The sequence below is a fragment of the Corvus hawaiiensis genome, assembly GCF_020740725.1.
Source record: "Corvus hawaiiensis isolate bCorHaw1 chromosome 32 unlocalized genomic scaffold, bCorHaw1.pri.cur SUPER_32d, whole genome shotgun sequence".
NCBI classification, from domain to species: domain Eukaryota; kingdom Metazoa; phylum Chordata; class Aves; order Passeriformes; family Corvidae; genus Corvus; species Corvus hawaiiensis.
The window spans coordinates 1-69957 of NW_025963252.1; the positions used below are offsets into that span (position 1 = coordinate 1).

Consider the following 69957-nt stretch of genomic DNA (forward strand, 5'->3'; position numbering starts at 1 on the left):
GGAATGGCACCGGGAATGGCACCGGGAGTTCGGGAATGGCATCGGGAACAACGGAATGGCACCGGGAATTCGGGAATGACCATTGGGAATGGCCTCGGGAAAAATGGGAATGGCACCGGGAATGGCCATCAGGAATAATGGGAATGGCACCAGGAATAACGGGAATGGCACTGGGAATAACGGAATGGCATCGGGAACAATGGGAATGGCACCGGGAATGGCATTGGGAATAACGGGAATGGCACCGGGAATGGCACCGGGAGTTCGGGAACGGCATCGGGAACAACGGGAATGGCACCGGAATTCGGGAATGACCATTGGGAATGGCCTCGGGAATAATGGGAATGGCACCGGGAATGGCCATCAGGAATAATGGGAATGGCACCAGGAATCCAGGAATGGCACTGGGAATAACGGGAATGGCATCGGGAACAATGGGAATGGCACCGGGAATGGCATTGGGAATAACGGGAATGGCACCGGGAATGGCACCGGGAGTTCGGGAATGGCATCGGGAACAACGGGAATGGCACCGGGAATTCGGGAATGACCATTGGAATGGCCTCGGGAAAAATGGGAATGGCACCGGGAATGGCCATCAGGAATAATGGGAATGGCACCAGGAATCCAGGAATGGCACTGGAATAACGGGAATGGCATCGGGAACAATGGGAATGGCACCGGGAATGGCATTGGGAATAACGGGAATGGCACCGGGAATGCACCGGGAGTTCGGGAATGGCATCGGGAACAACGGGAATGGCACCGGGAATTCGGGAATGACCCTTGGGAATGGCCTCGGGAATAATGGGAATGGCACCGGGAATGGCCATCAGGAATAATGGGAATGGCACCAGGAATAACGGGAATGGCACTGGGAATAACGGGAATGGCATCGGGAACAATGGGAATGGCACCGGGAATGGCATTGGGAATAACGGGAATGGCACCGGGAATGCACCGGGAGTTCGGGAATGGCATCGGGAACAACGGGAATGGCACCGGGAATTCGGGAATGACCATTGGGAATGGCCTCGGGAATAATGGGAATGGCACCGGGAATGGCCATCAGGAATAATGGGAATGGCACCAGGAATCCAGGAATGGCACTGGGAATAACGGGAATGGCATCGGGAACAATGGGAATGGCACCGGGAATGGCATTGGGAATAACGGGAATGGCACCGGGAATGGCACCGGGAGTTCGGGAATGGCATCGGGAACAACGGGAATGGCACCGGGAATTCGGGAATGACCATTGGGAATGGCCTTGGGAATAATGGGAATGGCACCGGGAATGGCCATCAGGAATAATGGGAATGGCACCAGGAATCCAGGAATGGCACTGGGAATAACGGAATGGCATCGGGAACAATGGGAATGGCACCTGGAATGGCATTGGGAATAACGGGAATGGCACCGGGAATGGCACCGGGAGTTCGGGAATGGCATCGGGAACAACGGGAATGGCACCGGGAATTCGGGAATGACCATTGGGAATGGCCTCGGGAAAAATGGGAATGGCACCGGGAATGGCCATCAGGAATAATGGGAATGGCACCAGGAATCCAGGAATGGCACTGGGAATAACGGGAATGGCATCGGGAACAATGGGAATGGCACCGGGAATGGCATTGGGAATAACGGGAATGGCACCGGGAATGGCACCGGGAGTTCGGGAATGGCATCGGGAACAACGGGAATGGCACCGGGAATTCGGGAATGACCCTTGGGAATGGCCTCGGGAAAAATGGGAATGGCACCGGGAATGGCCATCAGGAATAATGGGAATGGCACCAGGAATAACGGGAATGGCACTGGAATAACGGGAATGGCATCGGGAACAATGGGAATGGCACCGGGAATGGCACTGGGAATAACGGAATGGCACCGGGAATGGCACCGGGAGTTCGGGAATGGCATCGGGAACAACGGGAATGGCACCGGGAATTCGGGAATGACCATTGGGAATGGCCTCGGGAATAATGGAATGGCACCGGGAATGGCCATCAGGAATAATGGGAATGGCACCAGGAATAACGGGAATGGCACTGGGAATAACGGGAATGGCATCGGGAACAATGGGAATGGCACCGGGAATGGCACTGGGAATAACGGGAACGGCATCGGGAACAACGGGAATGGCACCGGGAATTTGGGAATGGCACTGGGAATTACGGGAATGGCATCGAAGCAACGGGAATGGCATCGGGAATTCGGGAATGGCATTGGGAATTCAGGAATGGAACTGGGAATGGCATCAGGAATAACGGGAATGGCACCGGGAATCCGGGAATGGCACCGGGAATAACAGGAATGGCATCAGGAATGGCATCGGGAATAATGGGAACGGCATCAGGAACAATGGAATGGCACCGGGAATAACGGGAATGGCACTGGGAATGGCATCGGGAAGAACAGGAATGGCACCGGGAATGGCACCGGGAGTTCGGAAAGGTACCGGAATTACGGGAATGGCATCAGAAACAATGGGAATGGCACTGGGAATTCAGGAATGACCATTGGGAATCCAGAATGGCACCGGGAATAACGGGAATGGCACCAGGAACGGCATCAGGAATAACGGGAATGGCATCGGAAGCAACGGGAATGGCATCGGGAATTCGGGAATGGCATTGGGAATTCAGGAATGGAACTGGGAATGGCATCAGGAATAACGGGAATGGCACCGGGAATCCGGGAATGGCACCGGGAATAACAGGAATGGCATCAGGAATGGCATCGGGAATAATGGGAACGGCATCAGGAACAATGGGAATGGCACCGGGAATAACGGGAATGGCACTGGGAATGGCATCGGGAAGAACAGGAATGGCACTGGGAATTACGGGAATGGCATCGGAAGCAATGGAATGGCACCGGGAATTCGGGAATGGCATTGGAATTCGGGAATGGCACCGGGAATGGCATCAGGAATAACGGGAATGGCACCGGGAATCCGGGAATGGCACCGGGAATTCAGGAATGACCATGGGAATCCGGGAATGGCACCGGGAATGACCATTGGGAATGGCATCGGGAATAATGGGAATGGCACCAGGAACAAGGAATGGCATCGGGAAATAAGGAGAATGGCACCAGGAATTCAGGAATGGCACCGGAATTCAGGAATGACCATCAGGAATGGCACTGGGAACTTGGGAATGGCATCAGGAATAACGGGAATGGCATCGAAAACAACGGGAATGGCATTGGGAATTCAGGAATGGCACCGGGAATTCGGGAATGACCATCAGGAATGGCATCGGGAGTTCAGGAATGGCACCGGGAATTCGGGAACGACCATTGGGAATGGCATCGGGAACTTGGGAATGGCACCGGGAACAAGGAATGGCATCGGGAATAATGGGAATGGCATTGGGAATGGTATCGGGAATTTGGGAATGACATCAGGAATCCAGGAATGACATCAGGAATAATGGGAATGGCATTGGGAATGGCACTGGGAATTTGGGAATGGCCATTGGGAATTTGGGAATGGCCGTTGGGAATTTGGGAACTCCTGGGAATGCCCTCAGGAAAACGGGAATGATCTCGGGAATAACAGGAATGGTCTCAGGAATCTGGGAATGACATTGGGGATTTGGGAATGGCAGTGGGAATTCAGGAACGGCCTCGGGAATCTGGGAATTCCCACTCTGGGATCTGGGAATTCCCAGGAATGCCCTCGGGAAAACAGTAATGACCCTCAGGAATAACGGGAATGGTCCCTCGGGAAACTGGGAACGGCTGCAGGAAAATGGGAATTCCCTCAGGAACACCGGGAATGGTCTCGAAAAAAATGGGAATTCCCCCAGGAAAACGAGAATTCCCCCCAAAAACGTCAGATTTCCACCTCAACAAATTCCTTGGAATGGTCAATTCCCAGTTTTCGGTGACACCAGGACCCCAAAACCAAGGGAAAACACCCCAAAATTGGGGTCAGGAAGGGATTTTTTGGGATGCCCCCAAACCCCCTCAAAACCCCTTCAAATCCAAAAGAATTGATGGGAATAATTTGCATAAATGAATGGATTTGAGGATGTGATGAATACGTAATTAAAATATGAGGAACAATCACTAATTCCATGAATTCCAGGAATTTTTGGTCATTGATCTGGGGACAAATCCCCAAAAAAACGCCGGATTTTCTACCCCGGAGAACAAATTCCCATTTTTTTAGTGACACCGGGACCCAAAAATGAGAGAAAACCCCAAAAAATGAGGGAAAACCCCCCAAAAATGAGGGGAAAAAAACCCCAAAATGAAAGAAACTGCCCCAAAATTCCCTTTGGGAAGGGCTTTTTTGGGATGTTCCCACCTTTTGTAGGGTGGCAGCGGCGCCGCCCAGGAGCAGCAGGGGGGACTCGGCCATCTGGGCGTTCTTGACGGCCGTCACCGTGTTGGTGACACCGGGGCCCGCGGTGACAGCGGCGACGCCGATGCGACCTGGGGGCACAGCGGGGACGGGGTGGGACAGGGGACAATGGATGGGGCCAAGGTGGCACCAAAGTGGCCCCAAGGTGGCTCCAAAATGGCACCAAGATGACACCAAAGTGGCTCCAAGGTGGGGCCAAAGTGGCACCAGGGTGGCTCTAAGGTGGCACCAAAGCCACACCGAAGTGGCTTCAAGATGGCACCAAAATAGCTCCAAAGTAGCGCCAAGATGGCCCCAAGGTGGCTCCAAGATGACACCAAAGCGGCACCAAGGTGGCACCAAGGTGGCTCCAAGATGACACCAAAGCGGCACCAAGATGGCCCCAAAATGGCACCAGGGTGGCTCCAAGGTGACACCAAAGTCACACCAAAGTGGCTCCAAAATGGCACCAAGATGACATCAAAGTGGAACCAAGGTGGCACCAAGGTGGCTCTAAGGTGGCACCAAAGTCACACCAAAGTGGCTTCAAGATGGCCCCAAAGTGGCACCAGGGTGGCTCCAAGGTGACACCAAAGCGGCACCAAAGTGGCTTCAAGATGGCACCAAAATGGCTCCAGAGTAGCGCCAAGATGGCCCCAAGGTGGCTCCAAGATGGCCCCAAGGTGGCTCCAAGATGACACCAAAGCCACAACAAAGTGGCTCCAAGATGGCCCCAAAATGGCCCCAAAGTGGCACCAAGGTGGCTCCAAGGTGACACCAAAGCAGCACCAAAGTGGCTCCAAGATGGCACCAAAATGGCTCCAAGATGACACCAAAGTGGCACCAAGGTGGCACCAAAGCCACAACAAAGTGGCTTCAAGATGGCACCAAAATGGCGCCAAAGTGGCCCCAAAATGGCACCAAGGTGACACCAAAGCGGCACCAAAGTGGCTTCAAGATGGCACCAAAATGGCCCCAAAGTGGCACCAGGGTGGCTCCAAGGTGACACCAAAGTCACACCAAAGTGGCTTCAAGATGCTGCCAAAATGGCTCCAAAGTAGCGCCAAGATGGCCCCAAGGCGGCTTCAAGATGGCTCCAAGGTGGCTCCAAGATGACACCAAAGTGGCCCCAAGGTGGCACCAAGCTGGCTCCAAGATGATGCCGAAGTCACACCAAAGTGGCTCCAAGGTGGCTTCAAGATGGCCCCAAAGTGGCACCAAGATGACACCAAAGTGGCACCAAGATGGCTTCAAAATGGCCCCAAGATGACACCAAATTGGCACCAAGGTGGCTCCAAGATGGCACCAAAGTGGCTCCAAGGTGGCTCCAAGATGACACCAAAGTGGCTCCAAGGTGGCATCAAAATGGCTCCAAGATGACACCAAAGTGGCTCCAAGGTGGCACCAAAGTGGCTCCAAGGTGGCTCCAAGATGGCACCAAAGTGGCTCCAAGGTGGCTCCAAAGTGGCTCCAAGATGGCACCAAAGTGGCTCCAAGGTGGCTCCAAGATGGCACCAAAGTGGCTCCAAGGTGGCTCCAAGATGGCTCCAAGGTGGCACCAAAGTGGCTTCAAGATGGGGCCAAGATGACTCCAAGGTGGCACCAAGGATGGATGAGATCCAAGAGGGGACAAACGAGGACAAAATCCCACTCTGGACACCCCAAAACCCTCTGGAGATGTTGGCCATGGGGTCACCTCCCTGTGCCACCGCCACCCCTTGGGGACAAATGGGGACAAATCCCACCCTGGACACCTCAAAGTCCTTGAACCTTCTCAGGTCACGCAGGAGCCACCATGGTGGGACAAGGAGGGACACCCCAAAACCCTTGGAGATATTGGCCATGGGGTCACCTCCCCGTGCCACCACCACCCCTTTGGGACAAACGGGGACAAATGGGGACAAATCCCACCCTGGACACCCCAAACTCCTTGAACCTTCTCAGGTCACGCAGGAGCCACCATGGTGGGACAAGGAGGGACACCCCAAAACCCTTGGAGATATTGGCCATGGGGTCACCTCCCCGTGCCACCACCACCCCTTTGGGACAAACGGGGACAAATGGGGACAAATCCCACCCTGGACACCCCAAACTCCTTGAAACCCTCTCAGGTCACCCAGGAGCCACCAGGGTGGGACAACCCAAAACCCTCTGGAGATGTCGGCCATGGGGTCACCTCCCTGTGCCACCACCACCCCTTTGGGACAAACGGGGACAAATGGGGACAAATCCCACCCTGGACACCTCAAACTCCTTGAAACCCTCTCAGGTCACCCAAGACCCACTGAGATGGGACAACCCAAAACCCTCTGGAGATATCGGCCATGGGGTCACCTCCTTGTCCTGTCCCCACCCTTTTGGGAGGGGAAAAATGGGGACAAACTCCACCCTGGAAGGACCTCGAACACTCCAAAGTCTCAGGTCACCCGAGACCCACCAAGATGGGACAACCCAAAACCCTCTGGAGATGTTGGCCATGGGGTCACCTCCCTGTGCCACCACCACCCCTTTGGGACAAATGGGGACAAATCCCACCCTGGACACCCCAAACTCCTTGAAACCCTCTCAGGTCACGCAGGAGCCACCATGGTGGGACAAGGAGGGACACCTCAAAACCCTTGGAGATATCGGCCATGGGGTCACCTCCCCATGCCACCACCACCCCTTTGGGACAAACGGGGACAAACGAGGACACCCCCTCCCCCGAAATGTCCCCGGTGCTGACCCGAGAGCCGCGAGACGGCGTCGGCGGCGAAGACGGCGGTGGCCTCGTGCCGCGTGTCCACCACGCGGATGCCGAGCTTCTCGCAGGCCACCAGCACGGGCGAGATGTGGCCCCCGGGCAACGTGAACAGGAACCGCACCCCGTGGGCACGGAGCACCTCGGCCACCAGCTCCCCGCCATGCCGGGGACTCGCCGTGTCCACCTGGGGGGACAGCGAGGTCACCGTGGGGTCACCACAGGGGTCACCATGGGGGCAGCGGGGTCCCCAGTGCCCCCAGTATCCCCAGTGTCGGCGGTGACACCGGTGACACCTGTCCCCAGGGTCCTCCATCCCACCCGTGCCACCTGTGCCCATCTCCCCCTGGTCCCACCCATCCCACCTGTGGTCACCATGGGGTCACCACGGGGTCAGTGGTGGCACCGGTGGCACCTGTCCCCAATGTCCTTCCCAGTCCCCAATGTCACCCATCCCCAGTGTCCCCCCAGTGTCCCTCCAGTGTCCCCCTGATCCCAATGTCCCCCATCCCCAGTGTCCCCCCAGTGTCCCCCTGACCCCGATGTCCCCCAGCCCCAGTGTCCCCATCATGCCCGCAATCCCCAATGTCCCCAATGTCCCCAGACCTTGTGGCACAGGCGGTAGAGGAGCCCGAGGCGCTGGGCCACCACCAGCAGGGCCAGGGCCACCAGCCCGGCACAGGCACAGCCAAGTCCAGCCACCAGATCCATGGGAGGGGACTGCAAAACAATGGGGCCACCATGGGAAGCCCTGGGGACACCGGGAATCCACCGGGGACATCGTGGGAACCCCTGGGGACACCGGGAACCCAACTGGGACATCGTGGGAACTGAATGGAGACACCAGGAACTCACCGGGGACATCGTGGGAACTGCTCAGGGACACTGGGAACCAACTGGGGACATCGTGGGAACCCCTGGGGACATTGTGGAAACCCCTGGGGACACCGGGAACCCACCAGGGACATCATGGGAACCCCTGGGGACACCGTGGGAACCCACTGGGGACATTGTGGGAACCCATGGGGACACCGTGGGAACCCACTGGGGACACTGTGGGAACACCTACGGACACCAGGAACCCACCAGGGACATCATGGGAACCCCTGGGGACACCGGGAACCCACTGGGGACACCGTGGGAAGCCCTGGGGACACCGTGGGAACTGACTGGGGACACCGTGGGAACACCTACGGACACCAGGAACCCACCAGGGACATCGTGGGAACCCCTGGGGACACTGGGAACCCAATGGGGACATCGTGGGAACCCACTGGGGGCATCATGGGAACCCACTGGGGACATTGTGGGAACCCATGGGGACACAGGGAACCCAACTGGGACACTGTGGGAACCCCTGGGGACACCGGGAACCCACTGGGGACACCGTGGGAACACCTACGGACACCAGGAACCCACCAGGGACATCGTGGGAACCCCTGGGGACACCGGGAACCCAATGGGGACACCGTGGGAACTGACTGGGGGCATCATGGGAACCCACTGGGGACACCGTGGGAACACCTGGAGGACACCGGGAACCCACTGGGGACACCGGGAATCGACCAGGGACACCGTGGGAACCCCTGGGGACACCGGGAACACACTGGGGACACCGTGGGAACCCACTGGGGACACCGTGGGAACCCCTGGGGACACCAGGAACCCAATGGGGACACCGGGAATCCACCGGGGACATTGTGGGAACCCCTGGGCACACAGGGAACCAAGTGGGGACACTGTGGGAACCCCTGGGGACATCGTGGGAACCCCTGGGGACACCGTGGGAACACCTACGGACACCAGGAACCCACCAGGGACATCGTGGGAACCCCTGGGGACACCGGGAACCCAATGGGGACACCGTGGGAACTGACTGGGGGCATCATGGGAACCCACTGGGGACATCGTGGGAACCCCTGGGGACACAGGGAACCCACCGGGGACACCGTGGGAACCCCTGGGGACACCGGGAACCAAGTGGGGACATCGTGGGAACCCACCTGGGGACACTGTGGGAACCCACCAGGGACACTGTGGGAACCCCTGGGGACACCGTGGGAACCCCTGGGGACACCAGGAACCCAATGGGAACACCAGGAATCCACCGGGGACATCGTGGGAACCCCTGGGGACACCATGGGAACACCTACGGACACCAGGAATCCACCGGGGACATCGTGGGAACCCCTGGGGACACCAGGAACCCACCGGGGACACTGGGAATCCACTGGGGACACTGTGGGAACCCCTGGGGACACTGGGAATCCACCGGGGACATCGCGGGAACCCACTGGGGACACTGTGGGAACCCCTGGGGACACTGGGAATCCACCAGGGACATCGCGGGAACCCACTGGGGACACTGTGGGAACCCCTGGGGACACTGGGAATCCACCGGGGACATCGCGGGAACCCACTGGGGACACTGTGGGAACCCCTGGGGACACCGGGAACCCAACTGGGGACACTGGGAACCCACTGGGGACATCGCGGGAACCCACTGGGGATACCGGGAACTGCCCAGGGCCACTGTGGGAACTGACTGGGAACACTGGGAACCCATTGGGGACATCGTGGGAACCCCTGGGGACACCGGGAGTGACAGGGAATGACATGGACATTGGGGACACTGGGGACACTGGGGGACACTGGGGACAGGGAGGACACTGGGGACAGGAAGGACACTGGAGACACTGGGGACAGGGAGGACATTGGGGACACTGGGGACGGGGGGACACTGGGGACACTGGGATACACTGGGGGACACTGGGGACAGGGAGGACACTGGGGACACTGGGGACACTGTTGGACACTGGGGACATGGGACATTGGGGACAGTGGGGACACTGGGGGACACTGGGGGACACTGGGGACATGGGACACTGGGGACACTGGGGACACTGGGGGACACTGGGGACATGGGACACTGGGGACAGTGGGGACACTGGGGACACTGGGGGACACTGGGGACATGGAATGCCACGGAACAGCCCCAGGGCGCGGTGACGCACGGAATTTGCATTAATTAAACGCGGATTAATTAAACCCAAATTGATCGAACACCGATCAATTAAAGCCAGGAGAACTGAAGCTGGATTGATTAAACCCCAATTAATTAAAGCCTGATTAATTAAACCCCGATGAACTGAGCTGCGATTGGCCGAACCCAGATTAACGGAGCCCAGTGGATTGTGCCCAGATTAATTAAACCTGCATTAATTAAACCCAGATTAATTGAACTGGGATTAATGGACCCTAGTGAACTGAACCTGATTTACCCAGATTAATTAAATTTGAATTAATTAAACCCAGATTAATTGAGCTGGAATTAAGGGACCCCAGTGAACTGAACCTGATTTACCCAGATTAATTAAATTTGGATTAATTAAACCCAGATTAATTGAACTGGGATTAATTGAGCTGGGATTACTGGACCCCAGTGAACAGAATCTGATTTACCCAGATTAATTAAACTTGTATTAATTAAAACCGGATTAATAGAGATGGGATTAACTGAACCCAAATTAATTAAACCCAGTTCAATTAATCAGATTGGATTAATTAAACCCTGGATTAACTGAACCCAGTTTAACCAGTCCCAGTTAAACCAGTCCTAGTTCCTCCAGGTTCCCACACCCCTGCATGCCTCGTTTGCATAACGACGAAGCAAATTTGCATAATTACACAGTTCATTTGCATAACCACCCAGCCCATTAGTGTAATCACCCCTAACGAAGTTTCGCCCCTCCCCCAAACATTCCTGGAATTCCTTCCCTCCCTGATCCCAAATTCCTCCTTTTTGCCCCAAAACCCAGCAGGGGGGAAAAACTGGGCCAAAAGGGCCCAAACTGGGCAAAAATCCCCAATTTTGGGGCAGTTCTTGGGGTCTTTGTCCCCAAGGTCCCCAAGGCCACCTCTGTCCCCTGATGGTCCCCCCTGTCCTCAAGGCCACCCAACTGTCCCTCCACCCCTGTGGTCACCTCCGTCCCCTACTGTCCCCCCTGTCCTAATGGTCACTCCACACCTTGACGATCCCCCCTGTCCCTAAGGCCACCCAGACGCTCAAGTGTCCCTCATGTCCCCAAGGCCACCTCTGTCCCCCCTGTCCCCAAGGTCACCAAGGTCACCTCAACCCCCAACTGTCCCTCATGTCCCCAAGGCCACCTCTGTCCCCACTGTCCCCAAGGCCACCAAGGTCACCTCAACTCCCAACTGTCCCTCATGTCCCCAAGGCTACCTCTGTCCTCTGATTGTCCCCCATGTCCCAAGGCCACCCCAACCTCCGACTGTCCCCCTGTGCCCAAGGCCACCCCTGTCCCCAAGGCCACCCACACCACCTCATTGTCCCTTCCGCCCCCAGGGCCACTCCAGTCCCCACCTCCTCCCTCCGTCCCCAAGGCCACCCCTGCCCTGATGGTCACTCCAGACCCCGATTGTCCCCTCTGTCCTAATGGTCACCCCCAGCTGACCCCCTGAGTGTCCCCCCCCACGTGTCCCCGCCCCGCTTCCCGGGACGCCCCCAATGACCGGGGACAGCCCCCGGTTGTCCCCTCCGTGTCCCCCCTGTGTCCTCTGACCCCTCCCGTGTCCCCTCTCCCGTTCCCACCACCCTCCCCCAATGCCCAGCGACTCCCCCGCGTGTCCCCTGCGTGTCCCCCGCGTGTCCCCCGCGTGTCCCCCGTGTCCCCCCCGCTTCCCACGACCCTCCCCAGTGCCCTGGGACCCCCCCCGGTGTCCACCCCGGTGTCCCCCGGTGTCCCCCGATGTCCACCCCGATGTCCCCTCACCTGCGCTTCCAGCAAGAGCCGCGCCCGCCCTGGCCACGCCCACCCCTGGCGGCCACGCCCACCCCTGGCGGCCACGCCCACTCAGGCCCCGCCCACCCCACGCTCCCCTAAAGTCGCGTGTTGCCCCCTTGTACCTTGCACTGTTCTCGCTTCCGGGTCGGCGCGATGGCGTCATCGACGCGCGCCGCGCGCAGCGAGCGCTGATTGGTGGGTTGCGGGAGGGGGGCGGGGCCAGGAATGAGGGGGAGGGGGAATGGCGAAGGGGCGTGGTCAGGGGCGTGGCTTTGCAGGGGAGACCCCCTCGGAGCGGGGTCCCCAATTTTGGGGGGGGGGGGGGGGGGCCATGGAGGTCTCGTTGGGGGAGGGGTTTAAAATGGAGGGGGCCCTCTGGGGGTCCCATTTTGGGGGGGGGGGGGGGTCCCGTGGGGGGAGGGGGGCATTTTTTGGGGGGGGGGGGTCTCAGGGGGTCACCCATGAGGGTCTCATTTTGGGGGAGGTTTCACATGGGGGTCCCATTTTGGGGGGCTTCAAATGTGGGGGGGGGTCTCCTGGGGGTGTCACCCATGGGGGTCCCGTTTTGGGGGGGCGGGGTCTCATTTTGGGGGGGCTTCACTTGGGGGCTCCCATGGGGGTCCCGTTTTCGGGGGTCCCATTTGGGGGGTCCCTTGTGGGTCACATTTGGGGTGGTCCCATGGGGGTCACATTTCGGGGGTCCCATGAGGGTCCCATTTTCGGGGGTCCTATGGGGGTCCCATTCGGGGTGGTCCCATAGGGGTCACATTTGGGAGTTCCCATGGGGGCCACATTTTCGGGGATCCCATTTTGGGGTCACATTTGGGGGGTCGCATGAGGGTCCCATTTGGGGGCTCCCATGGGGGTCAAATTTGGGGGCTCCCAGGGGGGTCTCATTTTTGGGGGTCCCATGGGGGTCAAATTTGGGGGCTCCCATGGGGGTCCCATTTTCGGGGCTCCCATGGGGGTCACATTTGGGGGCTCCCATAGGGGTCACATTTTGGGGAGCTTTTTGGGGGTCCCATTTTGGGGGGCTTTTTGGGAGTCCCATTTTCGGGGCTCCCATGGGGGTCCCATTTGGGGGGTCCCATGAGGATCCCATTTTGGGGGGCTTTTTGGGCGGGCCTATTGGGGGGCTTCACTTGGGGCGGCTCATTTGGGGAGGGGTCCCATGGGGGTCCCGTTTTTTTTGGGGAGGGCTTCACATATGGGGGACTCACTTGGGGGTCCCATTTTGGGGGGGGGGGGTGTCTCCCATGGGGGTCTCATTTTGGGGGGGGCGGCTTCACATGGGAGGGGCTCATTTGGGGAGGGGTCTCATGGGGGGGGTCCCGTTTTCGGGGGGCTTCAAATGGGGGTCTCATTTTGGGGGGGTGTCCCATGGAGGCCCCATTTTCGGGGGGGCTTCATACGGGGGGTGTTTTGAGGGGGGTCTCTTTGGGGGGGGTGTCACCTATGGGGGTCCCATTTTGGGGGGGGGGGGCGGGAGGTGTCTCAGCCCAAGGGGATCCCCAGGTGTCCCCCCCCATTGTCGCGTGTCCCCCAAACCCTTCCCGGTCCCGATCCCTGAGGCGGGGGGGGGGGGGAGAGGGGACAGGGACAGAAATTCCGTCCCCGCTCCGCGCAGGAAACTCCGGAGGCGAAATCCCCGCCAGGGGACACTTGGGGACACTTGGGGGACACTTTCCCATCCGCCGTGACGCCACCGCAGGGAGGGGCCCTGGATGGTCCCCAAAACCTCCCCCTCCCCGGTGTCCCCCCCAGGGCTCCCCCCGCCCACGGTGTCGCCGGTTCCTCGCTGGCCTGTCCCCACCCCCGGTGTCGCTCTGTCCCCACCCCCGGTGTCGCTCTGTCCCCGGCCCCTCCCCCCGCATCGAATTGTCCCCTCCCGGTGTCACCGTGGTCCCCTCCAGGTCCCCTTTGGGGTCACCCCGCTCCCCTCCCCGCCTCTGCGCCGCTGTCCCCAATCCCTCCCCGTATCCCCAGCTCCTCCCCGGTGCGTCCCTTGTCCCTCCCCAGTGTCCCTGTCCCCTCCCCGATGTCCCCAACCCATCCCCGGTCCTTTCCTGATGTCACCGTCCCTTCCCCGATGTCCCTTCCCCGATGTCCCCTCCCCGTTGTCCCTGGTCCCCTCCCCGATGTTCCAGTCCCCGCCCCGATGTCACCGCCCCGATGTCACCGCCCCCTCCCCGATGTCCCCTCCCCGATGTCCCCTGTCCCCTCCCCGATGTCACTGTCCCTCCCCGATGTCACTGTCCACTCCCCGATCCCTGTCCCGATGTTCCAGTCCCCTCCCCCGTCCTTCCCCGGTCCCCTTCCATGATGTCACCGCCTCCTCCCCGATGTCCCTTCCCCGATGTCCCCTTCCCTGATGTCACCGCCTCCTCCTCGATGTCCCGGTCCCCCCCCCGATGTCCCCGGTCCCCTCCCCGATGTCACCGTCCCCTCCCCGATGTCCCTTCCCTGATGTCCCGTTCCCTGATGTCACCGCCTCCTCCCCGATGTCCCCTCCCTGGTCCCTTTCCCGATGTTCCCGGTCCCCTCCCCGATGTTCCGGTCCCCTCCCTGATGTCCCCGGTCCCCCCCCCCGATGTCACCGTCCCCTCCCCGATGTCCTTGCCCCGATGTCCCCTCCCCGATGTCCCCGGTCCCCTCCCCGATGTTCCAGTCCCCTCCCCGATGTCCCCGGTCCCCTCCCTGATGTCCCCTCCCCGATGTTCCAGTCCCCTCCCCGATGTCCCCGGTCCTCTCCCCGATGTCACCGCCCCCCTCCCCGCTGTCCCTTCCCCGATGTCCCCGCCTCCTCCCCGCTGTCCCCTCCCTGATGTCCCCGGTCCTCTCCCCGATGTCACCGCCCCCCTCCCCGCTGTCCCTTCCCGATGTCCCCGCCTCCTCCCCGCTGTCCCCTCCCTGATGTCACCCCTGATGTCACCCCTCCCCGCTCTCCCGCTCCGTGGCCCGTTAAAAGCGGCCGCGCCGAGCTCCGTCCCGATGTCGCCGCGATGTCGCTGCTCGCTGACCCCGAGAATCCCCGGCGCCCCCCTGCCCGTGCCGGTGCCTCTGCCCGAACCGGGACCAAACCCAGAACCGGCCCCAGGACCAGCACTGGGACCAGCACCGGGACCCGAACCGGACCCGGTCCCGGTGCCGCCGCCTGGCCCCGGCTCTCGCCGCCCTCGCCGCCCTCGCTCTCGGAGCCGCCGCCGCCGCCGCCGCCGTGCTGGGGACGCTCCGGGGGCAGCCCCCGGTGAAGGTGGGCACGGGGAGGGGGGTTCGGGCTCTGTCCGGCCGGGGGTCCATCCGTCCGTCTGTCCTGGGGCCGGGGGGCCGGGTGTCCTGGGGTCTGGTTGTCCAGGTGTGCGGTTTTCCGATTGTCCGGGTGTTTGTCCTGGCGTCCGGTTATGCTGGTGTCCAGTTATCCTGTTGTCCTGGCGTCCGGTTGTCCTGGTGTCCATCTGTCCGGCAGTCCAAATGTTCATCTGTCCAGCTGCCCGAGTGTCCATCTGTCCAGATGTCCTGGTGTTTACCTGTCCGGTTGTCCAGGTATCTCTGTCCTGGTGTCCATCCATCCCTCTGTCCTGGTGTCCAGTTGTCCAGGTGACTGTCCAGGTGTCCATCAGGTGTCTGTCTGCTCGCTGTCCATCTGTCCATCCACACACTCGCTGTCCACTCTGTCCACCTGTCCAGGTGTCCATCTGTCCATCCATCCCTGTGTCCATCCATCCAGGTGTCCAGTTATCAGCCTGGTTGTCCAGTTGTCCAGGTGCCCATCGGGCAGCCCAGGTGTCCTGGCTGTCCAGTTGTCCATCTGTCTGTCCACCTGGGGTTGTGTCCAGGTGTCCATCCAGGTGTTCGTCCATCTGGGTGTTGTGCTTACCCAGGGCTCTGTCCGTCTGTCCAGGTGTCCAGATGTCCATCCAGGTGTCCCTCTGTCCATTCAGGTGTCCATCTGTCCACCCGTGTGTCCATCCAGGTGTCTCTGTGTCCATTCGTGTGTCCATCTGTCCATCCAAGTGTCCATCCAGGTGTCTCTGTGTCCACTTGTGTGTCCGTTTGTCCATCCATCTGTCCGCTCGTTTGTCCATCTGTCCATCCAGGTGTCCATGTGTCCATCCCGGTGTCCCCCCACTCCTGTCCCCGCCCCGATGACACGAATGCCACCACCCCGCCCCTCCCCCATCCCCAAATCCCCTTTTTCCCCCCAATTTCCCTTTTCCTCCCCCCCCCCCCAAAAAAAAAAAAAAATTCCCCCGGGCGGGAGCTCTGGGAAGTCCCAAATCCCGGCGGGAGGCGCCGCTTCCCCTTCCGGGGGGTTGGGGACATCGGGGACACCTTGGGGACATTGGGGACCCTCCCGCTGACGTTGTCCCCTGCTGTCCCCTCCCCCTCCAGGCTGCCCACCGCCGCCCACGTGCTGCTCAGCGCCGGTAAGTCCCGGATGTCCCCTGATGTCCCCTCCTGTCCCTTAATGTCCGTTCCTGTCCCCTCCTGTCCATCCCTGTCCCCTGTGTCCCCTCCTGTCCCCTGATGTCCATCCCTGTCCCCTGATGTCCCCTGATGTCCCTTGGTGTCCATTCCTGTCCCCTGTGTCCCCTCCTGTCCCCTGATGTCCCTTGGTGTCCATTCCTGTCCCCTCCTGTCCCCTCCTGTCCCCCACCCCCATGTCACCTCCCCCCCTCCCCCGAGTCATCTCGAAATTGTCACTCGGGTTCCTCGTCCCGCCGCCCTCGCAGAGGAAGTGTCACCTCCCTCTCCGATGTCGCCTCCCCGATGTCACCTCCCTTCCCTGCGGCATCCGGGGGTGGCACAGACGGCCCCCGGCGTCACGGAGTGTCCCCGAGGGTGTCAGTGTCCCCACAGTGTCATGGAGTGTCCCCAGGGTGTCATGGAGCGTCCCCCAGGGTGTCAGTGTCCCCACAGTGTCACGGAGTGTCCCCAGGGTGTCAGTGTCCCCAGGGTGTCATGGAGTGTCCCCTGGGTGTCATGGAGCATCCTGTGTCCCTGTGGTCCCCAGGGTGTCACGGAGTGTCCCCAGGGTGTCAGTGTCCCCACAGTGTCATGGAGTGTCCATGTCCCTGTGGTCCCCTGGGTGTCACGGAGTGTCCCCAGGGTGTCATGCAGTGTCCCCGAGGTGTCAGTGTCCCCTGGGTGTCATGGAGTGTCCCCACAGTGTCATGGAGTGTCCATGTCCCTGTGGTCCCCACAGTGTCACGGAGTGTCCCCGAGGTGTCAATGTCCCCAGGATGTCACGGAGTGTCCCCTGGGTGTCATGGAGCATCCTGTGTCCCTGTGGTCCCCAGGGTGTCACGGAGTGTCCCCAGGGTGTCAGTGTCCCCAGGATGTCACAGAGTGTCCCCTGGGTGTCATGGAGCATCCTGTGTCCCCGTGGTCCCCTGGGTGCCATGGAGTGTCCCCAGGGTGTCATGGAGTGTCCCCAAGGTGTCAATGTCCCCAGGATGTCACGGAGTGTCCCCAGGGTGTCATGGAGCATCCTGTGTCCCTGTGATCCCCTGGGCGTCACGGAGTGTCCCCAAGGTGTCACCGACTGTCCCCAGGGTGTCACAGACCCTGTGTCCTTTTGGGTCACCTCATGTCCCCTCTCCTCTGTCCCCTCACTCACCCGCTGTCCCCTCTGTCCCCAGACTCCCCCATCTCCTCTGTCACCCGCTGTCCCCTGTGTCCCCTGACTCACCTGGTGTCCCCTCTGTCCCCAGGCTCCCTCGGTGTCCCCATGTCCCCCACTGACCCAGTGTCCCTCTGTCCCCAGGCTCCCTCAGTGTCCCCCGTGTCCCCAAACTCACCTGGTGTCCCCTCTGTCCCCAGGCTCGCTGTCGCTGCCATCATCCCCGGGCTGGCGCTACGAGGACGGAGTCCAGGGCGTCTTCCTGAGCGGTGACGTCCGGCCGGACACCGCGGGGACGCTGCAGGTGACGTCCGGTGGCCTCTACCTCCTCTATGGCCAGCTGGGCCTCACCTGCACGATGGCCAAGTGTCCCCAAGGCCGCGTCACCCTGCGGCTGCTCCACGCCGCGTCCCGGAGGCCGCTGCTGGCCGTGCCGCTGACCCTGCCGGCCGCAGCTGGAGGCCACCAGGAGCGGTCAGCTCTGGTCCAGGCCGTGGGACAGCTGCGGCCGGGGGACATCCTGAGCCTGGAGCTGGATGGGGACACGGGGGACACGGGCGGGTGGCAGCTGGCGCAGGACGAGCGCGAGGGCAACTTCGTGGGGCTGCTGCGCATCGCGGGCGGGTGACACCGGGTGGCACCGGGTGGCACTGGGTGGCTGGCCTCGTGTCCTGCTGGTCACCTGCCAGGGTGGGGCTTGGGGACGTCCGAGACCCTTGAGTGTGGAGGTTTGGGGACATCAAGGGACATCGGTGACCTCCCAACCCAGAGATCTGGGGACATCAGGGGACATTGGTGACGTCCATGGCTGGAAATTGGGCTCCTGAGGCCCCCGCGCAGAGATTTGGGGACATCAAAGGACACTGGTGGCGTCCACAGCTGGAGATTTGGGTGACAAGACCCCCACGCCCACAGTTTGGGGACACCAAGGGACATCAAGTGACATCGGTGACCTCCAAACCCGGAGATCTGGGGACATCAAGGGACATCTGGGACCCCACTGTGCAGAGGCTTGGGGACATCAGAGGACATTGGTGACATCCAAAGCCAGAGATTTGGGTGACAAGAGAGATTTGGGTGACAAGACCCCTGCGCCCAGAGGTTTGGGGACATCAAAGGACATCAAGTGACATCCATGGCTGGAGATTTGGGGACATCAAAGGACATCACTGACCCCCCTGCTCAGACACTTGGGGACACCGAAGGACCTTGGGGACCCCCCTGTGGGGACATGGGGGGGGTCCAGAGCCCCCCGTTTGGTGCTTGGGGACATTTGGGGACATTCGGGGACGCGGTGCTGGACACTTGGGGACATTTGGGAATCCAGTGCTGGACACTTGGGGACACTTGGGGACATCTGGGGACACTTGGGGACCCAGTGCTGGACACTTGGGGGCCTCTCAGACCTCCTTGGGGACATTGGGGACCCTTTGGGGAGGTCCCCGCTGTCCCTAACCCCTCCCCCACCCACTCCCCCCCAGCCGGCCTGGGGGGGCCCCTCCCCCCTAAATTATTGTCCTTAATTAATTATTTATTGATTAACGAATAAATTTATTTATGGATTATTTAGGGCCTGGATTGTCCCCAAAAAAGGGAGGGGGGACAACCCTGGGGTGGCACTGAGGGACATCTGAGGGTCCCCACCTCTGAATCCAACCCCCCAAATTTGCCCCAAATCCCCCAAAATTTACCCCAACCCCCCCAAATTTACCCCAGAAACTCCAAATTTTCTGAATCCCCCCCCCCCAGATTTGTCCTGGAACCCCCAAAATTTTCCCCCAAGCCCACCAAATTTACCCCAGAAACTCTGAATTTACTCCATTCCCCCCAAAATGCCTCAGAGACCCCAAAATTTGCCCCAGAGTCCCCCAAATTTCCTCAAATCCCAAAAAATTGCCCCTGATCCCCCCAAATTTACCCCAGAGTCCCCCAAATTCCCCTAAATCCCCAAAAATTTGCACCAGGTCCCCCCGAAACTGCCCCAGATCCCCTCAGTTTGCCTCAGATCCCCCCAAATTCTCCCAGAACCCCCAAATTTGCCCCAGATCCCCCCCAAATTTGTCCCCAGAACCTCCTGCCCCCCACATTTCTGTGCCCCACAAGTCTCTGTGGGGCTGCGGCGGCTCCGGGTGAAGGAAAAGGTTCCGGAAAGTTCCGGAAACCGCGGGGGGCCCACACGGGCGTGGGAACGGGGCGCGGGTGTGGGGTGAGGGGTGGGAAATGTGGGGTTCAGGGTTTGGGGGGCAGAATTTGGGGGGCAGAGTTTGGGGTGGGAAATGTGGGGTTCAGGGTTTGCGGGGCAGGATTTGGGGTGGGAAATGTGGGGTGCAGGGTTTGGGGTGAGGGGATTGGGGGGCATTATTTGGGGGACAGGGTTTAGGGTGGGAAATGTGGGGTTCAGGGTGTGGATTTGGGGGTGCTGGGAGGAGCTGGGATTGGGGTGTGGAGTTCGGGGTGAAGAGTTTGGGGTGCTGGGATTGGGGTGCGACTTTGGGGTGTTGGGATTGGGGTGCGACTTTGGGGTGTTGGGGTTGGGGTGTGGATTTGGGGGTGCAGGGTTTGGGGTGGGGATTTGGGGCTGCAGAGTTTGGGGTGTTGGGCTTGGGGTGTGGATTTGGGGGTGCTGGGAGGAGCTGGGATTGGGGTGTGGAGTTCGGGGTGAAGAGTTTGGGGTGCTGGGATTGGGGTGCGATTTTGGGGTGTTGGGATTGGGGTGTGGATTGGGGGGTGCAGGGTTTGGGGTGCGGATTTGGGGCTGCAGAGTTTGGGGTGTTGGGCTTGGGGTGTAGATTTGGGGGTGCTGGGAGGAGCTGGGATTGGGGTGTTTGGTTCGGAGTAAAGAGTCTGGGGTGCTGGGGTTGGGGTGCGAGTTTGGGGTGTTGGAATTGGGGTGCGATTTTGGGGTGTTGGGATTGGGGCGTGGATTTGGGGGTGCAGAGTTTGGGGTGTTGGGCTTGGGGTGTAGATTTGGGGGTGCTGGGAGGAGCTGGGATTGGGGTGTGAAGTTCGGGGTGAAGAATTTGGGGTGCAAACTCTGCACCCCAAGGCGAGCCCCGGGGGTTGTGCACCCAGGGCTGTTCTCTGAGGGTTGTGCACGGAGGGTTGTGCAGCACCGGGGGTTGTGCAGGTTGTGCATGCCAGGGTGTGCACGGAGGGTTGTTCCGCATCAAGGGCTGTGCAACAGTCAGCATTTTGCACCCAGGTTTGTTCTCTGAGGGTTGTGCACCGAGGGTTGTGCAGCACCAAGGGTTGTGCAGGTTGTGCATCTCAGGGTGTGCACAGAGGGTTGTGCAGCACCGAGAGCTGTGCAACAGTCAGCATTTTGCACCCAGGGCTGTTCTCTGAGGGTTGTGCACGGAGGGTTGTGCAGCACCGGAGGTTCTCCAGGTTATGCATGCCAGGGTGTGCACCGAGGGTTGTGCAGCACCAAGGGCTCTGCAACAGTCAGCATTTTGCACCCAGGGCTGTTCTCTGAGGGTTGTGCACCGAGGGTTGTGCAGCACCGAGGGCGTGCAGCTCTGGGGGTCGTGCGGGTTGTGCAGCCCCGGTTGTGCACCGAGGGTTGTGAAGCACGGAGGGTTTTACACCGAGGGTTTTGCACCCCGGGCTGTGCTCACAGGGTTGTGCAGCACCGAGGGTTGTGCAGGTTGTGCATGCCAGGGTGTGCACGGAGGGTTGTGCAGCGCTGACAGCTGTGCAACAGTCAGCATTTTTCACCCAGTGTTGTTCCGCATCGAGGGTTGTGCACCCAGGGCTGTTCTTTGAGGGCTGTGCTCACAGGGTTGTGCAGCACCGGGGGTTGTGCAGGTTGTGCATGCCAGGGTGTGCACCGAGGGTTGTGCAGCACCGAGAGCTGTGCAACAGTCAGCATTTTGCACCCAGGGCTGTTCTCTGAGGGTTGTGCACAGAGGGTTGTGCAGCACCGAGGAAATGAAGCACCGAGGGTTGTTCTCCGAGGATTGTGCGCTGAGGGATGAGGAGCACCGAGGACGTGGAGCACCACGGGTTGTGCACCCCGCGTTGTGCTCCGAGGGTTGTGCAGCACCCCTGTGGTGTCCCCCTGTCCCCTCCGGTGGCCTCAAGCCCCCTGTGGGGTCCCCATGACTCCTGCCGTGTCCCCGTGACCCCATCAGCCCCTGCAGAGTCCCTACGTCTCCTATGGTGTCCCCATGCCCTCTATGATGTTCCCATGTCCCCTCTGGTGGCCCCATTTCCCCTCTGGTGGCCTCATGACCCTCCTGGTGTCCCCATGACCCCATCAGCCCCTGCAGTGTCCCCATGCCCCTTATGGAGTCCCCGTGACCTCTATGATGTCACCTGTGGTGTCCCCATGCCCTCTATGATGTCCCCATGTCCCCTCTGGTGGCCCCATTTCCCCTCTGGTGGCCCCATGACCCTCATGGTGTCCCCGTGACCTCTATGATGTCACCTGTGGTGTCCCCACGACCCCATCACCCTCTAGGGAGTTCCCACAATCCTGCTGTCCCCCAAGGTGTCCCCTTGTGTTCCCCATGATCCCTCTGGTGTCCCCATAACCCTTATGGAGACCCCACAATCCTGGTGTCTCTTATGGTGTCCCCTTGAGTCCCCCTGTCCCCCTACAGTGTCTCCATGACCCCAACACCCCAGTGGAGCCCCCAGAACCCTCTTGTCCCCTACAAAGTCCCCCTGTCCCCTACATTGTCCCCATGACCACACCAGCCCCTACGGAGTCCTGGTGGTGACACACATCCTGGTGTCCCCCACGGTGTCCCATGTCCCCTCTGGTGTCCCCATGACCCGACCAACCCCTAGGGAGTCCCCCCCCATCCCCTTGTCCCTTACAAACCCTCTATGTCCCCTATGGTGTCCCCACACCCCCTATGGTGTCCCCATGTCCCTCTATGATGTCCCTGTGGCCCTTCTGGTGTCCCCATGTTCCCTATGATGTCCCCATGGCTCCATCAACCCCTTTGGAGTCCCCACCACCCTCTTGTCCCCTCCGGTGTCCCCATGTCCCTTAGTGTGTCCCCCATGACCTCTATGGAGTCCCCACCACCCTCTTGTCCCCTCTGGTGGCACCAAGTCCCCTTTGGTGTCCCCCTGTCCCCCCTGGTGTCCCCATGCCCCTCCTTGGTGTCCCTGCAACCCCTCTGGTGTCCCCATGACTCCATCAACCCTATGGGGTCCCCACCACCCTCTTGCCCCCTCTGGTGTCCCCATGTCCCTTATCATGTCCCCATGACCCCTCTGGTGTCTCCGTGTCCTCTGTGGTGTCCCCACCCCCCACTGTCCACGCTGGTGTCCCCATGACCCAGCTGATGTCCCCACCACCTTCTTCTCTCCTCTGGGGTCCCCACCACCTCCCACGTGTCCCCCTCCACAGACACCCTGAGCCAGGTGCTCAGAAATGACTTTTTTAACCAAAAAAAAAAGGGGAGGGGGGAGGGGACAAAAGGTGACCAAAAGGGTTGGTGACACCTGAGGGTTGGTGACACCCGAGGGTTGGTGACAACCCGGGGGCGGGGTGGGGACTCAGTTGGGACACCCGAAGAGGGTCATGGCCTCGGAGAACTCGACAAAGTCCTGGCAGCGTCCCTGCAGGGCGGGGTCCTGGCACGACTCCTCCGAGGGCCACTCCTCGAGCCACGTGTCCTTCCCGATCAGGTACGAGAAGCTGGGGACACAGGGGACAGCGATGGGGACACGGGGGACAACGAGGGCAAGAGGGGCAGTGGGGATATAGGGGAATGTTGGGGACTGTGGGGACAACGGGGGACAGCAGGGGTAAGGGAGGCAGTGGGGACAATGGGGGGCAATGGGGACAATGGGGATATAGGGGACAGTGGGGATATAGGGGACGGTGGGGACAACGGGGACAGTGGGGATATAGGGGACAGTGGGGACAAGAGGGACAATGGGGGGCAATGGGGGCAATGGGGACATAGGCGACAGTGGGGACAATGGAGGGCAATGGGGACAACGGGGACAGTGGGGATATAGGGGACAATGGGGACAACGGGGACAGTGGGGATATAGGGGACAGTGGGGATATAGGGGACAGTGGGGACAACGGGGACAGTGGGGACAAAAGGGACAATGGGGATATAGGGGACAGTGGGGACAATGGGGGGCAATGGGGGCAATGGGGACATAGGGGACAGTGGGGACAATGGGGGGCAATGGGGATATAGGGGACAATGGGGACAATGGGGATATAGGGGACAGTGGGGACAATGGGGACAATGGGGGGCAATGGGGATATAGGGGACAGTGGGGACAATGGGGACAATGGGGGGCAATGGGGAAAATGGGGATAGAGGGGACAGTGGGGACAGTGGAGACAATGGGGATAGAGGGGACAGTGGGGACAATGGGGACAGTGGGGACAATGGGGACAATGGGGATATAGGGGGACAGTGGGGACAATGGGGGACAATGGGGAGCAATGGGGACAATGGGGAGCAATGGGGACAATGGGGACAATGGGGACAATGGGGACAGAGTCCCCTGTGTCCTCTTGCTGTCCCCACCTTCTCCCTCTGCCCCGTCCCCGTGCCCTCCCCATCCCTGTGTCCCCCTGTCCCCTTGTCCCTCCCTGTCCCCATGTCTCCCCTGTCCCTGTGTCCCCCTGTCCCCTGTCCCCATATCCCCCGCCTTGTCCCCGTGTCCCTCCATCCCCTCTCGCCAGTCCCTGTGCCCTCCCCGTCCCCATGTCCCTCACAGCCCCATGTTCCCACGTCCCCCTGTCCCCTCTCCCCGTCCCTTTGTCCCCCTGTCCCCTCTCCCCACCCCAGTGTCCCCCTATCCCCCTGCCCCGTCCCAGTGTCCCTCCCTGTCCCCACAGACCCCTTCCACATCCCCCCCACGTGTCCCTGTGTCCCCCCATGGCCTCCTGTGTCCCTCCCATGTCCCTCCCGTGTCCCCCCAGTGTCCCCCCCAGTGTCCCTACCGTCTGCCGGTGACCCAGAGGTCGCTGGCCTGTCCCCACACCAGGTAGTCCTGTCCCTTGCGCAGGTTCAGGCTGTCCCTGCACTGCTGGTGGCTCACGAATGTCCTGCTGCTGTCGGCGGGGTCCTCGTCCGTGCCTGGTCACAGTGTCACCGTGTCACCGTGTCACCGTGTCACCTCCACCCCCCAAACAGAGCAGCTGTGGTGGCACCACCCCCCTGCTGGCACTGGCTGTGGGTGGGACCAGGTCCCTCTGGCTTTGCCAGCAGCTTTGGGGGTCCCCAACGCACCTGGGTGGCACCGACCCCACCTGGGTGACATCAACTCATTTGGGTGTCCCCAACCCACCAGGGTAACCCCAAACTCCCTTGGGTGACACCAACCCCACCTTGGTGACGTCAGCCCCCTTGTGTGTCTCTAACCCACCTGGGTGTCCCCAAAACCCTTGGGTGACTTCAACTCCCACCTCTGTGTCCCCAGCCCCAGATGACCCTCACCGTGTCCCTCCACGGGGTGGCCTCATCCCCCCGGAGGTGGCTGTTTCTCCCCCTTGGTGACCTTGTCACACCCGCCCTGTGGTGGCCTTGTCCCCCCCCTTGGTGGCCTTTTCCCCCCCAGAGTGATTGTGTCCCTCCAAGTGTGGCCGTGTCTCCCTGAAGTGGCCGTGCCCCCCTCTTGAGGTGACCTTGTCCCCCCACGGTTCGCATGTCCTCCCATGATGTCCTTGTCCCTCCCAGGGTGGCCTTGTCCCCCAACAGTTCCCTTGTCCCCCCCCACGGTTTCCTTGTCCCCCAAGGTGGCCTTGTGCCCCTCCCAGAGTGGCCTTTTCCTCCCCCATGGTGGCCTTGTCCCCCCATGGTTTCCTTGTCCCCCCTGAGGTGACCCCGGGGTGGCTTTTTCACCCTCCTTGGTGGCTTTGTCCCCCCCCCCCCCCCGAGGTGGCCTTGTCCCCTGCTCGCGGTGGCCGTACCCATCTTGATGACCGTCAGGACCTTCATGACGTAATTGTCGTGGGACGGGGTCTCCTCGCGGTCCACCAGCTTCACCTTGTACACTGCCAGGGGACACGGGGACAGCGCTGTCATTCCCGCTGGGGTGGCCCCGCTGTGTCCCTCCCTGCCCCTTTGATGTCCCCAATGTCCCCACCCACAGCCTTTCTGTCCCCAGCTCCACCCACCATGACCCAATGTCCCCAATGTCCTTGATGTCCCCATTGTCCCCAATGCCCCCAATGTCCCCAATGTTTCCAGTCTCCAATGCCCCCAACCCCCAATGTCCCCAATATCCCAAATGTCCTTGATGTCCCCAATGTCCCCAGTGTCCCCATTGTCCTTGTGTCCCCAATGCCCCCATTGTCCCTGCTGTCCCCACTGTCCCCATGTCCCACCAAAGTCCACTCCAGGCTCGCAGGCGCGCTGGATGCGTTGGTTGACGGTGATGGCCTCGTGTTGCTCCTGCCGGTTGAAGCAGCTCTCTGTGGGGACACGGGGACATCATGGGGACATCATGGGGACATCATGGGGACACAGCCATGACAAGGTCAGGATCCAGCAGGGACGTGTCCCCATCACAGTCATGACATGTGACATCTCATCAATGACGTGTCCCCACCACGGGCATGATGTGTCCCATTGTGGCAGCGATGTGTCCCCACCGCAGCCATGACGTGTCCCACCACGGCAGGGACATGTCCCCATCACGGTCATGGCGTGTGACATCTCGCCATTGTGTCCCACCATGGCTGTGACTTGTCTCATCCTGGCTGTGACATGTCCCCATCATGACCGTGACGTGTCCCACCACGGCAGGGACATGTCCCCATCACGGTCATGACGTGTGACATCTCGCCATTGTGTCCCACCATGGCTGTGACTTTTCTCATCCTGGCCGTGACATGTCCCCATCATGACCTTGACGTGTCCCACCATGGCAGGGACATGTCCCCATCGTGGCGGGGACACGTTCCCATCATGGCCATGAAGTGTCCCACCACATCAAGGTGTTCCATCATGGCCATGACATGTCCCCTCATGGCCATGGAGTGTCCCACCCTGCCAGTGCTGTCATCCCATCCCACCCCCCGTGTCCCCATGTCCCCAGCGTCACCTTCGGCACAGCGACAAACGTCCCCCTGGCAGATCTTGTTCAGTTTCCCTCCCTCCTTGTCCGGGTGGTAGAACCGGGTGCAGCGATCGTCTGCGGGGACATGGGGACATCTGGGACATCAGGGGACATGGGGGGACAGCAGGGGACATCAACTGAGGCCCAGCAGGAGGTGTGGGGACAGCGTGGTGACATCAGGGTGGGGACGCTTAGCGGGGGAGGAGAGTGAGGGGACACAGAGCGAGGAGATCAGTGGGACAAAAGCACAGGAGGGGACATGGAGGGGACTTCGGAGGGTGTGGGGGTGGAGGGGACCCAAGGATGACCCAGGGCACCCCAGGGTGATCCAGGTGACAAGGGTGACCCAGGTGACCCGGGTGACACACCGATGCTGTAGTAGCTGTAGACGCTGACGGCCGCGGGCTGGATCAGCCCCACCTGGAACCTCTGGTGGGCCTTGAAGGCGAAGCACTCCTGGGCCTTGTGAGACACCTGGGGACAGCGCGGGGACACGGGGACATGGGGGTGGCCCTCAGACAGACTGTGAAGCTCCTCCCCAACCCTCCGGTCCTGTCCCCAGCCATGTCCCCATGCTGTCCCCACCCATCACCTGGAGCCATCTCTGTCCTTGTCACCACCTTGAGACTGTTTCTGTGTCACCCACTTCTGTCTCCAACACTGTCTGTCCCCATCCCATCCTTGTCCCCCTCCTGTCCCTGCCCATGTCCCCAACTCCCTCCTGGTCCCTGTCCCATCCTGTCCCTGTCACCATCCCTGTCCTCTCACATCCCTGTCTCATCTTGTCCCTGTCCCCATGTCCCTCCTGTCCCCATTGTCCTCTGTGTCCCCACCTTCATCACCATCCTTGTCCCCTCCTGTCCCTGCCCATGTCCCCCACTCCCTCCTGGTCCCTGTCCCATCCCTATCCCATCTCTGTCCCTGTGCTATCACGTCCCCATTCCTCTCCCATCTTGTCACTGTCCCCATCCCTGTCCTGTCCCATCCTCATCCCTGTCCCCATCCCTTTCCCCACCTCCCAGTTCCCACCCCCGTGTCCCCAGTGTCCCCTCTGTGTCCCCACCTTGTCCAGGTAAATGACGACGTTGCTCCGCTCCGCTCCCTGATCCAGCTCGAACTTGGAGATGTACCTGTCCACCCCCTCGGACAGCTGGGGACACCGGGGACAGCGTCACTCTGGGCACGAGGGACACGCGGAGACACGCGGGGACACCAGGGACACTGTGACATGAGGGACATGCAGGGACACGCAGGGACACCGGGGACGCTGTGACACCGGGAACAGGGGACACACAAGGACACGTAGGGACACCGGGGGACACCATGACAACAAGCACGGGGGACACGCAGGGACACATGGGGACACACCGTGACACCACGGGGACATGTGGAGACAGGGTGACATGGGGAACGCAGGACATGTGGGGACATGTGGGGACACAGAACGGCATCAGGACATGGGGACACACAGGGACACGGTGACACCGGACACGTGGGGACACGCAGGGACAACAGGGATGTGGGGACATGTGGCAGTGTGGGGACATGGTGACACACAATGGCACAAAAACGTGGGGTCCCCTGTCTCACCCAGGTCCCCCTGGGTGTCCCCATGTCCCCACACTGACCCTCCTCAGGTCCTGGACATCCGGCGAGAAGCCCGTGAGCATGGACACATCCAGGATGGACATGGTGGCATCCACGGTGTCCAGGTACCTGTGGGGACAGGGCTGAGGCCACTCCCGCCTGTCCCCAACCACCCCAGTGTCCCCAGTGTTCCCATTCCCAAGGGTCCCCATGGGACCAGGTGGCGGCTGAGCCCTGTGTGTCCCCGTTGTCCCCATCCTTTCCCTGACATCCCTGTGTCCCCATTCCTCTCCTTGTCCCCAATGTCCCCATCCTTCTCCCTCACATCACTGTCCCCCCAATGTCCCCATTCCCCTCCCTGTCCCCAGTGTCCCCATCCTAACCCTGATGTCCTTGTCCCCAGTGTCCCCATCCTAACCCTGATGTCCCTGTCCCCAATGTCCCCATTCCCCTCCCTGTCCTCAGTGTCCCCATCCTAACCCTGATGTCCCTGTCCCCAATGTCCCCATTCCCCTCCCTGTCCTCAGTGTCCCCATCCTAACCCTGATGTCCCTGTCCCCAATGTCCCCATTCCCCTCCCTGTCCCCAGTGTCCCCATCCTAACCCTGATGTCCTTGTCCCCAGTGTCCCCACTCCCCTCCCTGTCCCCAGTGTCCCTCCCTCGCAGTCCCCTCGCAGTCCCCTCCCTGCCCCCGCCGTCCCCAGTGTCCCCACCTGGTGCAGATGGTGATCTTGACAGACCTGATGACATCCTCCTCTTCCTTGCCTGGGTGGGGACAACAAGGGGACCTTGAAGAGGACACGGGGCGCACAGAGGGGAGGCGGGGAGGGGCTCGGGGGGACACAGCGAGGACAGGGAGGGGACAGTTGGGGACTCACCCATGTTCACCTCCTCCACGTTCACGCTCAGGTCGAAGTTGTCACATTTGTTGTCCTTCTCGGGGACCTTGGCGTGGTACACGGTCACCACTGTCATTGTCCCCTTGCCCACGCCCTCGGCCTTCACGGTGAATTCCTCGTTCAGCTTGGTCTGAGGGGACAGGGGACGTTGGGAAGGGACAGGGATGTCCCCAGGAGGAACAGGAAGGGGTGTGTGGGGACATGGAGGGGACATAGAAGGGACAGGGACAGGCAGGACGCGGAGGGGGCGACAGCGTTGCAGAGATAGAGGGGACAGGGATGTTGAAGGACACAGAGGGGACACAGAGATCAGGAGGAGGAGGTGACAGGGATATTGCAGGTCAGCGCAAGGGAGGGGACAAGCTCAGCCTGGGACATGGAGGTGACAGGGACATCCCAGGGAGGGGACAAGGTCATCCTGGGACATCCCAAGCCTTGCAAGGACACAGAGGGGACAGGACACGGAAGGGACAAGGACAACCAAGGCCATGGTGAGGGGGCAGGATGGTGCTGAGACTCAAAGAGGCCCAGAGGTGACAGGGACAGGGTGACAGGGTGACATGGTGACATGGTGACATGGTGACACGGCACAAGGTCATCCTGGGATATCCCAAGCCTTGCAAGGACACAGAGGGCACAGGACATGGAAGGGACAAGGACAACCAAGGCCATGGTGAGGGGGCAGGATTGTCCTGGGCCATAAAAGTGACAGGGTGACAGTGATAGGGACAAGGGTGCCAGGTGCCAAGGTCATCCTGGGACATCCCAAGCCTTGAGAGGACACAGAGGTGACATAAAGGACACGAACAACCAAGGCCATGGTGAAGGAACAGGATTGTCCCAGGACACGAGGTGACAGGGAAAAGGTGCCAGGGTGCCAGGGTGCCAGGGTGCCAAGGCCACAGGGGACAAGGTCACCCTGGGACATCCCAAACCTTGAGAAGACACGGAGGAGAGAAAACGTGGAATGGACATTGAAGGGACATGGAAGGGACAAGAACAACCAAGGCCATGGTGAGGGGACAGGATTGTCCTGGGACATAAGGAGACCCAGAGGTGACAGTGACAGGGTGACAAGGACACAGAGGACAAGCTCAACCTGGGACATCCCAAGCCTTGAGAAGACACAGAGGTGACAGAACACGGAAGGGACACGAACAACCAAGGCCGTGATGAGGGGACAGGATTATCCTGGGACATGAAGGTGACACATGGCGGGTGCCAGGTGACAGTGCCAGGGACAGGGACAGGTACCTCAGTGGAGCGTGCCACCAGTGCGTTGCGGTTCTCGATACGGTACTTGACGGGGCTGGCGCGGCGCGGCAGCAGCACCGACACGTCCAGCTCCAGCTGCTGCTGGGCCTCTGCGGCCACCTGGTACTGGGCCAGCGCTTGGAACACCAGGATGGTGGCCTGAAGGGACAGCAGGGTCACCAGGGCTTGGGGACAATGGGTGGAGAGCCCACAAGGGCTTCTGAGTGGACACTGGAATCACTGGGGTCACCAGGGCTTGGGGACACCAGCTGTGTGTCCACCTAGTACTGGGCCAGAGCTTGGAACACCAGGATGGGGGCCTGAGGGTCACCGGTGACACCAGGGCTTGGGGGACAATGGGTGGAGAGCCCACAAGGGCTTCTGAGTGGCTGAGGGGATGCCAGAGTCACCAGGGTCACCAGGGCTTGGGGACACCAGTTGGAGTGCCCATGAGGGCTCCTGGGTGGCCCTTGTAGCCTGAGGGTCACTGGTGTCACCAGGGCTTGGGGACACCAGTTGGAGTGCCCACAAGGGCTCCTGGGTGCCCCTGGTGGCCTGAGGGTCACCAGGGCTTGGGGACATTGGCTGTGTGTCCACATGGTACTGCGCCAGCGCTTGGAACACCAGGGTCACCCCTGAGGTGACCCCCATGCCCTGAGATGTCCCCAAAACCACAACCCCCATCCCTGTCATCCCCAGGGCCACCAGGTGCCCCTGAGATGTCCCCGCGGATGGCCGGGGGTGTCCCATGTCCCACCTGGGTGGAGCCGTAGCCGCCTCCGTAGTAGTTCTGCTGGGCGAGCCACCGGACCACCGGCCCCGCCAGCTCCGACTTCTTCATGTGCACCAGGGCCAGCAGCGCGTAGGACGTGCCCTCGATGTTGTAGGTGCGGGCATTGCGCTCCTCCCAGCTGGCCCCGCCTGCGGCGACAGCGGGGACAACCTCAGACACCAGGGACCCCACAGCCACCTCACCCTGAGCCTAAATTACAACCCCAGGTGAGGTGTCTCCTCTGGAGGATCCAAAACCACTTCTGGAGAACCTCATGAGAACACAAAACCACCTCTTCTGACCCCAGTTTCAACCCTTTGGACCCCAAGGTGAAGGTGTCACCTTTGAGAATGTCAGGAGGACCCAAACCCACCTCCCCTGACCACAGTTTCCACCCCCAAGTGAGGCTTCAATTCTGGAGAACCTCATGAGAATCCAAAACCACCTCCCCTGACCCCAGTTTCCACCCCCTGTTGAGGTGTCACCTTTGGAGAACCTCATGAGGACCCAAAATCTCATAAGGACCCAAAACCACCTCCTTTCACTCCAATTTCACCCCCAACTGAGGTATCACCTTTGGAGAACTTCATGAGGACCTTCTCGCTCTTGAGCTTCCCGGCCAGGGCCAGCGCGTAGGATGCCAGGGCCACCGTGTAGGGCCGGGCCAGCTGCTCATAGCGCCGGGCCAGGAAGTTGGCAGCTTTGTTGATGCTGTCGTCCAAGCTCTGGGAATAAAGGACGGAAAATTTGGGATCTCAGGTGGCTTCCATGAGGGCCTGGCACCTCAGGAATGTCCCTGTCCCCACGTGGGGTCACTCACGTTGACGTGGTCCTTGCAGATCTCCCGTGCCTCCTCCAGGGCGATGAGGATGAAGGCGGTGAGGGACACCTCAGGCTCGGCGCCTACGTAGCCTCCCTGGGGGATAAAAAAGAGGGAAAAATCCTCAGGATCGGGGTTTTCCCAGCGAGTTCTGCCCCACCCAACGCTCGGCCATGCCCCGGGAACCCATTCCAAAAATCTGTCCTTGACCAGGCCAAGGGACACCCAAGGGACACCCAAAGAATCCCCAAGGAACACCCAAGGAATGTCTGACCTTCACCTGACCTTCACGCAAGGAACACCCAAGGGACACCCAAAGAACCCCCAAGGAACACCCGAGGAATTCCTGGGGTTCACCTGACCTTCCGCCAAGGAACACCCAAAACCCAACCGAACTTCACCCAGAGAATACCCAAGGAATTCCTGAGCTTCACCTGACCTTCACCCCAGGAAAGTCCAAGGAACACCCAAGGACCATCTGACCTTCACCCAAGCTTCACCCAAGGAAAACACCTCGACTTCACCCAAAGTTCCTCTGACCTTCAACCGAGGAATACCCAAAACCCACCCAAACTTCACCCAAGGAACACCCAAGAAATTCCTGAGGTTCACCTGACCTCCACCCCAGGAACACCTGAAGCCCACCCAAGACCCTCTCACTCTTCACCTGACCTCCACCTGAGGTCCTCCCAACCTTCAGCCACCAGCAGTGACAGGGTTGAGGTGTCCTCCTACCAACATCTCCTTATGGATGACGGGAGCGTCCTCCTGGAAGACCCCATCCGGCTTCTGCTTGTTGAGGATGAGCCACTTGACGGGGCCGCAGATCTCGCTGTGCTCGATGTCCGTCAGCTTGCGGGCCATGGCGAACACCTTGACCACGTAGGCGGTCAACCTGGGGACAGGGACACCTGAGTGTCGCATCTGGGCCTGTCACCCAGGCCAGGTGGTGGCGGTGGCAGCAGGACCTCACCAGGTGCTGGAGGGGCGGTTGATGAAGGCGGCGTAGGAGCTGTCGGGCTTGCGGAAGGCCAACTGTTGGGTGTAACCTGCGAGGAGATGGACGTTGGTCAACGCAAGGGGTGGCCGGGGGTGGCCTCAGGCCACCAAGGTCCTCCAGTCATTGGTCAATGCGAGGGATGGCCAGCGGTGGCCTCAGGCCACCAATGTCCTCCAACCGTTGGTGAATACAAGGAGTATCCAGGGGTGGCCTCAGGCCACCAATGTCCTCCAACTGTTGGTCAACCTGAGGGATGTCCAGGGGTGGCTTCGGGCCACCAACACCCTTCAACCATTGGCCAAGAGAAGGAACACCTGGAGGTGCCATCAGGCCACCAACGCCCTCTAACTGTTGGTCAACACAAGGAGCACCCACCCAAGCTGAGGAAGCCTTGGGCCACCAACCCACTCAGGAGCCCATCCCAGTGCAAACCAGTAACTCCAGAAACCCCAAACTGGTGGCACCCAACCCACGTCTCCAGAGGGGCCATCTCCTGCACCACCTCGGATGATAGGGACATTTTGTGACCTGAGGGAGGCCACTGAGGGACGTTCCTACCCTTTTGAGGACATTCCCACCATTTTGGGGCTGCTCCCACCTTTCCTGATCAGCTCGATGGCCCCGGCCCGGCGGTCGATGCCGAAGTTCTCCCACTGCATGGTGTTGTCCAGGTAGTGGACGGCGATGACCGTGGGCGTCAGGGCGATCATGTTCTGCTCCCCGCAGCCCGACGGGGTCACGATCAGGTGCTTCAGCTTGGCCCCGTCGATGGCCTTCTCCACGATGATGGACACGGGGTTGCCTAGGCCACAAGGGGACGTGTCACGCCCGGAGATGTCCCTCCCACCTGTCCCCTCCCTGGGTTGTCCCCACCTGTGTCCCCTCCCCGGCGCTCACCTTGGATGCTGACTTTGGTCTCTGACTCCGTGTTGGGGACGATGTCCGAGAGATCCGCGGCCTTCACTCGCTCCTCCTGCACCCCCTCTGTGCGACGGGGTGGACATGGGTGACCCCAAATCCTCCCCGTGTCCCCCCCAGCGCTCAACCCTGAGGTGACCCAGCCCCGCCCCACACCAGGGTGTCCCTTGTCCCTCCAGACCTTCCAGGGTCACACCAGGATGTCCCTTCTCCCTTGAAATGCCCCAGCTCTGTGGTGGTGGGATGGGTCTTGGCCCCAAAGATGACCCAGACCCACAGTTGGACTTCCCTTGTCCCCAAAGATGTCCCAAACCCACAGTGGGCCTTCCCTGATCCCTCAAGATGTTCCAAACCCACAGTGGGCCTTCCCTGGTCCCTCAAGATGTCCTAAACCCACCGTGGAACTTCTCTGGTCCCCAGAGATGCCCCAGTGGGACCTCCCTGGTCCCTCAAGATGTCCCAGACCCAGTGGGGTGTCCCTTGTCCTCCAAGATGTCCCAAATTTGCCCTTGGGGGTACATCCTCCATCCCCTGAGATGTCCCAGACCCACAGTTGGACTTCCTGGTTCCTCAAGATATCCCAGACCTGCTCTTGGGGGTATCTTCTCCATCCCCTGAGATGTTCCAGCCCCACAGTGGGACCTCCCTTGTCCCTGAGGTGCCCCAGACCCCGACCCAGGCGAGCCCCCCCGTGGGGCCGAGCTCAGACGCGGTCACTCACTGACTCCCTTCTTCTGTGGGTCCAGCTCGATGATCTGCACCGTCTTCTCCAGCCGCATCCCCTCGGGCTGCCCAGGACAGAGTCCGGCGCTGAAGGTGGGGCTGGGTTTGGGGTCTTCCCCTTCCCAACCCCTCTGGACCGGCCGGGAAAGGCCTCCCAGTATAAACCAGCACCCCCAGCTCAGGTGGACACAGTGGGACACCCCCAGGAGGCCACACTTGGCCATCCTGAGGGGACAATCCTTCATCCCAGGATGAACCACAGAATCACAGAATCAACCAGGTTGGAAAAGACCTTTGAGATCATCGAGTCCAACCTGTGACCCATCACCACCTTGTCACCCTGACCATGGCACCGAGTGCCATGTCCAGTCTTGAACACTTCCAGGGATGGGGACTCCACCACCTCCCTGGGCAGCCCCTTCCAATGTCCAACCACCCTTTCTGCGAAGAACCTCTTCCTAATGTCCAGCCTAAACGTCTCCTGGCACAGCTTAAGGCTGTGTCCTCTTGTCCTGTCGCTGGTCACCCAGGACAAGAGACTGACCCCCACCTGGCTGCCCCCTCCTGCCAGGGAGTGGTGGACAGTGATGGGGTCACCCCTGAGCCTCCTCTTCTCCAGGATGAACAACCTTGGAGCACGTGTGCTCCAAACCCCTCGTCAGCCTTGTTGCCTTTCTCTGGACACTCTCCAGCCCCTCAATGTCCATCCTAAATTGGGGGCCCAGAACTGGACACAGCACTCGAGGTGCGGCCCAACCAGTGCTGAGTACAGGGGGACAATCCCTGCCCCGCTCCTGCTGGCCACTCCATTCCTGATCCAGGCCAGCTGCCATTGGCCTTCTTGGCCACCTGGGCTCATGTCCAGCCTGCTGTCCATCAGTGCCCCCAGGTCCCTCTCTGCCCGGCCGCTGTCCAGCCACTCTGTCCCCAGCCTGTAGCTCTGCAGAGGTTGTTGTGGCCAAAGTGAAGGACCCGGCACTCGGACTTGTTGAACCTCCCATGGTTGGGTTTGTCCCTTGTCCCCAGCCTGTCCTGGTCCCTCTACAGAGCCCTCCTGCCCTCCAGCAGGTCCACACTCGCTCCCAGCTCGGTGTCATCTGCAGATTTGCTGATGGTGGACTCAATCCCCCCCATCCAGATCATCAATAAAGATATTAAATAAAGATATTAACTCAATAAAGACATTAAATAAAAACACTAAATCGATGAAGATATGAAGCAGGACTGGCCCTACACTGACCCCTTGGGGACACCACTGGTGACCAGAGGTGGCACCATTCCCCACCACACTGAAGAAGGACACAGGGACATCACCGTGCCAGGGAAACCTCAGGGATACCACCATCACTCACCACGACTCTGAGCTTCTTCTTGACCCCGTCGCCCACGTACTGGTTGCGGACGGCCGCCTTGACCTCGATGTCCAGCAGGCCGAGCTTGAGGGGGATGATGACGAAGGACACGGTGCGCGAGGACTCGGCCTTCATGCGCAGCACCTGCTGGTAGCGCTGCTTGGCCGTGGAGGGGCTGCACAGGTCGGGGTTGTAGATCAGCTCCACGCGCACCTGGACGGGGACAGTGGGGGGGGTCACACGTGTGGTCCGGGGAGGGTCACGGCGTCCCCAGAAAATGTCCCCAACTGACCGTGATGTCGTGCAGCCAGTAGTTGTAGAGGATGGCGCGGATCTCCACCTGCTCATTCCTCACCACCGAGTAGGGCAGGCGGAGGTCGATGAAGAAGTCCTTCATCACCGTGATCTCGTAGGGGTCGGCCACGCACAGCCCTGGGGTTAGGGATATGTGGGTTTGGGGTTGGGGGACACCTCGTGTCCCCAGAGGCCTTCAGAGGTCCATGGAAGCCCAGGGAGTCCTCACAAGGTTTAGGGGATCCATCAAGAACTGTGGGATCCGCTCAAGGTTTAGGGGATGCCTCAAGTCCCATGGAGTCCTCCCAAGGTTTAGAAGGTTCCTCAAGTCCCACAGAGTCTTCCTAAAGTTTAGGGGATCCCTCAAGTCCCATTGAGTCCTTCCAAGGTTTGGGAGATCCCTCAAGTCCCATGGGGTCCTCCCAAGATTTAGGGGATTCCTCAAGTCGCAAGGAGTTCTCCCAAGGTTTAGAAGATTCCTCAAGTCCCATCGAGTCCTTCCAAGGTTTAGGAGATTCCTTGAATCCCAAGGAGTTCTCTCAAGCTTTAGGGGATCCCTCAAGTCCCACTGAGTCCTCCCAAGTCCCATGGAGTTCTCCCAAGATTTAGAGGATCCCTCAAGTCCCATCAAGTCTTCCCAAAGTTTAGGAGATCCCTCAAGTCCTATGAGGTCCTCCCAAAGCTTAGAAGATCCCTTGAGTCCCAAGGAGTCTTCCCAAGATTTAGGGGATTCCTCAAGTCCCATTGAGTCCTCCCAAGGTTTAGGAGATCGCTTGAATCCCAAGGAATTCTCCCAACATTTAGGGGATCTCTCAATTCCCAAGGAATTCTCCCAACATTTAGGGGATCCCTTAAGTTGCATGGAATCCCCCCAAGATTTAGGGGACCCCTCAAGTCCTATGGGGTCCACCCAATGTTTAGAGGATCCCTCAAGACCCAAGGAGATCCCTCAAGACCCAAGGAGATCCCTCAAATCCCAAGGACGGCCACCAAACTTTGGGGCATCTCCACCTCAGATTTTGGAGATACCTCAAATCCCAACAAACCCCTCCAGGTTTTAGGGGACCCTTCAGGTCTCAGGGACCTCCACCAAGGTTTGGGGGATTTCTTTGACCCCAGAAACTCCCTCGTCCTCCATGACCCCATACCCTTGGAAGGGGAGAGGCTGACGGCCAGGACCTCCCAGGTGGTGATGGAGTCCTTCAGGTACACGGGCAGCGTCTTGGCTGAGACCCTGGAGAGGACAGGAGTGACCAAGGGGGTCACGGCCCACCCCAGGCCAGGCTCAGGGGGTGTCACCATGGGACTTCCCTTGTCCCCAGAGATGTTCCAGACCCACTGTGGGACTTCCTTGGAACCCAAAGATGTCCCAAACCCACAGTTGGACTTCCCTTGTCCCCACAGATGTCCCAGACCCCCAACCAGGACCAGAAGCTTGGAGATGACCCCTGAGTGGACCAAGGGGTCCTGAGGCAGCTCCAGGGGGTCAGCAGTGACCTTTGTCCAGATTTGGGGTGACCATAACTGGTCTCCAGAGATGCCCGAGCTGGCCAGGGAGGGGGTGACCATGCCCAGGCTGGGCTGTGGGGTGGGAGGGTTGTGGGACCAGGGGTCCGGGGGTCCAGGCTCACCCCAGCTCGTTGGGTGGCTCCGTCAGCTGCTCCACCTGCCACAGCCAACTCTCGGGGAAGAGGCTCCGCGAGACGATGTCGCTGTCCGATAAGAACGGACTGTCGTCCTCCTGGCCTGAGGGTGGTGACATGGGCCTTCTCGAGCGTGACCTCGGGCCTCCGACCCCTGAGCGGAGCCGGTATCACCCCAGTGCCACCCCAGTGCCATCCCATCACCACCCCTGGTCTTGCCCAAGCAAGGCCACCCAACCGCCACCCAAGCGTTGCCCAACGTTCATCCAAGGGTTGTCCAAGGACAGCACAAGGAACGCCCAAGGGTCACCTGACCTTCACCCAAAGAACACCCAAGGAATGCCTGAACTTCACCCAAAGAAGACCCAGGGAACACCCAAGGAATGACCAAGGAATGCCCAAGGAAAGACCAAGGAACGCCCAAAGAACATCTGACCTTCACTCAAGCTTTGCCCGAGGAAAATGCCTCAACTTCACCTGACCTTCACCAAGGAACACCCAAAACCCACCCGAGACCCTCCTAACCTCACCCAAGCTCCACCTGAGGAACACCCAAGGAATTCCTGAGGTTCGCCTGACCTTCCCCCAAGCAAAGTCCAAGTCCAAGGAACACCCAAGGAACACCCAAGCTTCACCTGACCTTCACCAAGAAACACCCAAACCCCACCCAAGACCCTCCCAAGTTCCACCTGAGGTTGCCCCAACCTCCCCCAACCTTCTCCCACCCCCCATGGCCCAACACTTGCTTCTGGCCAGCCCGGTGCTGGGCGACTGCTTCTGCTGGTCCCGCTTGGCCTTGATGTATCTGCAGCAGTCGAGGAAGGCGCGGACGCAGGACTCGCCCTCCTGGATGTACTCGGTCCTCTGCTCGCAGCTGTGTCCCATCGGATTGTCCCTCATCCCGTCCTCGCAGCACTTCCGCTCCAGCTTGTCCGAGTACTCAGCCGCTGCCGGACACACCAGGACAGGGCTGGGACTGGCCCCGGTGGCACCGGCATGGGGACCTCGGGGGTGTGGGACACTCTGGTGGCTCTCTGGGATATGGGACACTCTGGTGGTGTTTGGGACAAGGGACGCTCTGGTGGCTCTTGGGGATGGGGGACATTCTGGTGGTCTTTGGGACATGGGACACTTTGGTGGTCTTTGGGATATGGGACGCTCTGGTGGCCCTCAGCGTCATGGGACACTGATGGTTTTTGGGACATGGGACTCTCTGGTGGCCCTCAGGGACATGGGACACTGATGGTTTTTGGGACATGGGACACTCTGGTGGCCCTCAGGGACATGGGACACTGGTGGTTTTTGGGACATGGGACACTCTGGTGGCCCTCAGGGACATGGGACACTGGTGGTTTTTGGGATATGGGACACGCTGATGGCCCTCAGCGTCATGGGACACTGATGGTTTTTGGGACATGGGACTCTCTGGTGGCCCTCAGGGACATGGGACACTGGTGGTTTTTGGGACATGGGACACTCTGGGGACTCTCAGGGACATAGGAAATGCTGGTGGCCTCTGGGACATTGGCATTGACCGGGACATGGGACACTCTGGTGGCCCTCAGGGACATGGGACACTGGTGGTTTTTGGGACATGGGACACTCTGGTGGCCCTCAGGGACATGGGACACTGGTGGTTTTTGGGACATGGGACACTCTGGTGGCCCTCAGGGACATGGGACACTGGTGGTTTTTGGGACATGGGACACTCTGGTGGCTCTCAGGGACATGGGACACTCTGGGGGCTCTCAGGGACATAGGAAATGCTGGTGGCCTCTGGGACATTGGCATTGACCGGGACATGGGACACTCTGGTGGCCCTCAGGGACATGGGAAACTGGTGGCCTTTGGGACATGGGACATGGGTATTGACCGGGACATGGGACACTCTGGTGGCCCTCGGGGATGTGGGAAACTCTGGTGGCCTTCAGGGACATGGGACACTCTGGTGGCCTTTGGGATATGGGACATTGGTATGGACTGGACATGGGACACTGTTGTTCCTCAGGGACATGGGACACTCTGGTGGCCTTTGGGACCCAGGGGATGCTGTGGTGCCACCAGGGACAAGGGACACCTTGGCACCCTCAGGGACAAGGGACACAGGACACCGCAGTGGGACATGGGACACCCGCAGTGTTCCTGGGGACAAGGGACACCCCAGTGCCACCTACCCTTGCTGCCCTTGTACTCGGCGAGTGCCAGCGAGCGGCGCTTGCGTTTGGCAGGCTGGGGACACTGGACCTCTGGGGACAGAGGGGACACAGCGACCCAGGTGTCACATCCCAAAGTTCAAGGTCACTTCCCCATCCCTGAGGTGTCACCTCCTTGAGGTGTCACCTCCCCCATCCCTGAGATGTCACATTTTCCAGTCCTTGAAATGTCACATCCTTGAGGCATCACCTATCCCATCCCGTAAGTGCCACCTCCCCTATCCCTGAAGTGTCACCTCCCCTGTCCCCAAGATGTCACCTTCCCCATCCCCAAGGTGCCACATCCCTGAGATGTCACATCCTTGAAGTGTCACCTCTTCCTTCCCTGAGTGCCACCTCCTCCATGCCCTAAATGTCACCTCCCCCACTCCCGAGGCGCAACATCCCTGAGGTGTCACCTCCTCCATCTCTGAGATGTCACCTCTCCCATCCTCTGAAATGTCACCTCTTCCATCCCCAAAATGTCACCTCCTCCATCCCCAAGGTGTCACCTCTCCCATCCCCAAAATGTCACCTCCTCCATCCCCAAAATGTCACCTCTCCCATCCCTGAGATGTCACCTCCTCCATCCCTGAAGTGCTACCACCCCCTGTCCCCAAGATGCCACCACAGCCAGTCCTACCTGACCGCTGGGGGGTGGTGACCTTGACGCTGGTGGCCAGGCTCAGGCCAGCATCCGAGAAGACCCCGACGTTGTCCCTGCCACTGCCTGGGGTGCAGCCGATGTCACTTCTCTCCACCGTGTCCCAAACCTGCACCCACAGGGGACAGCTGTGACAGCCACTGCCACCACCCGGGGGTGACAGGACAGTTCCGACAGCCACTGCCACCACCCAGGGATGATGGGGACATCTGTGACGGCCACTGCCACCATCCAGGGATGGTGGGGACAGGGACAGCCGTGACAGCCACTGCCACCACCTGGGGATGGCAGGGATGGGGACAACCGGGGTGGCCACTGCCACTATTCAGGAACGCTGGGGATAACTGTGATGGCCATGGCCACCACCTGGGGATGGTGGGGATGGGGACAGGTGTGATGGCCACCACTTGGGGACACGGGAGACGAGGACATCAGTGACAGCCATGGCCAGCACCCAGGGATGATGGGGACAGCCATGATGGCCACTGCCACCACCCAGGGATGACAGGGACAGCCATGATGGTCACCGCCCCTTGGGGACAGTGGGGACAGGGCCACCTACCCGTGTCTGGGTGAGTCGGTTCTTCTTGCTGAGGGCAAGGACCCCCTTGTCCACGGCCACCAGCCAGGGACAGAGGGGACAGGGACAGCCGTGATGGCCATGGCCACCACTTGGGGACAGCGGGGACAGGGACAGCTGTGATGGCCACCACCAGGGGATAGCAGGGATGAGGACAGCCATGATGACCACTCCCCCTTGGGGACAGCAGGGAGAGGACACGCGTGATGGCCACCATCAGGGGACAGGGACAACTGTGATGGCCAGCATCCAAGGATGCTGGGATAGCCATGACGGCCATGGCCACCTCCTGAGGACAGTGGGCATAGGCACAACCGTGATGACCACCACCCAAGGATGGTGAGGACAGTCATGACCACCCCTTGAGGACAGCGGGGACAGGGCCACCCACCCTGGTCTGGGTGAGCTTGTTCTTCTTGCTGAGGACGAAGACCCCTTTGTCCACGGCCACCAGCCCCACATGGGCCTTGTGGTCCCCCTCGATGCGCAGCCTCATCGGTGTCCCCGGCTCGTGGATGCGGTTGTCACCTTCTGTCGCCCCCTTCACCACCAGCTGCCACAGACATGGGGGGTGACGTCCCCAGGATGTCCCCAAAAGCCACCTTTGTCCCCCCCCACCGCAGGGGGGACCCTAAGTCTGACCCTTCAGGGGTGGTTGGTGGCCGTGGGTTTGGGGTCTGGGTCACCACTGGGCCACCAGGGCCACCTGGGCAACCCAGGAGATGTCCAAGCTCTTCATGGAGTGTCCCAAACCACCTAAGTGACACCAAATCCCCACCAGGGGCCACCCAAGGCCCTCAATGTCCCCGCAAAAGCCCCCCCGGTCCCTTAATGTCCTCCAAACTCTTCCAAAGGTCCCTCAAGGACCTCCTAAGCCTCTCAATGTCCCCCCAAATCTCTCAAGGGCCCCCCAAGCCCCTCAAGGACCCCCAAGCCCTTCCAAAGGCCCCCAAATCCCTCAAGGGCCCCCCAAACCTTTCTGAGGCCTCCCAGACCCCTGAAGGGTCACCTCAATGACCACCCCAGCCACCACCAAGGCCCATCCAACGCCCCCATGACCCCTTGACCCCCCAGGCCAGCAGGTGACTCTCACAGTGCCCATGCAGGTGTCCTTGACGTCCACCCAGACGGAGTCGGCCACAATCTCGCCAGGCAGGACGTAGTAATAGGCCACGATGCGGAAGGAGGGGATAAGTTCGGCCGTCACCGGCAGGGTCATGGTCACCAGGCTCTGGCCGGCCTCGTGCCGCTGCCGGCCAGTGCGGAGGATGCGGCCCTTGCTCATGATCTGCAAGAAACACAATGAGCCTGGTGGCCACCTGGACGTCCAGCTGGTCAAGCTTGGGGACCACCGGTCAGCCACGGGCACCCACCAGGTAGGTGAAGAATGGGACAGAGTTGCGGACGTCGTTGTTGCTGGTCTTGAGGTGGAAGTTCACGGCCAGGTTGTCCCCGGGCTGCAGCTCGGTGGCAGGCACTGCCAGGTGCAAGAAGTTGCCCGAGCCGGCCTGGCTACGATAGGCCTCGGCCGTCATCTGCCGCGAAGCCTGGCGCTCCGGGGGCAGCCCCGCCTGGGCTGTCCGCACCTGTGACGGGGACACGGTGGCACTCGGTCAGCGGGGAGGGGCATGGGCCTGGGCGGGGTCAGCGTGGAGGGCTTGGCCACCATGAGGGTTCCATAGAGCTCTTGGCCTCCACAGCGGTCTTGGCCACCATAGAGGCCTTGGCCATCATGGAGGTGGATTGGTCATCATGGAGGTCTTGGCCATCATGGAGGTCTTGGCCACCATGGAGGCCTTGGCCACCATGGAGGCCTTGGCCATCATGGAGGTGTATTGGTCATCATGGAGGTCTTGGCCACCAAAGAGGTGTTGGCCAGCATGGAGGTGTGTTTGCCATCTTGGAGGTCTTGGCCACCACAGAGGTCTTGGCAACCTCAGAGGTCTTGGCCACCATGAAGGGTTTGGCCACTGTAAAGGTTGTGGCCACTGAATAGATCTTGGCCACTGAAGAGGTCTTGGCCACTGAAGAGGTCTTGGCCATCATAGAAGTTTTGGCCACCATAGAGGTCTGACCCCCACAGAGGTCTTGGCCACCCATAAAGGTCTTGGCCACCCACAAAGGTCTTGACAACTGTGGAAGTCTTGTCTGTCACGGCCTCCCTGCCCCTTCCTGGTGTCCCGGTCCTTGCTGACCATCTCCATGGTCAAACTGACCATCCTCTACCTTGGATGTCTTGGCCACTCAACCATCATGGTCGCCCCAACCTTGGCTCTTGGCCATCATCAATGCTTTGACCTCCTTCCCCCTGGCCTTGGCCATCCCAGTTCCTGGTCACTGCTGACCCTGGCCACAGGCCACCATGGACAAGTGACCATGGTGGACACCTCCACCAGTCTCTTTGACTCCTGGTCCTTGGTCACTCTCATGTCTTGGTCAACCCTATTATGTTGGTCATCATGGTCATCTTGACCTTGGACATCCTTGTCCTTGGCTGATGGTGACCAGGACAGCCCCAGTCCTTGGTCACTCTTGTGTCTTGGTCAACCAATTGTGTTGGCCACCATGGTCACCCTGACCTTGGACATCCTCATCCTTGGTCACTCTGGACATCTTGACCACCACAGTCACCTCAACCACGGGATGACCTTGTCCATCCTGGTTTTTGGCCAATGATGAGTGACCAGGATGACCCTTGGCCACCATGGATGTCCAGCCCATCCTGGCCCCTCAATCCTGTTGTCCTGGCCCTTGATGACCACAACCATTGGTCACCCCAGACATCTCAGCCACCGCAACCCCCAGGTCACTTACCCACCCCCTTGGCCACCCCAGCTCCGGTGTCACCCCGGTGTCCCCACTCACCGTGATGGGGACGCTTTCCTTGTTGGCCGGCATGTTGAGGACCAGCCTGGCCGTGCCATCGCGCTGGGTGGACACCTGGCCCTGGAAGCCATCGGCCTGGACGGTGACACGCGGGGCTGGGGACTCGTCAGGGTTGGAGACATAGACCTGGAGGGGACACCGGGGGACATGGGGACATTACGTGGGGACGTGGAGGGAGAGAAGGGGACTGGGAAGGGGCACTGGGAAAGGGCACTGGGAAAGGGTGGTGGCACTGGGCAGGGGCACTGGCACTGGGAAGGGACACTGGGAAGGGACACTGGGAAGGGACACTGGGAAGGGGTGGTGATACCTAGAAGGGACACTGGGAAAGGACACTGGGAAAGGACACTGGCACTGGGAAGGGACACCAGGAAGGGATACTGGGAAAGGGTGGTGATACCAAGAAGGGACACTGGGAAGGGACACTGGGAAAGGACACTGGGAAAGGACACTGGGAAAGGACACTGGGAAAGGACACTGGCACTGGGAAGGGACACCAGGAAGGGATACTGGGAAAGGGTGGTGATACCAAGAAGGGACACTGGGAAGTGACACTGGCACTGGGAAGGGACACTGAGAAGGGACACTGGGAAAGGACACTGGGAAGTGACACTGGCACTGGGAAGGGACACTGGGAAAGGGCACTGGAAAAGGGACACTGGGAAGGGACACTGGCACTGGGAAGGGGTTGTGGCACTGGGAAGGGGCACTGGGAAAGGCCACTGGGAAGGGGTGGTGGCACTGGGAAGGGACACCAGGAAGGGACACTGGAAAGGGGTTGTGATACCAAGAAGGGACACTGGGAATTGACACTGGTAGTGGGAAAGGACACTAGGAAGGGGTGGTGGCACTGGGAAAGGACACTGGCACTGGGAAGGGATACCAGGAAGGGACACTGGGAAGGGGCACTGGGAAAGGGTGGTGGCACTGGGCAGGGGCACTGGTAAGTGGCACTGGCACTGGGAAGGGGCACTGGGAAAGGGTGGTGGCACTGGGAAGGGACACTGGGAAGGGACACCAGGAAGGGGTGGTGATACCTAGAAGGGACACTGGGAAGGGACACTGGGAAAGGACACTGGGAAAGGACACTGGGAAAGGACACTGGGAAAGGACACTGGCACTGGGAAGGGACACCAGGAAGGGATACTGGGAAAGGGTGGTGATACCAAGAAGGGACACTGGGAAGTGACACTGGCACTGGGAAGGGACACTGAGAAGGGACACTGGGAAAGGACACTGGGAAGTGACACTGGCACTGGGAAGGGACACTGGGAAAGGGCACTGGAAAAGGGACACTGGGAAGGGACACTGGCACTGGGAAGGGGTTGTGGCACTGGGAAGGGGCACTGGGAAAGGCCACTGGGAAGGGGTGGTGGCACTGGGAAGGGACACCAGGAAGGGACACTGGAAAGGGGTTGTGATACCAAGAAGGGACACTGGGAATTGACACTGGTAGTGGGAAAGGACACTAGGAAGGGGTGGTGGCACTGGGAAAGGACACTGGCACTGGGAAGGGATACCAGGAAGGGACACTGGGAAGGGGCACTGGGAAGGGGTGGTGGCACTGGGAAGGAACACTGGGAAAGGGACACTGGGAAGGGGTGGTGGCACTGGGAAGGGACACTGGGAAGGGGTGGTGATACCAAGAAGGGACACTGGGAATTGACACTGGCACTGGGAAGGGACACTGGGAAAGGACACTGGGAAAGGGTGGTGGCACTGGGAAGGAACCCTGGGAAAGGGCCACTGGGAAGGGGTGGTGGCACTGGGAAGGGACACTGGGAAGGGACGCTGGCACCAGGAAAGGGCCATTCCAGTGACACAGGGACAGTCCACGCTCCCCAGCCCCTCTCAGGTGACACAGGGACATCACCCAGGGACTGACTTTGGTCCCCAAATCTCCTCCACCTCCAGCCCCAGTTGTGCCCTGTCCCCATCCCAAGCCAGGACACCCCAAGGGCCCTGTGCCACCACCCTGGGCCACCACTGTCCCCAAGATGTCACCAACCGTCAGGTCAAAGGGCATCCCCGGCTTGAAGTACTTGGGCGTGTGGGTGAAGTGGATGTTGTAGGGTGATGTCACGATCTGGATGCCGCTGCGATGGGCCTCCACCATGTCACTGCCTGTGGGGACGCCACAGTGGCCGCGTCACCGGGGGCCAGGGCTCCTTGTCCCCCGCCCCAAATGTCCCCCCATCCTTGCCGTCCCTGTCCCCCTAGTGCCCTTTGTCCCCCATGTCCTCCCTCCACCATGCTGGGCCTTCACCATGTCACCTCCTGTGGGGACAATGGCAGTGGCTGTGGCACCCAGGCCCACCCTGTCCCCTGTCCCAGATGTCCCCCCATCCTCATTGTCCCTGTCCCCCATGTCCCTCTGGGCCACCATGCTGGGCCTCCACCATGTCACGACCTGTGGGGACACTGCAGTGACCAGAGCTCCCTGTCCCCTGCCCAGGGACAACCCATGGGTGGCCTCAAATGTCCCACCATCCTTGCTGTCTCCAACCCCACACGTCCCCAGACCCACGTCACTGCTGTCCCCTCTTTGTCCCCCCACTGTCCCTGTCCTCCCAAGTTCCTCATGTCCCCCATGTCCCCCTGGGCCTCCACCATGTCACTGCCTGTGGGGACACCGCAGTGGCCATGTCACCTGGGGCCAGGGCTCCCTGTCCCCCATCCCAGATGTGCCCCAATCCTTGCTGTCCCCACCCCCACACATCTCCAGACCCACGTCACTGCTGTCCCCACTTTGTCCCCCTGTCCTGCCAGTCCCCTGTGTCCCCCCACTGTCCCTGTCCCCCCGTGTCCCCGCGCAGACCTGACTCGGTGATGACAGTGACGGTGACGTAGAGGGAGTGTCCCACGAGCTCCTGGGGGTTGAGGAAACGCTCGCGCAGGTGGGCCATGGACAGCACGGCCTCGGCATCACCATCCTGGACCTGGGGACAGGGGGACAGGGATTGGGACAGGGATGGGGACAGCAGGGGGACAGCACGGCCTTGGTGTCACCATCCTGGACCTGGGGACAGGGGGACAGGGATTGGGACAGGCATAGGGACAGTACGGGGACAGCACGGCCTTGATGTCACCATCCTGGACCTGGGGACAGGGTTGGGACAGGGATGGGGACAGCAGGGGGACAGCACGGCCTTGGTGTCACCATCCTGGACCTGGGGACAGGGTTGGGACAGGGATGGGGACAGCAGGGGGACAGCACGGACTCGGTGTCACCATCCTGGACTTGGGGGCAGGGTTGGGACAGGGATGGGGACAGCAGGGGGACAGCACAGCCTTGGCATCACCATCCTGGACCTGGGGACAGGGGGACAGGGATTGGGACAGGGATGGGGACAGCAGGGGGACAGCACGGCTTCGGTGTCACCGTCCTGGACCTGGGGACAGGGGGACAGGGATTGGGACAGGGATGGGGACAGCAAGGGAACAGCACGGCTTCGGTGTCACCGTCCTGGACCTGGGGACAGGGACAGGGTTGGGACAGGCATGGGGACAGCAGGGGGACAGCACGGACTCGGTGTCACCGTCCTGGACTTGGGGGCAGTGTTGGGACAGGGATGGGGACAGCAGGGGGACAGCACGGCCTCGGTGTCACTGTCCTGGACCTGGGGACAGGGATTGGGACAGGGATGGGGACAGCAGGGGGACAGCACGGCTTCGGTGTCACCGTCCTGGACCTGGGGACAGGGGGACAGGGATTGGGACAGGCATAGGGACAGCAAGGGGACAGCACGGCCTCGGTGTCACCGTCCTGGACCTGGGGACAGGGATTGGGACAGGGATGGGGACAGCAGGGGGACAGCACGGCTTCGGTGTCACCGTCCTGGACCTGGGGACAGGGGGACAGGGATTGGGACAGGCATAGGGACAGCAAGGGGACAGCACGGCCTCGGTGTCACCGTCCTGGACCTGGGGACAGGGATTGGGACAGGGATGGGGACAGCAAGGGGACAGCACGGCCTCGGTGTCACCGTCCTGGACCTGGGGACAGGGACAGGATTGGGACAGGGATGGGGACAGCAAGGGGACAGCACGGCTTCGGTGTCACCGTCCTGGACCTGGGGACAGGGACAGGGTTGGGACAGGGATGGGGACAGCAAGGGGACAGCACGGCTTCGGTGTCACCGTCCTGGACCTGGGGACAGGGACAGGATTGGGACAGGCATAGGGACAGCAAGGGGACAGCACGGCTTCGGTGTCACCGTCCTGGACCTGGGGACAGGGATTGGGACAGGGATGGGGACAGCAAGGGGACAGCACGGCTTCGGTGTCACCGTCCTGGACCTGGGGACAGGGACAGGATTGGGACAGGGATGGGGACAGCAAGGGGACAGCACGGCTTCGGTGTCACCGTCCTGGACCTGGGGACAGGGATTGGGACAGGGATGGGGACAGCAAGGGGACAGCACGGCCTCGGTGTCACCGTCCTGGACCTGGGGACAGGGACAGGATTGGGACAGGGATGGGGACAGCAAGGGGACAGCACGGCTTCGGTGTCACCGTCCTGGACCTGGGGACAGGGACAGGGTTGGGACAGGCATGGGGACAGCAGGGGGACAGCACGGACTCGGTGTCACCGTCCTGGACTTGGGGGCAGTGTTGGGACAGGGATGGGGACAGCAGGGGGACAGCACGGCCTCGGTGTCACCGTCCTGGACCTGGGGACAGGGATTGGGACAGGGATGGGGACAGCAAGGGGACAGCACGGCTTCGGTGTCACCGTCCTGGACCTGGGGACAGGGACAGGATTGGGACAGGGATGGGGACAGCAAGGGGACAGCACGGCTTCGGTGTCACCGTCCTGGACCTGGGACAAGGTTGAGACAGGGATGGCCACAGCAGGGGGACAGCAGGGGGACAGCACGGCCTCAGTGTCCCCATCCTGCACCTGTGGCCACGAGGGACAGGGTGGGGACAGGGATGAGAATGGGGACAAGGGTGGGGACAGGCGATGGCAGAGCTCAGGGAGGGACAGGGATGGGACAGGGCATGGAAAAGGGGACAGAGGATGGGGACAGGAGAGCTCAGCCTGTGACAGGGATGGGGACAGGGACAGGGAAAAGGACACTGATGGGGACAAGGTTGGGGACCGGGACAATGGGAGGCTCACCAGGACAGGGACGGGGACAGTGGCAGGGTTGGGGACAGGGCGGGGGACAGTGCCAGGCTCACCGCCACGCGCCGCAGGGACTGGGGGATGCTCTTCCTCTCGTCGTCCACCATGACCCCGAAGAGGACAAAGGCTGTCCCCTCCACGCGCTTCCCATACAGGTACCTGGGGACAGCACCGTGTGACCGTGTGACCGTGCCACCATGTCCCCAGCACCTCCCTGTACTGCCACCCCTGTCCCTACCAATCCTTTTCATCCCATCCCTGCCACTGCCACCACCAACGTCACCGCGTCCCTGCGTCCCCACTGCCAACCTCGGCCCCACACTGAGCTGTCACCCCATTGTCCCATGTCCCCATCCTGCCATCCCGTGTCCCACACCATCCCATCATGTCCCACCACCTCCACCACGTCACCCTGTGTCCCCCTCACCCGCCACCCTGTCCCCGTGGACAGCAGCAGAGCAGAGCTGTCCCCTGTCCCCCCACCCCATCCCCACATGGGTGTGACCCCAGAGGGGACGGTCTTGGGGTCACCTGGCCAGGATGGACACCCGGAAATCCTGCTGGCGGTCGATGTACAGGAACTTCTCCTCGGGCTCCAGGGACACCTCAAAGCTCGGCAGCACTGCAGGGATGACATCGGTGACACCGGCGCCCCTTGGGGACAGTCCCCAGGGTCCCCCCTGCCCCCACCCTGCACCCACCGTATTCCTTGACCTCGAATTGGGTGCTGAAAACCTGATCCGGAGAATCCTCGAATTTGGCCGAAATCGTCCACATGCCCAGGCTGGAAGAGAGGACAGTGAGGGGACAGTGAGGGGACAGCGCCAGGGATGTCCCCGGGCCACCGCGGAGGGAGGTGACACCCACCTGACGACCTCAGGAAGGTTGTGGTTGAGGGACATGATCCCAGTTTTCATCGGGGAAGACACCGGGACTTGTTTGATGATGACGTTGTCGGGCGTCTGAGGGGACACGCGGAGGGTGGGGACGATGGCGCAGGTGGCACCGTGTTACCCCCCCTACGTCACCCCTGGGTCACCCACGGGCACCCACCTTGACCTCCACGATGACCGTCTTGGCCACCGGCTTCATGAGGTGGTCTACGGTGAAGAGGCGGCAGAGGACTGGGAGGGGACAAAAGGGACAAGGTGAGAGGGGATGAGGACAGGGTGGGGACACGGGGGACTGGGAGGGGACACAGGGGACAGGGTAGGGACACCCAGCATTGGGACGCGACACAGGGGGACAAGGTGAATGGGGACCATGAGGGGACACAGAGGACAGGGAGGGGACATGGGGGACAAAGTGACCACAAGGATGGGGATATCCAGCACTGGGAGTGGACATGGGGGACTGGGAGGGGACACAAGGGACAAGGGGAGAGGGGACAAGGGGAGAGGGGACAGCGAGGGGACACTCGGCAATGGGAGGGGACACGGGGGACAAGGTGGGCGGCGACAGGATGGGGACAGTGGGTCCCCCTGGGGACATCATGGGGAGGTCCCCAAATGGGTGCTGGGGTCCTGGTGACACCGGCACTCCAAGGTGTCCCCAACCCCCTGCAATGTCCTCACCCCCTGAAGTGTCCCCAGCCCCCTCCGAGGTGTGACAGGGAGATGTCCCCAGCCCCCCACAGTGTCCCCAGCCCCCCGAGGTGTCCCCAGCCCCCTCCGAGGTGTGACAGGGAGATGTCCCCAGCCCCCCACAGCGTCCCCATCCTCCCGAGGTGTCCTCAGGTGTCCCCTGTGGCTCACCGGTGGCCCCGGGGGTGTAGATGGGTTTGTCGGTCTGCACGAAGATGTGGCCGCTCTGCAGGGACACCAGCAGCACCTTGTCCAGTGTCACCGTGCCCACCCGCGCTGTCACCGTCACAAACTGCTTCCCCTGTGCCTGCGGCAGCGCCTTGGCCGACACCTGCGGGGACAGGGGACGTTGGGGACATTCGCGGGGACTGGGGACACTGGGGACACCTGCGGGGACAGGGGATGTTGGGGACATCCACGGGGACAGGGGACACTGGGGACACCTGCGGGGACAGGGGACATTGGTGATACCAATGGGGACAGGGGACACCAGGTCCACACCACAAGGACAGGGGACATTGGGTGACACCCATGGGGACAGGGAACACCAGGTCCACACCACAAGGACAGGGGACATTGGGTGACACCCATGCCACAAGGACAGGACAGGGGACACCAGGTGACATCTGTGCCACAGGGACAGGAGACACTGGGTGGCAGCAGCACCACAGGGACAGGGGACACCAGGTGACAGCTGTGCCCAGGGCTGAGGACGCTGGGGACAGTCTCCAAGGACTCCAGGGTCACCATCCCCAAGGACACCCAGGGCCACTGTCCACAAAGATCCAGAGGCGACCATCCCCCTGGACACCAGGTCTGACCATCCCCAAGGACCCCAGGAGTGACCACCCCTCTTGACATGGTGTGACTGCCCCCATGGACCCAGGGGGTGATCACCACCCTCAAAATGGTGTGACCACCCCCAAGGACCCCAGGAGTGACCACCCCCCTTGATGTGGTGTGACCGTCCCCATGGATCCCAGGAATGACCACCCCTATGGACCCCAGGAGTGACCATCCCAAGGACCGCAGGGGTGACCACCCCCCTTGACGTGGTGTGACCGACCTCACGGACCCAGGGGGTGACTACCCCCAAGGACCCCAGGAGTGACCACCCCTCTTAACGTGGTGTGACCGTCCCCATGGACCTCAGGGGTGACCATCCCCAAGACCCCCAGGGGTGACCACCTCCCAAGGACCCCAGGGGTGACCATCTCCCTTGACATGATGTGATCGTCCCCATGGACCCCAGGAGTGACCATCCCCAAGAACCCCAGGGGTGACCACCCCCCTTGACATGGTGTGACCATCCCCATGGACCCCAGCAGTGACCATCCCCCCATGGACCCCAGGAGTGACCATCCCCAAGGCCCCCAGGAGTGACCATCCCCAAGGCCCCCAGGGGTCACCACCCTCCTTGACATGGTGTGACCGTCCCCATGGACCCAGGGGGTGACTACCCCCAAGGACCCCAGGAGTGACCACCCCCAAGGACTCCAAGAGTGACCACCCCATGGACCCCAGGGGTGACCACCCCCAAGGACCGCAGGAGTGACCACCCTCCTTGACATCGTGTGACCATCCCCATGGACCCCAGGAGTGACCATCCCCAAGGACTGCAGGAGTGACCACCCCCCTTGACATGGTGTGACCCCAGGGGTGACCACCCCAAGGGACCCCAGGAGTGACCACCCCTATGGACTCCAGGAATGACCATCCCCAAGGACCCCAGGAGTGACCATCCCCCTTGACATGGTGTGACCATCCCCATGGACCCCAGGAGTGACCATCCCCAAGGACTGCAGGAGTGACCACCCCCCTTGACATGGTGTGACCCCAGGGGTGACCACCCCAAGGGACCCCAGGAGTGACCACCCCTATGGACTCCAGGAATGACCATCCCCAAGGACCCCAGGAGTGACCATCCCCCTTGACATGGTGTGACCATCCCCATGGACCCCAGGAGTGACCGGACCCATGGACCGCAGGAGTGACCATCCCCCCATGTCCCCCACCCCCTGGACATTCTCCACCCCAGGTTCAGGGTTCAGCCCCAGTTTCCCCTCCCGGGCAGTGACCGCTGGGACAGTGACCCGGGGCAGTGACCGCAGGGTGGTGGCAGTGACTCGGCGGGGTGGGGACACCGTACCTTGATGGTGGCAGTGGCCATCATGCCCTCGGCCGGGCTCAGGGGCACCCGGACCTGGAACAGGACCTGGCGCTTCTGAGGGAAGTCCTGGACCATGAGCGAGGCCTCGGTGGCCGTGGTCAGTCCGGGGGCCTCCAGCACCACGTGCTCGTCCGTCTCCAGCCGCAGCACGGCTGGGGTCACCATTGTCACCCTGGGGACACCGCGGGGCTGTCGCGGGGCTCTGGGGGTGTCACAGCACCCAGAAACCCCAAAATCTGTCCCCACAGCACCCTCGGGACCTCACAGCACCCAGAAACCCCAGAATCTGTCCCCACAGCGCCCTGGGGGACTTCACATTGCCCTGAAGACCCCAAAATCTGTCCCAACAGTGCCCTGGGGACCTCACAAAGCCCTGGGGACCCCAAAATCTGTCCCCACAGCACCCTGGGGACCTCACAAAGTCCTGGGAACCCCAAAATCTGTCCCCACAGCGCCCTGGGGACCTCACAAAGCCCTGGGGACCCCAAAATCTGCCCCTACAGCACCCTGGGGACCTCACAAAGTCCTGGGACCCCAAAATCTGTCCCCACAGCACCCTGGGGACCTCACAAAGCCCTGGGAACCCCAAAATCTGTCCCCACAGCACCCTGGGGACCTCACAAAGTCCTGGAGACCCCAAAATCTGCCCCTACAGCACCCTGGGGACCTCACAAAGCCCTGGGGACCCCAAAATCTGCCCCTACAGCGCCCTGGGGACCTCACAAAGCCCTGGGGTGTCACAGGATCCAGAAACCCCAAAATCTGTCCCTATATCACCTTGGGGACCTCACAGGATCCAGAAACCCCAAAATCTGTCCCCACAATGCCCTGGGGACCTTGTGGGACCCCATGAACACCCCCAGTCTGCCCCATGGGCCTGAAACAACCTCAAATCCCCCATTACACCCCAGTATCCCCCATTATACCCCAAATCCCCCATTATACTCCAAATCCCCCATTACACCCCAGAACCCACCCTGGGGGGGCTGGGGGGGGCCTGGACAGGGGGGTCCCATTTGGGGTTGGGGGTCCCTGGTGGGTTTTGGGGGGGGTCCTGGATATGGGGGATTCAGGCTGGGGCGGGGGGGGGTCCCATGCGGGGTTGGGGGGGTTTTGGGGGGGAAATCCTGAGGTTGGGTGGTCCCAAAAAAGAGGATTTGATGGGGGAACCCCAGGGGAGATCCCGGGGGGGGGTTAAAAGAGGGGGTCCCATGGGGGTGGGGGATGGGGGGGTCCCATGGGTGGGGAGATCCCATTTTGGGGCAGATCCCGAGGTTTGGGGATCCTAAAAAAGGGGATTCCATGGGGGTCCCGTGGGAACACGGGGGGGGGGGGTCCCAGTAAAGGGGCCCAAGGGGGAACCCCAAGGGAGATCCCAAGGGCAGGGGGGGGATTAAAAGAGGGGGTCCCATGGGTGGGGGGTCCCAAAAAAGGGGATTCCATGGGGGTCCCATGGGGAACACGGGGGGGGCCCAATAAGGGGGTCCCAGGGGGAATCCCAGGGGAGATCCCAAGGTGTGGGGTTCCCATGGGTGGGGGGGGGGGGGGATTCCATGGGGGTCCCATGGGAACAGGGTGGGGTTCATGGGGGTCCCAATAAGGGGGTCCACGGAGTGCAGGGGAATCCCAGGGTGAGGGGTCCCAAGGTGGGGGAGGGAGGGTCCCATGGGTGAGGAGATCCCATTTTGGGGCAGAGCCCGGATTTTGGGGATCCCAAAAAAGGGGATTCGATGGGGGTGCTGATGAGGGGGGGTGCGAGAGGTGCAGAGGAATCCCAGGGTATTGGGGGGGGGGGGGGGGGGGGGGGAGGTTAAAAGAGGGGGTCCCATGGGTGGGGGGTGGTCCCAAATCGCTCACAGCTGGGCGCGGGCGGGGGTCCCGAGCAGCACCAGGAGGCCGAGGAGGAGGAGGGGCAGCGCCGGGGCTCCCATGGCTGCAGGGTGGTGGGGGGGGGACAGGGACAGTGGCCAGGGGGTCCCTTTATGGTGGCCCCGCTGGTTAATGGGTAACCCGAGCCCTGGGCCCACCCATGGGTGGGGGGGAGGGGCTGCGGCCACCTGCGGCCCCTTGGGTGGGGGTGGGGGTGACACCCCTGGGACCCCCAAGACCCCCCGTGCCAGGGGGGGGAGGTGGCACCCACTGGGGGGGTCCCGCACCTTTGGGTGTCCCTGGGGAGGGGTTGGGAGCCCCCCGACCCCCCCCCCCCTCCACGGCCCCCCCGCGGGGTGGGGGAGGGGCTGCCCAGACGCCCGGTCCTTCCTCATTTCGGGGAAGGAGCTGGCGAGGGGCCACCTCGGGGCTTGCGACATCGGCAGGGACACCAGAGGGGGGGTCACGACAGGGGTGGGGGGACACCAGGGGACACTGCTGGGACGGGGGGGGTGGGGAGAGTCCTCCCTGAGACCCCCTGCCCCAATAGGTCATGGACACCTGGGTCCCCCCGGTGACCCCTGACAGGTCCTGGGTGAGCTCCGGGAGCCCTGGTAGGACCTGGACACCTGGGGCCCACCTGGACCCTTGGTAGGACCTGGACACCGGGGTCACTTCCTGGATCTCAGCACCTGAGTCCCCCCTGAAACCCCTGAAAGGACCTGGACACCGGGGTCACTTCCTGGATCTCAGCACCTGAGTCCCCCCTGGACCCCTGAAAGGACCTGGACACCTGGGGCCCAGCAGGACCTGGGCACCTGAGTCCCACCTGGACCCTTGGTAGGACCTGGACACCTGGGTCACCTCCTGGACCTCAGCACCTGAGTCCCCCCTGGACCCCTGAAAGGACCTGGACACCTGGGGCCCACCTGGACCCCTGAAAGGACCTGGACACCTGGGTCCCCCTGAGACCCCTGACCGGTCCTGGACATCTCGTTCCACCTGGCCCTGGACACCTGGGTCACCTCCTGGATCTCAGCACCTGAGTCCCCCCCTGAGACCCCTGAAAGGACCCGGACACCTGGGTCCACCCTGAGACCCCCGACCGGTCCTGGACACCTGGTTCCACCTGGCCCTGGACACCTGGGTCACCTCCTGGATCTCAGCACCTGAGTCCCCCCTGAAACCCCTGAAAGGACCTGGACACTTGGGGCCCAGCAGGACCTGGGCACCTGAGTCCCCCCTGGACCCTTGGTAGGACTTGGACACCTGGGTCACCTCCTGGACCTCAGCACCTGAGTCCCCCCTGAGACCCCTGGTAGGACCTGGACACCTGGGTCCCCCTGAGACCCCAAACAGGTCCTGGGTCCTCTCCAGGACCCCTGGTAGGACCTGGCCACTCGGTCCTCCCTGGATCTGGACACCTGGGTCTACCCTGAGACCCCCGACAGGTCCTGGACACCTGGTTCCACCTGGCCCTGGACACCTGGGTCCCTTCCTGGACACTTGGTAGGACTCAGACACCTTGATCCCTGCTGGACCTGGGTCAACTCCAAACCCATGGTAGAACCCCAACACCTGGGTCCCCCCTGAGACCCCCAACAGGTCCTGGACACCTGGGTCACCTCCTGGACTCCTGGTAGCACTTGGACATCTGGGTCCTCCTGGACCAGGACATGTGGTCCCCCCTGAACCTGGACATCTGGGTCCCCTCTTTGACCAAAATCCAGGTCCCTCCTTGACCCCTGAAAGAACCGGGACACCTGGGACACCTCCTGGACTCCTGGTAGGACTTGGACACCTGGGTCATCTCCTGGACTCCTGGTAGGACTTGGACACCTGGGTCATCTCCTGGACTTCTGGTAGGTCTTGGACACCTGGGTCGTCCTGGACCTCGGCCATCACTGGACCCTTGGCAGGTCCTGGATACCAAGGTCTTCTTTGAGATCCCAGCACCTGGATCTTTCCTGAGACCCCCAACAGGTCCTGGACACCTGGACCCCTCCTGGACCACCCTGGGTCACCATGTCCAGACCCCCTGGATCCCTCCTTGTCCATCCTGGGTCACCATGTCCAGACCTCCTGGATCCCTCCTTGTCCACCCTGGGTCACCATGTCCAGATCACCTGGACCCCTCCTTGTCCACCCTGGGTCACCATGTCCAGACCCCCTGGACCCCTCCTGGACCACCCTGGGTCACCATGTCCAGACCACCTAGACCCCTCCTGGGTCTCCATGTCCAGACCACCTGGACCCCTCCTTGTCCATCCTGGGTCACCATGTCCAGACCTCCTGGGCCCCTCCTGGGTCACCATGTCTAGCCAGCTGGATCCCTCCTTGTCCACCTGGGTCACCATGTCCAGATCACCTGGACCCCTCCTTGTCCACCTGGGTCACCATGTCCAGACCCCCTGGACCCCTCCTGGACCACCCTGGGTCACCATGTCCAGACCCCCTGGACCCCTCCTTGTCCACCCTGGGTCTCCGTGTCCAGCCACCTGGACCCCTCCTGGGACCTCACTGCAGCTCCAGGCCCCAGATGCCCGGATCCCCCCACATGTCCCCATGGTCCCCCTTGTCCCCACCACCGGGGGCCCCCCGTGGTGGCAGCTCCTCCCCGGAGCCGCTGCTGTGACAGGAAGGTCCCCGGAAGGCACCCGGGAGCCACGGCCCAGTTCCCATTGTCCCCCGCGCCACCCCCGGGGCGCAGGCGCGACACCTCCGTTGTCCCCTGTGCCACCTTCTGCCACCCCCCAGGCCCGGCTGGGCCTTGCCACCAGCGCTGACCACCCTGGGAGGGTCCCCCAGGCCACTGGACCCTCCCCAGCCGTGGGGTGAACCAGGAGAAGGAGCCCATCGGGATCATCCGGACGTGGCGGTGGGACGGAGACCGACATCTGCCACTTGTCACCGGCGGTGGCCCCACGGGGCCCCAGCACCTCCGGTTCCTCCCTTTCCTGGGGGGAAGGGACCCCCTGTGCCGTGGGATCTGCCCCAGAAGGAGTTGGAGGCTCTAGGGGTCATCCAGAGGTCATCCAGCGGTCACCCAGTGGTCATCCAGTGGTCATTCAGAGGCTCCTCGCTGGATACAAGGTAGGTCCTCACCTGCTGCTGCTTCTGCTCGGGAGTGGTGGCACTGGGATCACACCTGCACCAGGATCTCACCTCCACTGGGATCCCATCTCCATCAGCTCCTTGCTGATCCCACCAGGACCCTCTTCCATCAACTCCTCCATAAAGGTTTATCCTGCCAGGACCCACCCCCCTGATCCCACCTGAACCTCGTCCCTATCAACATCTCCACAGGAGTGGTCACACCTGGATCCCACCTCCATCACCTTCTTCCCAGAACTGGTTCAACCAGGTCCCATCTCCATTGGCTCCTCCACAGAAGTTTACCCTGCCAGGACCCTCTTCCATTGGCTCCTCCTTCAAAGTTTATCCCATCTCCATCAACTCCTCCATAGAAGTTTATCCTGCCAGGACCCACCTCCATTGAAATTTATCCTGCCAGGGCCCACCTCCATTGAAATTCACCCCACAGGACCCACCTGCACTGGCTCCTCCATAGAAGTTTATCCTGCCAGGACCCAACTCCATTGAAATTTATCCTGCCAGGGCCCAACTCCATTGAAATTCACCCTGCAGGACCCACCTGCACTGGCTCCTCCATTGAAATTTATCCTGCCAGGACCCACCTCCATTGAAATTCACCCCACAGGACCCACCTGCACTGACTCCTCCATAGAAGTTTATCCTGCCAGGACCCAACTCCATTGAAATTCACCCCACAGGACCCGCCTCCATCAGCTCCTCCATAGAAGTTTATCCTGCCAGGACCCAACTCCATTGAAATTCACCCCACAGGACCCACCTCCATCCGCTCCTCCATAGAAGTTTATCCTGCCAGGACCCAACTCCATTGAAATTCACCCTGCAGGACCCACCTGCACTGGCTCCTCCATAGAAGTTTATCCTGCCAGGACCCAACTCCATTGAAATTTATCCTGCCAGGACCCACCTCCATTGAAATTCACCCCACAGGACCCACGTCCATCAGCTCCTCCATAGAAGTTTATCCTGCCAGGACCCACCTCCATTGAAATTTATCCTGCCAGGGCCCAACTCCATTGAAATTCACCCCACAGGAGCCACCTGCACTGGCTCCTCCATAGAAGTTTATCCTGCCAGGACCCAACTCCATTGAAATTCACCCCACAGGACCCGCCTCCATCAGCTCCTCCATAGAAGTTTATCCTGCCAGGACCCAACTCCATTGAAATTCACCCCACAGGACCCACCTCCATCCGCTCCTCCATAGAAGTTTATCCTGCCAGGACCCAACTCCATTGAAATTCACCCTGCAGGACCCACCTGCACTGGCTCCTCCATAGAAGTTTATCCTGCCAGGACCCAACTCCATTGAAATTTATCCTGCCAGGACCCACCTCCATTGAAATTCACCCCACAGGACCCACGTCCATCAGCTCCTCCATAGAAGTTTATCCTGCCAGGACCCACCTCCATTGAAATTTATCCTGCCAGGGCCCAACTCCATTGAAATTCACCCCACAGGAGCCACCTGCACTGGCTCCTCCATAGAAGTTTATCCTGCCAGGACCCACCTCCATTGAAATTCACCCTGCAGGACCCACCTGCACTGACTCCTCCATAGAAATTCATCCTGCCAGGACCCATTTCCATTGAAATTTATCCTGCCAGGGCCCACCTCCATTGAAATTCACCCCACAGGACCCACCTCCATCAGCTCCTCTGTAGAAGTTTATCCTGCCAGGACCCAACTCCATTGAAATTCACCCCACAGGACCCACCTGCACTGGCTCCTCCATAGAAATTCATCCTGCCAGGACCCACCTCCATTGAAATTTATCCTGCCAGGACCCACCTCCATTAAAATTCACCCCACAGGACCCACCTCCATCAGCTCCTCCACAGAAGTTTATCCTGCCAGGACCCACCTCCACTGAAATTTATCCTGCCAGGACCCACCTCCATTGAAATTCACCCCACAGGACCCACCTCCATCAGCTCCTCTGTAGAAGTTTATCCTGCCAGGACCCACCTCCATTGAAATTTATCCTGCCAGGGCCCAACTCCATTGAAATTCACCCCACAGGACCCACCTGCACTGGCTCCTCCATAGAAGTTTATCCTGCCAGGACCCACCTGCGCTGGCTCCTCCATAGAAGTTTATCCTGCCAGGACCCAACTCCATTGAAATTCACCCCACCAGGACCCACCTGCACTGGCTCCTCCTTCAAAGTTTATCCTGCCAGGACCCACCTCCATTGAAATTCACCCCACAGGACCCACCTCCACTGGCTCCTCCTTCAAAGTTTATCCTTCCAGGACCCACCTCCATCGGCTTCTCCACTGAAATTCATCCTGCCAGGACCCATCTCCACCAGCTCATCCTCGTGTCCCCATGGAGGTGTGGCGGCAATGTGCTCACTGGCTGGTGGCCGCACGCGTCCTGCCCGCCGGACACCGGGCCAGCAGCCCGGGGGGACAGGTGTGGGACCTGGCACAGGCACTACGGGACGGGGTCCTGCTGTGCCACCTCCTCAACGCCCTCCTGCCCCGCGCTGTCCCCTCCCGGGACATCTGTCCCCGACCCCAGATGTCACAGGTGAGAGCCAAGGTGGGGACGGGGGGTGGTTGGCCCAGGGAGGGATGGGGGGGGGGGATGTGACAATGACGGTGACAATGGGGGCTGGGGATGGAGACGACGGTGACAATGATGGGTGTGGGTGAGGGTGGTGGCGATGATGGGAACAGTGGGGATGGAGACAATGGGGACGTTGATGGTGACAATGACAGGGTTGGTGTGACTGAGGGTGATGGGGCAATGACAATCATGGGGACAATGGGGATGGAGACAATGGGGACGTTGATGGTGACAATGTCAGGGCTGGTGTGACTGAAAGTAAAGGGGCAATGACAATCATGGGGACAATGGGGATGTTGATGGTGACAATGACAGGGTTGGTGTGACTGAGGGTAAAGGAGTGATGACAATCATGGGGACAATGGGGATGGAGACAATGGGGACATTGATGGTGACAATGACAGGGCTGGTGTGACTGAGGGTAAAGGAGTGATGATGATGGGGACAATGGGAATGACGATGATGAGGACATTGGTGGTGACAGTGTCAGGGCTGGTGTGACTGAGGGTAAAGGAGTGATGACAATCATGGGGACAATGGGGATGGAGACAATGGGGACGTTGTCGGTGGCACTGGGGTTGCTGGTGACAGTGACATTGATGGTGACAATGACAGAGTTGGTGTGAATGAGGGTGATGGGGAAATGACGATGACGGGGACAATGGGGACGATGATGGTGGCATTGGGGTTGCTGGTGACAGTGACATTGATGGTGACAATGACAGAGTTGGTGTGAATAAGGTTGATGGCAACAGGGTTGATGGTGACATTGGGATTGTTGGTGAAAGTGACAGTGACGATGACAGGGCTGATGAGAACGAGGGTGATGACAATGTGATGGTGACATTGATGGTGACAGTGGTGGTGTTGGTGACAGTGCCAATCACAGTGATGGTGATGATGGTGCCAAGGAGGTCACGGTGACAATGACAGTGTTGGTGACAATGACAATCATGGTGATGGTGGTGATGATGGTGCCAAGGAGGTGATGGTGACGAAGGTGACAGTGACAAGCGTGGTGATGATGGTGACGATGATGCCAAGGGGGTGACAGGGACAGGGACAATAGCCCTGTTGATGGGGCTGACAATGACAGCATTGGTGACAGAGATGATGGTGGTGCCAGTGTCACCAGTGGTGACAACGGTGGTCGTAACTGTGGAGAGATGAAGGTGTTGATGGCGACGGTGACAACGGGGGTGGCAGTGACAACAAGGGTGACACTGGGGAGGATGGCAGGTGGCACCAGTGATGGTGACACCGGTGACGGTGACACTGGCGATGGTGCCACCGCAGTTCCTGTGCCTGAGGAACATCCGCACCTTCCTGACCGCCTGCGCCGACAAATTCGGGCTGCCCAAGCACCGGCTCTTCGGCGCCTTCGACCTCTTCGATGTCCAGGACTTCGGCAAGGTGGGGTCAGGGGTCCAGCTGTCCTGGCGGGGTGGGACCCAGGGCTCTGGGTCACACCCCTTCCCCCCTCAATATCACCCGTCTGTCCCCAGGTGATTGAGACGCTCTCGACGCTCTCCTGGACCCCGATTGCACAGAGCAAAGGATTCACGTGAGTGGGCAGGACTCAGGTGTCCGGTCCCCTCCAGGAGGGACCCTGGTGTCCAGTTCCCAAGGGTCCCAGGTGTCCAGTTCCCAAGGGTCCCAGGTGTCCAGTCCTGGCATCCAGTCCCTGAGGGTCCCAGGTGTTCTGTTCCTAAGAGCCCCCACTCTCCAGTCCCTAAGGGATCTAGGTGTCCAGTCCCTGAGGGTCCCAGATGTCCAGTCCTGGTGTCCAGTCCCTGAGGGTCCCAGGTATCCCCTCCCTAAAGGTCTCAGATGTCCAGTCCCCGAGGGTCCCTGGTGTCCAGTTCCCAAGGGACCCAGGTGTCCAGTCCCTGAGGGTCCCAGATGTCCAGTCCTGGTGTCCAGTCCCTGAGGGTCCCAGGTATCCCCTCCCTAAAGGTCTCAGATGTCCAGTCCCCAAGGTACCCTGATGTCCAGTTCTCAAGGGACCCAGGTGTCCAGTCCTGAGGTCCAGTCCCCCAAAGTCTAGTCCCTAATGTCCAGTCCCCGAGGGTCTCTGATGTCCAGTCCCTGAGGGTCCCCAATGTCCAGTCCCCGAGGGTCAGTCATGTCCAGTCCCTGTTTCCAGTCCCTCAGGGTCCCCAATGTCCAGTCCCTGAGGGTCCCTGGTGTCCAGTCCCCGAGGGTCCCCAGTGTCCAGTCCCTGGTGTCCAGTCCTTGAGAGTCCCCAATGTCCAGTCCCCGAGGGTCAGTGGCGTCCAGTCCCTGGTGTCCGGTCCCTGAGGGTCCCCAATGTCCAGTCCCTGAGGGTCAGTGGCGTCCAGTCCCTGGTGTCCGGTCCCTGCGGGTCCCCAGTGTCCAGTCCCTGAGGGTCAGTGGCATCCAGTCCCTGGTGTCTGGTCCCTGCGGGTCCCCAGTGTCCAGTCCCTGAGGGTCAGTGGCATCCAGTCCCTGGTGTCTGGTCCCTGAGGGTCCCCAGTGTCCAGTCCCTGAGGGTCAGTGGCATCCAGTCCCTGGTGTCCAGTCCCTGAGGGTCCCCAGTGTCCAGTCCCCGAGGGTCAGTGGCGTCCAGTCCCTGGTGTCTGGTCCCTGAGGGTCCCCAATGTCCAGTCCCCGAGGGTCAGTGGTGTCCAGTCCCTGGTGTCCAGTCCCTGAGGGTCAGTGGTGTCCGGCCATGTCTCCCCCAGGCCGTTCCCGTCCGAGGACAGCGTTGGGGACGATGACGTTTACAGCGGCCTCTCCGACCTCATCGAGTGAGTGGGGGGGTACTGGGAGGTACTGGGGGCATCTGGGGCCACCTCAGGGGGTCCAGGGGGCTTTAAGGGGGGCAATTTGGGACAATAAGGGACATTCGGGGATATTGGGGGATCTTGGGGCTTATTAAGGGGGGATTGGGATGCCAAGGGGTACTGGGATGTACTGGGAGCTATTGGGAGGTACTGGGGGCACCTCAGAGCAGTCCTGGAGGTTTGAGGGGGGGTACTGGGGGCGGCACTGGGAATTATCTGAGGACATTAAGGGGCCCCCATGGGATCTGGGGACAATCCGAGGCCCCCGGGGGGTTTGGGGGAGCTCCAGGGGGTTTGGGGGGTTCCAGGCATGTCCGAGAGGTGTCCGAGGGGGTGTCCTGAGCTGTCCCCACCACGCAGTGACACGGCCGAGGAGGACGATGACCTCTACGACTGCGTCGAGGCCGAAGGGGACGACGGTGACGACATCTACGAGGACCTGATGAGGGTCGAGCGCCTCCCGGCCACGGTGGGTGTGACCCCACAGGGGGCTGGGACACCCCCTGGACACCTGTGTCCCCCTTCCCCCGGACACCCGTGTCAACCCCCCCGGCCATCGCCGTGATTGTCCCCGGTGTCCCCGTGTCCCCGCAGAAGGGGGGAGTGGACCGGCGGCTCTGCTGCCTCCAGGAGCTGCGGCAGACGGAGGAGAGGTACACGGAGACCCTGGAGTCCATCTGCCAGGTGGGGACAGTGGGGACATTTGGGGACATTTGGGGGCATCTGGGGGCATGGGGGGACATTGGGGACATTGGGGACATGGGGACACTGGGGACATTGGGAACATTGGGGGCATGGGGTACATGGAGATCCTGGAGTCCATCTGTCAGGTGGGGACATTTGGGGGTATTTGGGGACATTTGGGTACATGTGGGACATGGGGGATATTGGGAACATTGGGGGCAATGGGGTACACGGAGACCCTGGAGTCCATCTGCCAGGTGGGGACAGTGGGGACATTTGGGGGCATTTGGGGGCATTTGGGGGCATTTAGGGACACTGGGGACATTGGGAACATTGGGGGCATGGGGTACATGGAGATCCTGGAGTCCATCTGCCAGGTGGGGACATTTGGGGGCATTTGGGAGCATTTGGGGGCATTTGGGGACATGGGGGACATGGGGGACATTGGGAACATTTGGGGGTACATGGAGATCCTGGAGTCCATCTGTCAGGTGGGGACATCGGGGACATTTGGGGGCATTTGGGGGGTATTTGGGGGCATTTGGGGACATGGGGGACATGGGGGACATTTGGGGACGTGTGGGACGTGTGGGACATGGTGGACATTGGGAACATTGGGGGCAATGGGGTACACGGAGACCCTGGAATCCATCTGTCAGGTGAGGACATTTGGGGGCATTTGGGGGTATTTGGGACATGGGGGACATGTGGGACATGGGGGACACTGGGGACATTGGGAACATCGGGGGCAATGGGGTACACGGAGACCCTGGAGTCCATCTGCCAGGTGGGGACATTTGGGGACATTTGGGGGCATTTGGGGGCATGGGGGACATGGGGGACATGGGGGACATGGGGGACACTGGGGACATTGGGGACATTGGGAACATTGGGAACATTGGGGGCAATGGGGTACACGGAGAACCTGGAGTCCATCTGCCAGGTGGGGACATTTGGGGACATTTGGGGGCATTTGGGGGCATGGGGAACATTGGGGACATTGGGGACATGGGGGAAATGGGGGACACTGGGGACACTGGGGACGTTGGGGGAATTGGTTATATGGAGACCCTGGAGTCCATCTGCCAGGTGGGGACAGTGGGGACATTTGGGGACATTTGGGGGTATTTAGGGGCATTGGGGGGCATTTGGGGCCATTTGGGGGCATTTGGGGGCATTGGGGACTTGGGGGACATGGGGGACATTGGGGACACTGGGGACATTGGGAACATTGGGGGCAATGGGGTACACGGAGACCCTGGAGTCCATCTGTCAGGTGGGGACATTTGGGGGCATTTGGGGACATCGGGGACATTTGGGGGGATTGGGGACATGGGGGACATTGGGAACATTGGGGGCATGGGGTACATGGAGATCCTGGAGTCCATCTGCCAGGTGGCGACATCGGGGACATTTGGGGGGATTTGGGGGCATTGGGGACTTGGGGGACATGGGGGACACTGGGGACACTGGGGACATTGGGAACATTGGGAACATTGGGGGCAATGGGGTACACGGAGACCCTGGAGTCCATCTGTCAGGTGGGGACATTTGGGGACATTTGGGGGGTATTTGGGGACATGGGGGACATTGGGGACATGGGGACACTGGGGACATTGGGGACATGGGGGACATTTGGGGACATCGGGGACATTTAGGGGGATTGGGGGACAGTGGGGACATTGGGGGCAATGGGGACATTTGGGGGCAATGGGGACATCAGGGACATTGGAGGGATTGGGGACATTGGGGGGATTTGGGACATTTGGGGGCATTTGGGGGCATTTGGGACATCGGGGGGATTGGGGATGTTGGGACCATTGGGGATGTTGGGGACATTTGGGGACATTGGGAGAATCAGGGATTTTGGGGCCATTGGGGTCATTTGGGGACATTTGGGGGCATTGAGGACATTTTGGGGACATTGGGGACATTGGGGATATTGGGGACATTTCAGGACATTGGGGATATTGAGGACATTTTGGGGACATTTAAGGACTTTGGGGATATTGGGGACATTGGAGACATTGGCGACATTTTGGGACATTGGGGACATTTGGGGACATTTTGTGACATTTTGGGACATTGGGGACATTGGGGGCGTTGAGGCGTTGGGGACATTTGGGGACATTGGGGACATTTGGGGACATTGGATCATGGGGGACATGGGGACACAGAAGGACTCGGGGGACATTGGGGACATCATTGGGGACCTTGGGTCACGGGGACACAGAGGGACATTGGGGACAGAGGTGGCCGCGCGGGGCCTCCCAGCGCTCCCAGTGCTCCCAGTAAGGGCCGGTGTCCCCTGGTGTCCCCAGCACTTCCTGCGGCCACTGCGGCACTTCCTGAGCCCGCGGGACATGGAGAGCATCTTCATCAACGTGGAGGTGACAGTGACATCGGGGCACGGGGACATGGGGACACCAGTGACACCAGTGACACTGACCAGTAACACCAGTAACACCAGTAACACTGATCAGTAACACCAGTGCCACTGACCAGTAACACCAGTGACGTGGGGACACCAGTGACACTGACCAGTAACACCAGTGACGTGGAGGTGACAGTGACACCGGGGCACGGGGACATGGGGACACCAGTGACACCAGTGACACTGACCAGTAACACCAGTAACACTGACCAGTAACACTGACCAGTAACACCAGTGCCACTGACCAGTAACACCAGTAACACTGATCAGTAACACCAGTGACACTGACCAGTAACACCAGTGATGTGGAAGTGACAGTGACACCAGGACACAGGGACATGGGGACACCAGTGCCACTGACCAGTAACACCAGTAACACTGACCAGTAACACCAGTGACATGGAGGTGACAGTGACACCAGGGCACAGAGGGACATGGGGACACCAGTGACACCAGTGCCACTGACCAGTAACACCAGTAACACCAGTAACACTGACCAGTAACACCAGTGACGTGGGGACACCAGTGACACTGACCAGTAACACCAGTGACACTGACCAGTGCCACTGACCAGTAACACCAGTGACGTGGAGGTGACAGTGACCCCGGGGCACGGGGACATGGGGACACCAGTGACACCAGTGACACTGACCAGTAACACCAGTAACACTGACCAGTAACACTGACCAGTAACACCAGTGACGTGGGGACACCAGTGACACTGACCAGTAACACCAGTGATGTGGGGACACCCGTGACACCGGGGCATGGGGACATGGGGACACCAGTGACACCAGTGACACTGACCAGTAACACCAGTGATGCGGGGACACCACTGACACTGACCAGTAACACCAGTAACACTGACCAGTAACACCAGTGACGTGGGGACACCAGTGACACTGACCAATAACACTGACCAGTAACACCAGTGACACCAGTGCCACTGACCAGTAACACCAGTAACACTGACCAGTAACCAGTAACACCAGTGACATGGAGGTGACAGTGACACCAGGGCACAGAGGGACATGGGGACACCAGTGACACCAGTGCCACTGACCAGTAACACCAGTGACGTGGAGATGACAGTGACACTGGGGCACAGGGACATGGGGACACCAGTGACACCAGTGACACTGACCAGTAACACCAGTAACACTGATCAGTAACACCAGTGACACTGATCAGTAACACCAGTAACACTGACCAGTAACACCAGTAACACTGATCAGTAACACCAGTAACACTGACCAGTAACACCAGTGACGTGGGGACACCAGTGACACTGACCAGTAACACCAGTGACACTGACCAGTGCCACTGACCAGTAACACCAGTGACGTGGGGACACCAGTGACACCGGGGCATGGGGACATGGGGACACCAGTGACACCAGTGACACTGACCAGTAACACCAGTGATGCGGGGACACCACTGACACTGACCAGTAACACCAGTAACACTGACCAGTAACACCAGTGACGTGGGGACACCAGTGACACTGACCAGTGACACTGACCAGTAACACTGACCAGTAACACCAGTGACACCAGTGACACTGACCAGTAACACCAGTAACACCAGTAACACTGATCAGTAACACCAGTAACACTGACCAGTAACACTGACCAGTAACACCAGTAACACCAGTGCCACTGACCAGTAACACCAGTGACGTGGAGGTGACAGTGACCCCGGGGCACGGGGACATGGGGACACCAGTGACACCAGTGACACTGACCAGTAACACCAGTAACACTGATCAGTAACACCAGTGACACTGACCAGTAACACCAGTGATGTGGAAGTGACAGTGACACCAGGACACAGGGACATGGGGACACCAGTGCCACTGACCAGTAACACCAGTAACACTGACCAGTAACACCAGTGACATGGAGGTGACAGTGACACCAGGGCACAGAGGGACATGGGGACACCAGTGACACCAGTGACACTGACCAGTAACACCAGTGACGTGGAGGTGACAGTGACACTGGGGCACAGGGACATGGGGACACCAGTGACACCAGTGACACTGACCAGTAACACCAGTAACACCAGTAACACTGACCAGTAACACCAGTGACGTGGGGACACCAGTGACACTGACCAGTAACACCAGTGACACTGACCAGTGCCACTGACCAGTAACACCAGTGACATGGGGACACCCGTGACACCGGGGCATGGGGACATGGGGACACCAGTGACACCAGTGACACTGACCAGTAACACCAGTGATGCGGGGACACCACTGACACTGACCAGTAACACCAGTAACACTGACCAGTAACACCAGTGACGTGGGGACACCAGTGACACTGACCAGTAACACTGACCAGTAACACCAGTGACACCAGTGACACTGACCAGTAACACCAGTAACACCAGTAACACTGATCAGTAACACCAGTAACACTGACCAGTAACACTGACCAGTAACACCAGTAACACCAGTGCCACTGACCAGTAACACCAGTGACGTGGAGGTGACAGTGACCCCGGGGCACGGGGACATGGGGACACCAGTGACACCAGTGACACTGACCAGTAACACCAGTAACACTGATCAGTAACACCAGTGACACTGACCAGTAACACCAGTGATGTGGAAGTGACAGTGACACCAGGACACAGGGACATGGGGACACCAGTGCCACTGACCAGTAACACCAGTAACACTGACCAGTAACACCAGTGACATGGAGGTGACAGTGACACCAGGGCACAGAGGGACATGGGGACACCAGTGACACCAGTGACACTGACCAGTAACACCAGTGACGTGGAGGTGACAGTGACACTGGGGCACGGGGACATGGGGACACCAGTGACACCAGTGACACTGACCAGTAACACCAGTAACACCAGTAACACTGACCAGTAACACCAGTGACGTGGGGACACCAGTGACACTGACCAGTAACACCAGTGACACTGACCAGTGCCACTGACCAGTAACACCAGTGACGTGGAGGTGACAGTGACCCCGGGGCACGGGGACATGGGGACACCAGTGACACCAGTGACACTGACCAGTAACACCAGTAACACTGACCAGTAACACTGACCAGTAACACCAGTGCCACTGACCAGTAACACCAGTGACGTGGGGACACCAGTGACACTGACCAGTAACACCAGTAACACTGACCAGTGACACTGACCAGTAACACCAGTGACATGGAGGTGACAGTGACACCGGGGCACGGGGACACGGGGACACCAGTGACACCAGTGACACTGACCAGTAACACCAGTAACACCAGTAACACTGACCAGTAACACTGACCAGTAACACCAGTGCCACTGACCAGTAACACCAGTGACGTGGAGGTGACAGTGACACCGGGTCGCGGGGACATGGGGACACCAGTAACACCAGTGACACTGACCAGTAACACCAGTGATGTGGGGACACCAGTG

At 60.6% G+C, this 69957-nt stretch overlaps 3 protein-coding genes and 1 long non-coding RNA gene across 6 annotated transcripts; 1 reads left to right on the forward strand and 3 right to left on the reverse strand.

Moving 5' to 3' along the window:
• Positions 1-2196: 2196 nt before the first annotated feature.
• ILVBL (ilvB acetolactate synthase like) lies at positions 2197-11978 on the reverse strand. Of its 2 annotated transcripts, XM_048293103.1 has the most exons (5): positions 8727-9340; positions 7953-8683; positions 7704-7817; positions 7083-7284; positions 2197-4449 (listed from the first exon to the last, which is right to left on the reverse strand). In XM_048293103.1, exons 2-5 carry the CDS (start codon positions 7959-7961, stop codon positions 3845-3847), a joined length of 930 nt encoding a protein of 309 aa, XP_048149060.1. In that variant the 5' UTR covers positions 7962-8683; positions 8727-9340; the 3' UTR covers positions 2197-3844. The 2 variants fall into 2 exon arrangements, with proteins under 2 accessions (XP_048149060.1, XP_048149061.1); XM_048293104.1 differs by lacking the exons at positions 7953-8683; positions 8727-9340 and adding an exon at positions 11888-11978.
• Positions 11979-22902: 10924 nt separating this feature from the next.
• On the reverse strand, positions 22903-55004 carry C3 (complement C3). 2 transcript variants are annotated; one of them, XM_048293102.1, is made up of 40 exons: positions 54900-55004; positions 53022-53214; positions 51044-51203; positions 50343-50413; positions 50157-50251; positions 49991-50073; positions 49821-49911; positions 49346-49448; positions 46977-47097; positions 46167-46282; positions 44138-44284; positions 42646-42858; positions 42366-42560; positions 41664-41825; positions 40672-40801; positions 40011-40082; positions 38583-38783; positions 37825-37939; positions 37342-37427; positions 36192-36331; positions 35900-36112; positions 34546-34612; positions 33804-33890; positions 33505-33708; positions 32880-32955; positions 32642-32801; positions 31907-32002; positions 31661-31811; positions 31072-31235; positions 30315-30473; positions 29040-29190; positions 28875-28926; positions 28202-28289; positions 27637-27723; positions 26942-27047; positions 26559-26648; positions 25840-25926; positions 25423-25506; positions 24454-24589; positions 22903-23178 (listed from the first exon to the last, which is right to left on the reverse strand). In XM_048293102.1, exons 1-40 carry the CDS (start codon positions 54971-54973, stop codon positions 23037-23039), a joined length of 4968 nt encoding a protein of 1655 aa, XP_048149059.1. In that variant the 5' UTR covers positions 54974-55004; the 3' UTR covers positions 22903-23036. The 2 variants fall into 2 exon arrangements, with proteins under 2 accessions (XP_048149059.1, XP_048149058.1); XM_048293101.1 differs by having other exon boundaries at positions 37825-37990.
• LOC125320697 lies at positions 39373-40004 on the reverse strand. The gene is made up of 2 exons (XR_007201254.1): positions 39675-40004; positions 39373-39602 (listed from the first exon to the last, which is right to left on the reverse strand). It is a non-coding gene; the product is annotated as an uncharacterized LOC125320697 (long non-coding RNA).
• Positions 55005-57425: 2421 nt separating the features above from the next.
• Positions 57426-66631, forward strand: LOC125320701 (proto-oncogene vav-like). Its single transcript, XM_048293106.1, has 8 exons — positions 57426-58004; positions 60282-60561; positions 61897-62013; positions 62106-62164; positions 63306-63371; positions 63768-63876; positions 64002-64091; positions 66413-66631. Exons 2-8 carry the CDS (start codon positions 60358-60360, stop codon positions 66575-66577), a joined length of 810 nt encoding a protein of 269 aa, XP_048149063.1. The 5' UTR covers positions 57426-58004; positions 60282-60357; the 3' UTR covers positions 66578-66631.
• Positions 66632-69957: the final 3326 nt, after the last annotated feature.

Coding starts and splice junctions, on each gene's coding strand:
- ILVBL (XM_048293103.1), bottom strand. Junction 7,285..7,703: donor TCTACCGCCTGTGCCACAAG/GTCTGGGGACAT, acceptor CTGTCCCCCCAG/GTGGACACGGCGAGTCCCCG. Junction 4,450..7,082: donor CGCCGTCTCGCGGCTCTCGG/GTCAGCACCGGG, acceptor CTGTGCCCCCAG/GTCGCATCGGCGTCGCCGCT.
- C3 (XM_048293101.1), bottom strand. CDS start 54,973: ATGGGAGCCCCGGCGCTGCCCCTCCTCCTCCTCGGCCTCCTGGTGCTG. Junction 40,083..40,671: donor CACCACCCCCCAGCGGTCAG/GTAGGACTGGCT, acceptor CTCTGTCCCCAG/AGGTCCAGTGTCCCCAGCCT. Junction 32,802..32,879: donor AACCGCCCCTCCAGCACCTG/GTGAGGTCCTGC, acceptor CCCTGTCCCCAG/GTTGACCGCCTACGTGGTCA.
- LOC125320701 (XM_048293106.1), top strand. CDS start 60,358: ATGGAGGTGTGGCGGCAATGTGCTCACTGGCTGGTGGCCGCACGCGTC. Junction 62,165..63,305: donor GCACAGAGCAAAGGATTCAC/GTGAGTGGGCAG, acceptor TGTCTCCCCCAG/GCCGTTCCCGTCCGAGGACA. Junction 63,877..64,001: donor TCGAGCGCCTCCCGGCCACG/GTGGGTGTGACC, acceptor GTGTCCCCGCAG/AAGGGGGGAGTGGACCGGCG.